Source organism: Excalfactoria chinensis, chromosome 9, assembly GCF_039878825.1.
Source record: "Excalfactoria chinensis isolate bCotChi1 chromosome 9, bCotChi1.hap2, whole genome shotgun sequence".
NCBI lineage: Eukaryota > Metazoa > Chordata > Aves > Galliformes > Phasianidae > Excalfactoria > Excalfactoria chinensis.
In genome coordinates, this window is record NC_092833.1 from 4,737,202 (window position 1) to 4,809,290 (window position 72,089).

Below are 72,089 nucleotides of genomic sequence, written 5' to 3' on the forward strand. Positions count from 1 at the left end.
AGCCTGTTGATCAAAGGACTTCAGTTTTGCTGCTGATTTCTCTGGGGTGGCTGAGAAGTTCCTGGTATTTAACACAGCAACGCATTCTTTGCAAGGCAATACGTACTGCAAACCCATAACTTGAAAACAGTGCATGACTCATCACATTCAAACATGGTATTCTGTTGTCCATCCCACATGGCTGCTGGGTGACCTACAGATCACTGTGTGGGTGTGTTGTGTGGTGTGTATCCCCAGCTGCGCCCAGTTCACAGAGGATGTGTGCATATGGGACACATTTGCTTGGGATCCTGGTGTTTTAGCAGGAAGAACTCATGCTTTTGAGCCTTGAAGGTTAATGTTTCAGTCCTTAATTTAGCCAGAATGTCCCATGATGGTGCACTAAGAGCTCTGAGCTCTGCTTCAAGTGAGCAGTGAAGCACGAGGCAAGAGAGAGCAGGAGGCAGACTGCAGATACCATGACAGGCACAAAGAACCCACCTACCATGACCACTGGGCTGAGTACAACCTCCAGAAATCCACAATACACCTTGAATGATCTAAATTGTTTGTTTGTTTGCTTGCTTTCTGGAAAAGCAGGAAGGTGTGCAAGCACTCTGCCAGGAGTTCCCTTTAGCTGGCCATCCCTTCCATCATCACATGTGTACAAGCTTTGCATATAAATAATTCAGTAGTCTTTAAAAGGACATTATGTGCTCTAAGAAGAAAGTTTAGTGAAAGCTGTTACAGCCTTCTGGAATCTTCAGTAAATTTGTATGTGCAAGTTTGTGCAAGCATTCATGTGTATGTGTGATCATATGGATCAGGAACAAAACCTCTGTTAAACAGCAAGGAAGGCGGCAACAAACCTCCAAGGTGATCTAAGAACCAAGGAGGTAAGTTAAGTGTGCCTCTTACTTCTGCTAATTCATATGGAACATTAATGCCCATGAGAATGGCAGTTCTGTGGCACAGTACAATTTCTGGGGTCTCTAGTATACGTTGCTTTGGTGAAATGCTGGAAGTATGTCTTCCTGAGCACAGTCAGTAGAGGCTCCAAGCAAACTGAAGGCAGAAAAAAAATGTAGGTTTATTTTCCATGATCTATGTTTTAAAAAAGCTACAGGGTATATTAACGGGCCTTTCATGTTGCTTTGGTTCCCAGGCTTTTGTATTGCTTGCTATCTCAGGGCAGCAGCAGCCACATGGAAGTGGAAGGAGAAAATGTAATCATCAGTGGTTTGGCTTTGGGCACTGGTTTTCTAATATTGCTGGAGATGTATGAAGATACCCTGCCAAAGCATAATTATTACCTGGGGACCTGTCCATGGAAAGCAGTGTGTAGGCAGAGCCCAAATCTCAGGACTTAGTGGTGAAAGATGGTGAATGAAACATGGAAATGCACTAGAATTTTCCCAAAGCTAATTTTCATTAAAGTCATAAAGATGGCAATTATGCTCAAAGTTCACATTGTCTTGCTTTTTGTTTGTTGTCTGTGTTGCCATAGCACTGGAGCCATTTGTGGAGGTAAAACGAAAACGATGTGAATGTGTACAGTGCCAATGTGTTCCCTGCGTGTTCCTGTGGGCAGGAGAGCTGTGGCTTCGTGCAGGTGTAAGCTGGCATCCAGGTGAGCCGGCTGTGGTAAGCAGGTATGTTAAGGTTTGAAGTTGCAAACTCTGCTGATTGCACTGTGGTCACTGGCAGAGAAAGCTGAGTGAGAAATACCAGGATGCTGACAGACTATTCTGGGCAATTGATATTCTGTGCTGTTATTCTCTTCATTTGTATTCTCGGAGGTACTGTGCTAGATTTGGTCAAATCGAGTAACAGCCATTTAATCTCCGTATCTGCCCTATCTGTGGGGAAAAAAAAGCTACTTACACAGAAAAAAAGCTTACTAAAATATTTACAACAATAGATCCAGATATTGTCTTGATGATGTTGTAAGCAGCTAACATTTCTTGGATAATCTCATTTGTTCTCTGCTGGAGCAGTTTGCACCCTTCTGTTCTGCTGAAGTGGAAGGGCACATTTACTCTTTGTGCTGTGCCACTAAGCTGAGTGGAACTTGGTGTCTGAAATCCTTGGGCTGGTGTGCCAGGTGCCTGGTGTGTGCCGGCATCACTGCCAGCCATGGGGTGCTGCCAGAGGTTGGGGGTCCTCTAGGGAGAGCTTTCAGGTGAGCAAAGAGATGGAACTCAGATAGCTGAGACCTCTCCAGGCTTTTGAAATCACCAGCAGCTGCTTGTTCTGTGGATATAAAGTGTGCCATGCAAGCAGGAGAGCTGACTGCACTGTGTAATCCCAAAGCAGAATCCAGGTATTGCTGTGCAGTGGTATTCACTAAGGGTGGCTTCAGGCTTATGCCATAGGTCTTTGGTGTACTGGTTTAGTGCTGAAGTGTCCTAAAGTCAGTGCCTGTGAAATTGCTCTGCTCATGTGCAGCAGTCCTGAAGAATCCAATTTTCTGGGCTTGATGAGAGCAGAGCTGGTTGCATTTAATGAAGATCGAGTTTCCCTGTTCTTATGGGACAGTCACTGTGCATGAGCAGCAAAGCAGGCTCTTCAAACACTCACTGCTTGTGGAGAGCAGTCACATTGATGGCACACAGTGAGAAGGACCCCTCTGCCTTGTTGGTTGCGTGGCTGTGGATGCAAAGGCCCCACATGCTCTTGGAATGTCTCTCTCAGTGGATGTGAGCCCAGATCTGTGAGATAAAAGCATGATGCTGTGAGATAGACTCCTTTATTTCCCCAGCTCTTCACCTTCTCCAGTATTAAGGAACAGTAATGTGTTTTATTCAGCTAGTGAGTGTTGAATGTAGCTCAGGATCTATCAGGACCTAAAAATGTAGCTCTGAAATTAGAGCTCTGGTTCAATCCCAAAGCACTGTGGATGTGAATTTCGGTCTGCTCGAGCTCCTTGCACCTCTGCCATTTCTTCTGCGCCAAATCCTTTGTTTCATTTAATTCTAAATAATGACCCACATGACATAATCAACCAGTCACATATTAGCCATCATGTACACCCATATGTGTATAGAATTTATATCCCACTAATTTGCACAGTGTGATTTGAGTAATCTGAGACCAAGGTGTCCCTCAGTTGTAATTCACGGCCATATTTGAAAGGTTCTTGCAACCTAATCTCCATTTTTCTGAACTGAGCAGAAAGATGGAGTGTAATAACCACAAAAAGCTCGACCAGTAGCTTTACCATTCAGCGTGTTAAAAGGTGCAGAGACACTGCAGTCTGGTTTCATTGGCATGGATGCTGCTTGCAAGATTCCTAGTTCCTGTCATTTTATTTTAATCATCTCTGCTGGTTTGTTGTGTGGATATTCTTTTTGTTTTGTTTTTGTTTTTGCTATTTGTTTCTCCTTACTCAATTTTTTTATGATTTAGAGACCTGGTTGAATGTCTATGGACATTCAGTCAAGACTGGAATGTGGGTATTTAAATGCCTTACCTATATAGAATTCAACAGAAATTGAGCATGTTAACATATTTGAAGCTCTGAATGTTAGTAGTGGAAGAAGCTGGATGATGCTTTTTCTATCTCCAGGTTGAAATGGAAATCTATTCCCATGAGAGCAATAGGGAAGTATGCTGTGTGTGTAGGGTGGGTGTATGCTGCTGAGAGAATGACCGGACCACCAGTTCACAGCAAACTGGTCCCAGAAGAGGTGTATGTGAGGAGCTCTGCAGGTTGTCACTGTGCTCACAGAGTCACATTTAAGCTTTCTGCTCTTGAGGCCAAGTGCGTGGGTGCATGTAGTGCAGTCTGGTTGGCTTGTTGTGCCCCGCATTCCCTGGTGTTGTCTGTTACAGCTCTTCTGGTAGAGGAGATGGAATCTGTCTGAGGGTGGGATGTCAGTGTTGAGCTGCTGCAGACGTAGCTCTGAGTTTTTGAGCCCAAATATGAAGAAACTTATCTGGGGCTTTAGATTTTAGAAACCCACCAGGGAAGACAGTGAGTGTGCATGAACTTGTGGAGGAGAAAAGGGGCACTCTCTGCAGCAGAGAAGACTTGGAAGAAGCTACACATGGCAAATACCTAGAGCATACGCACACACCTGATAGGATGAAAAACACTGCCCTCCAACTCAGTGAAATTCACATGAAAAAAATACTTTTTCCTCTTATGAACAACTGTCAGGCTGCCTTTCCCCTGGAGCACTCTGTGTTCAGTGTCTGAATTGATGATGTGGGTACGACCAAATTCAACCTGACAAAATAAGTCAGAGGATGTGAAATCCTCCTTTTCCCTACATTTCTCTGCGGGGAAATGAATGTCATGTCAGCTTAGCAGAAAGTTATTTTGCTGCAGATTGAGACTTTAGATTTAGTGAAATTGCACAAGCAGTTTTCTGCATGCTAAAATAGACTTTTGGATATATATATATATATTATATATATATATATATATGCGTATAGGTCTGCATGGGATTGTTAAAGTGTGATATATTAAGAAGGGATTATTTGGTGCAGGGAACTAATTCTTCCTGCCCTTCCTGGCAGTCACCTTGTGAGAAGACTGCATTGCTGGCTGTAGGTTTGGGCAGAGCCAGCAGTGATGGCAAGTACTGTTAGCTGCTGTAGTCTGGTTTTCCTGTGTGAGCAAGAAAAGGTGTGTGTGGGGAGGAAGACAGAGCTAAGGGCCATGAGGTGTGTGTGATAACTAGCACAATACAGAGGAAGGGATCCAAGGAGAACATCAGCTAAATGGCAGTAACAACGGTAAGCTGTAATGTTTAACTGAAGGACTTCTTTCTTTGGTTATGGATGGTGAAAACAGGGGCTATAACAGATGTTCCATGAACTAAAACTCTGCAGCTTCTTTAGACCTGAAATGTGTTGTCTTCAGCTTTGCTATGTTATTTTAGGTAACACACTGCTTAAGTTTGCAGCCTTTTGAAAACAAGCCAAGGAAAAACCCAAGGACAATCTGATTAACTGTTTTCCTTTGGAAAGATGCTTTGTGCTTCTTTGCTCTTTTCCCTAGCCACGAGTAATGTGATCATACTAGGGTCTTGCTTACATTTAGCCTTCAAACTTTTCTAGCACAGAGAAGCAACAAAAACATTTCTTTCACCCATCTTGGAAATTTTCCCCAATGAGTTATAAATGATGTCAGCATTAACATTTGTGAGTGTGAAAGGAAAGATCTTTAAATGCCAAATTTGGAAGGAGTCTCACTTGCAGGGTTAATGCAGCCTTTTAATTTCGTGATACATCGCGGTGGCCCCGAGCCCTCACTAGGAATCCTGTCCTATCCTGTCCTGTCCTGTGTGCTTTCTTAGGTGTGTGCAGCGTTGCTGTGACACGGTCTGATGTGAACTGCTCCTCACAGGGGTGTTACAATTTCCAATTGAGACGTCAGCAAAAGTATTTGGAACAAAATCAATAAAACCCGTTGCTTTTTGTCAATGTGAAACGGTATAACCCAAATAATTGCAAAGGAATTCAAATGTGAAATTACAGAGCTGTTGGCTGTGGTTCGTAATATGTGACTTCAATTAGCCTTGCTGCCAGAGAAATAGCAGGTAGCAAATGGATGCCAGACATTAAATGGATCTGGGAGGCTCTAGGTGCATAGGGAAGGATTTCTTCTGGGAAAACAAGTAGCAATTAAAAAATGAAAAATAGAATGTGTAGTCATGTATACACAGTGAAGAGGAGAAGTTCACGTAAGCTTTACACAAAGAAATCATGCCTCACATCTGTCGCATTTTTATGTGGTTTTAGTAATTAAGAGGATAAGCCCCAGTCTGTCCTATGTTGGAGTACTACAAATCAGAACTACATAAACAAGAATCTCACCACATGTAAAATTCTTTTCTGAGATAAAGATGGAGATAAAGCAGTAGTTTTTTCGAATGGAATGATTGAAAGCAATAAAAAAAAAAAGAAGACAAAAAATGACTAGGATATTTACTAGGAGGGCAGAAGGAGAGAGTGTCATATAACCTCATGACTGGTTTCTGTTTTGCTCAGCCTGGGAAGGCAGATCGTGGCAGTTCATACAATCGGAGGAGGTATGGAAAAGGTGAACAATGAAGGCATAGGCAATATTTCTCATGACACGAGAACTATAAGTACGCAATGAAGCAATCAGCTGGCGAGATGAAAACAAACAAAAAAATGTACTTTTTCCATAGAAACATAATTAAATGGTGGCATGCCTTGCCACAGGATGTTTTGAAAACAAAATGATTCAACCCACGATTAAACAAATCAATGGAGGAGAAAGCCACAAAGGGCTCCTGTGCACAAATGTGTAGATACAGTCTCTGGCTGAGGAAGTTCAGAGCTGGGAGGATACCCCGGGGAAATATCATTGTGTATACTTTCTCCAGGCATCCCAGCTGCAGGGAGGGAGTCAGGAGAATCCAGTGGGTCTTTGCCCTGACCCTGGGCCTGTAGTATTGCTGGAGAACCTCCATGGTATATTCCAAGGAAGTTCAGTCCTCATCCAGATTTCTGCCCTTTGAAATTCTGAGCAGTCCCTTGGATAGGCACTGCAGCCAGTGAGGCCAGGGGTTCTGAGGCACCTGGGAGGAGAATAAGCTGGCTCCAAGCATTTGCATCTTTGGTAACATTTCTGAGTTCTTTTGACTCTAGTACAAGGAAGCTCTCTGGGTAGGAATAAAATTGTTCTTGAGGACCATAATAACATTCCCTGATGGCAAAGAAGGGGGTGCATCAAGAAGAATGTGGCCAGCAGGGTGAAGGCGGTAACTGCTTTTGGCTTTGTGCTGTACAAATTGCTGTTTGCATGCAATTTTGATTGAAATATGATAGTTTTGCTACTGCTGGGGACCTCTTGGAAATTTTTTATATATAAGTGCATATGCACACACATACTCCTCTTGCAAAAAAACCTGAGCCCGGTGGAAGCAACAGTGCAGGCACTGGAGAGATGGGAAGAGAATCACAGAATCACCAGGGCTGGAAAGGATCATCCAGTTCAACTGTCCACCTATCACCAATAGTTCCCACTAAACTACGTCCCTCAGTACAACATCTGAATGTTTCTTGAACACCTGCAGGGATGATGGCCCCAGCACCTCCCTGGGCAACTCTTTCCAGCACCTGACTACTCTTTCAGAGAAGAAGCATCTCCACCAGGAATGGCTGCCCATATGTGATGTATGGGATGATGAAAAGGGAACCTGGGGAAGCTTCAGGTCTGTTTAGAAAAGCCATCTTGTGTTGTTTTGTGTTTTGCTTTTGTTTTTGTTTTTTTTAATATATATATAAACAAACAAACAAACAGAATTATAAAATTTTTGATTTCACAGTTGTTTCCCCAAAGAGAAACGAGAACCTGCTTATACACAGTGCAAATGGAAGCCATTAATCTCACTGTGGATGAGTCAGATTTACTTTCTTGCAAGTGCATTAAATCAGAAAAAGGCCTTTTATGAAAATTTGTATTTCAGTTTGCCTGCTCACCTTTAGCAGAAGAGTCTGACAAATGCCAAGCATGTATCGATAAAAGGAAGAAGGAGGAAGGACTTTCTTGATTTATTAGACATCACTTTGTGTTAGGAAACTTGTCGGCTCTTCCTCACTATATGACATTTGCTCTGGTGTCTATTATTGTGTTATTTATTATGTATTTGACTGGCATACAGGAGTAGAAACTAAATTCCCCAATCTTTTGTTTGCGAGAACACTCCTGAACACTTCTGAAGATTTGTGAGACATTTGCTGCCCACACCTTTCTGCAAGTGCTGGAGATTTATGTGACAAGTTATGCAGCAGAGTAGCTCAGCAGAATCTCATTTGTGAGTTCACTTAGCACCCGTGGGTGAGAACTCAGGTCTTGGCTACTCATTGCTGCTCACTTTCCAGAGATGGGAGGAAGCCACCTCTGCAGCTCCTTGACATGAGATGGTTGCTCAGGAAGGCCAGCTTATGGGTGAACCTGCCTGACCTCTCTATTCTGAGTGCTAATGGAAAGAATTTGTTAGCTTTCCTGAAATGACTTTACCTTCTAAAGTGTTTATATCTTTCTGATCTGCTGGATTCAGAAACTTTCTGGCAGGACTCTGCTTCTGGTACGTTTGAAAAAGTTGTTATTAGTACTCTTTATGCCTATAGCAAGTTGTACTTTACTTTTAACTTGGCAGAACACGTTCCTTTTCTATTTTCTCTACCTGTCCATGACTTCCACATTTTGAAGTACCTTTCACTCCTGAGAGCAGTCCTTACTCAGGGGTTTAACCAGGCTGTCTTCTTATTGTGAATTTCCGTGTCTTTTTTCTTTTCTGGTCATGTGGTTCCTTTATGTGATATTTCCGAATAACCCCTCTGCTGTGTGCTGTCACCCTGCTTTCGTAGCTGCTCTTTTGAATCTTAACTGTTCCATTTTTTCTGTAGCTTCCTTGATAAACTTTAACATTCCTGTGGTGGAAGTTTGGGATGTTCTGTCTCTTATAACGAGAGCTTAGAATGGATTGTATTGTGATCATCAAATAGCAGTTTTTCTGTGATTCAGCTTGAAACAGATCCTGTGCTGACTTCTGAAACTCATAAGAAGTGATTCATAGGTTATTTAAGAGGTAAGTTTCTAAGCTTATTTCAAGTTTATTTCAGTGAGAGGAGGAAGAATATCTGAGTCATGCCATTGCATGAGTTCCAACTCACCAGGTAGCTGAAGTTTCCCACCCTTACCAATCTGTGCAGTCTCCCTAATCCTCATTGCCTTTGTGGTCACTTCTGCCATTTTGGCTAGGTTTAAGCTACACTTTAGTTGGGTACCATAGGCAAAGACTAAGTAGGGATATATTTTTTGAACTAGATGCTGTGTGGTGTGAATGGAAGCACCCGTTTCCTTTTATTTCTATAACCAGTTAGATGTCTTGTGATATTCTCCACAAAAATTTGTTACTTTCTTTGGAATAACACTTGCCTTGGTATTATAGTCTCCCCAAATGCTTCTGGAATATCATGCTCCATTTTAAATACAGTAGATATTATAAATCAAGTTTGAAGCCTCGATGCTGACTTTGATACTTGCACAGGAAAAAATAAAATAACAGACTGGAAAAGGCCTGAGCTTTTTCAAAGCTCAGATCAATGCATTGTGCATAACCTTCTTAGTCTGGAGAAGAGGAGGCTCAGGGGTGACCTCATTGATCTCTACAACTATGTAGAGAGTATTGTGTATACTCAATGAAGTGGGGTTGGGAATAACATCTTCAGATTCTGCTTTCACAGTTTTCTGATTAGGACTTTTGTATTAGCCTGTAAAATGCTTTCAGTTCTACTATGGTGATTATACATCCCACGGGGGTCATGTATCCCACAATTAGAGAGGAAGATAGTTTTAGAAACAGCAGCTAATGGCACTAAGCAACAGATTTAGAAAACAGCAGGTGAGGAAATCCCAGTCTGCAAGAAACAGGAATGTAAGTGACCTCATTTCAATCCAACCCAGCCAATATGCTGTTTGGCAATGACCAAAAATCAATGAATGTCTAGTGAAGAGTAAGAGCAATTGAAGGTGCATGATTTCCCTGCAAGCACTCCCCTAGGCTCCAACCATTTGCAGCTCTGACTCTTACTGATCAAGGTAGAGCTCCTGTGTGTTTGGGAGCCTTCAATAAATCTCTTTCATGAACTTGTGCAGTTTTTCCTTAAATGCTTGTAAGCTTCTAGCATCCACAGCATCCCATAGCAGAGTTCTACAGTGTAACTATTCTTTTGAAGAACAGTTTCCTTTCACTTAATCTATGTAGGAAAACCCCAAGATTTATTGTCCAGAACTGTGACCCCTCAGTAGTGAGTCTGGATCCATGACTGGAATCCTGAAATTGCATAAGAGAGGCTTTCTGGGGGCTGAATACATGTGCTAAAGGTGGTGCTGTAATGATATATCACAGGTCTTGACTTACACTTATGTGCATCAGCTAAAGATGGACAGTGCCTTCAAATTAAGGAGAAGGTACCAGAACTTCACTGCTCAACCAGTTAAGGACAATTTACCTTCGTTAAAAAATGACTCCAGATGGTTTCCAAATAATTTCTTTGGCAAAAGAGTGCATGCTTGAGAGTGTGAGAACAGCTTTTATCCAAGGGGAATAGTTGCGTGGAGTGTGCTATGGAAAGAGTGTTTGTTGTTTGTTCACATTATCAGTGCTTTCAGATTTAGGTAAAAAGCAGTTTACAATATGATTTGGACAAGAACATCATACCACTGCCCAGCTCTGTGTCAAGAACAGGTTTCACTTCCATGTTTCTTGACTGAATATATGCACACTTTCGGATTTATTTCTAAGGCAAAATGAGTAAAGATTTACATTTCATATCTACAGCCATATGGTAGTCAGCAAACACAGCAAACACTTGGGATCCATATTTGCAATTAGCTGAGAAAGAACTGTTAGTCTGAGGAAGCAACAGGACTAATTGGATGGCAGGGAATGTCCATAAAAACACTGAATGATTAAAAAAAAAAATAAAATTGAGCTATCCTTGAAATTCTATTTATGCCTTATTTATCTTAGGCTGCATTTTTCATTTAGCACACAAATATATTTTAAGTAGAATTAAATCACCAACCAGGGTCTTTGTTTTCAATGAAAATATGTACAGTGGGCTAAATTGTCAGCAAGACATCACACTGGATTTCTTAGCTGGTTTTGATCCCCTCAGAACATGAGATTTCATTTGGTCCTTCCCTCAAATATTTTCTCTAATCAAAATAAATGAAGCGATCTTTTTCAGTGTCAAAATAATGAAACTCATCTCTTGGGTCAGGAAAGTTTTGCACTGTAATTTGTTAACACAGTTCCTCAACAACAGGTTAAAAAAAAATAAAATAAAATGGTAAGATGGCTTTTGTCACAAGTTTCTTTTTCTCAGCAAAGAAAAAGATCATTCCTGTTAAAAACTGCCTTACTCCACCTGTATGGGAGCTGATGCCTCAGCAGGCATAAGCAGCACAGTATTGAGAGTCATGCCAGAAGCTGGGAGGTTCATGAAACTCAGTGCTGAGAGAGGATCTGACCTCTAAATGAGCTTCACTCCATTTAGTGTCATGAATCTACTATGACTCGCAGTGGTCCATAGAGTTCAAATCCTGATCTTAGAGGACAAAATTATTGACAACATGGGTCAAGCAAAGAGGGAACAAATTTAACTTTTGTGCAAAGCTGGGGAAAAGGCTGACTTGGCCCTGTTGAACAACCTCTGGGCTACATCCTGTCTGACATGTCTGGACCATGCCAGTAACAGCACAGCTTCAAATGGACAGAGGACATTTAATTTCCCTTTCTGTTTCAGCGGGGGTAAAGTGAAAATTGCCCAGAGTTTGTGTGAGCAATCAGTGAAGTCTGACAACTGGAAAGAATTCTTATACTGTTCAAATTAGAATTAAAATACTGTGGCTTTATTTGCTGAAATAATTCTTTCATTTTGAATCAAAAGTCTCAAATGAAAATGTTTCTGAAATAAGGATTAAATTAAGATAATCGTCTGCACGTGATTGTTGTGGAGATCCTAAAAGGCATTGCTATTTTCCTGTTTGCTCAAAGCACACCAGTTCAGTTCATAGCTGCTCTGAATGTCCTGCCTCCAAATAGTACATCACAGCCCTTTGACCACTAAGAAAGATCATTATATGCTTTGATTCATTTTTGAACTATTCTCAAGAAAACAATATGGTTTGTATTGGAAGAGCCTAGGGAAGTGCAGAATGCCATCTGTCCTCTCCTTTTTGGAAATTCAGCAGGCTGAAGTGATCTGAAAAAAGGAAACTTGTGTCTCTTACAAACCAGAAGAATGATCTAGAACTTCCAGCCATCACCAACGTGAAGAAAGCAAATTTATCATTACACCTCCAAGCATTTTTCCAGTCAAGACTGTTCAGTGAGTATGTGACGTGTATCTAATGCAGTACCTTCTATTGTGGATGTGGCACCTTGTTACTGCAAGTTGTACCTCGGGGGAATAAGAGCTTCACTTTTGAGGTGTGGGTCTTTGTTAGCTTGTTTGTTAAATCAGAAATAGGGAGATTCTGACTCTTACAGATCATCTACTTATACCTATGCAGTAACAATGGAAAGTTAATTCCCAAGGTTGGTAATCTGTATTGAAATAGAGTTCAGCAACAGAGAAAGAGGCACAGGTATCCAGAACCTTGTGTATCAGTTAGAAAACAAACAAACAAAAATCCCAACCCCAATCCCATGGGAATAAAAAATATGCATATTGCAGTTTTAATGAATGATTTAATCTCCTTCCCTACCAGCTGACTTCCTCGAAGTAGATCAAGTAGTATTGACTGTACAGTAAACACATCACTTCCGTTGGTAAACAATTTCTATGAATTCCTCCTAAATGCACGTTTAGCTCCAGCAATGCTCCTCCCATCCACATGTCACTCATCCTAGATCAGAGATAGCTGAGCTATGGGAAACAATGTTTATCCATTATATATGGGAACAAAACCCACGGACTGCTTTTAACTTGTTTCTTTTTTAAAATCAACCAATTAAATAAATTAAGTGAAATAAGAGATAAAAAAAATTACTTGTCCAAAGTGCTAGAAAATGAGCTGTGGTTTTATAATTTGTATGCGAGAGGTGGTCAGTGATTAGATCTGCTGTCACCAAACACTTCCTTTTGTGGCTTTTCCTACCACATGTAGGATTCCCTGAGCATCTTCCAGTAGCATGCTAATAATGTGACTAACATCTGCCGCGTGATATGTCTGTTCTCCTCTTCCCAAAGGGAGGAAGCTATTACATGAAGTGTCTTGGCTATGGATGTCCTTGTTAAATTCACATCACTACTCATTTATGTTAGAAAACGAATAATGAGAAAAGTGGTCACAACAGGAGGGAGTGAGCCTTATGCTCCCAGGGGAATCTCCTTTAGGGTCTCTGGCAGACTTCTGTCTCCAGAGCAGACAAACTCTAGCCTTCACTGCAGAGTGCTCTGCCATGCCTGAGGAACGTGGGTGTTGACCACAGCCTTTCTCACAGAGCTGGATGTTTTAGACATCCTACATGTAAGTCAAGGATGATCCGAAGCAAGCATTGAGACTTCAACCTCCAATGGCGCAAAGCAGGTTTCTTACTTAAAGATCACACTAAGCATTCCTGCATGCTCAAACAGAGATTGCCATTAAAATATGATGGGTTTTGAACTGTCATTATTCATTAGGTTCCAGTATAATTTCTAGCATACCCGTGGCTTGCAGGCATCTGTACTTTATGTTCCATTGCCATGAAAGAGCTAATTGAGCTGATCAGAAATTGATACAATCATTGATGAAGATGAGAAGACTGACTTTCCTTGACAGCAGCTCTTTAGAAGGAGAGGAATCACAAGGTGACAGAGTTCAAATTTTGAATGCAAATGGAAAAAAACACCACAATCCAGTTCCAACATTAAGTAACTTGTATAGTATTTGAAATACTACGTTTTTATACCACTGTGCTATACTTTCTGCTTAGAACCAGGTTCCCCAGAATTCTTCAGTCAAACTGGGGTTGTCTCTGAGGTGTTGCCAGGTCACGGTGTGAACAAATAGTTGTGCACCAGGTGAGAATTCATGGCTAATCTAGGGATTTCAGGTGCAAGTAATACACCTAAGTTACCACCAGGTGAATCCTTACCACCTCCTCGGCCTTATTTAAGTGTTAGCATCTGATGGTGTAGCTTCTCTGGAATAGAGACTGCAGTTTTCTTGAGCTGTTGCTGGTCATTGGAAAGGGTGAGTTATTTTTTTCTATCTTGTTATCTTTTGTTTCTCTATGGTGTTTGTATCCTAGTAGAAGACACTCACATCACCTTCCTTTGCTCCCAGGTGTGAGCTAGTATGTTTGTAGCTGCTAGTATGTTTGTAGCTGCTAGTATGTTTGTAGCTGCTAGTATGTTTGTAGCTGCTAGTATGTTTGTAGCTGCTAGTATGTTTGTAGCTGCTAGCTTATGCTTAGTGCTGCTGTGGAGTTTAATTCTCAAGTACAGAATACCCTTTTAAGATCTTTCTAAACCTGTATCCTTAAAAGCAGGTTTCTAGGACTCATTTTGTGCACTGAATGAACTGGCTTTTTGGAGGTGTGAGAGATGATTGGTAGGAGGGAGCATTTACAGGAAGTACAAGAGACATTCTGAACAGGAGGCTGGCTGCAGCTGAAGCTGGGTAACACTTTAAGCCTTGGATTGTTCTTCACCTTATTGTTTGGAGGTCTTTAGCTTGCAGGTTTGTTTGTATCTTGGCTTTTTGTTGTTGTTGTTCTGAAATCCTCAGCAGCGTGTAGGACCTATTTTTGAGGTGGTTGAAGTGAGAAATGTCACTCAGCTACTTTGTGCTGCAGAACGAGAGCTGGAAGCGTAGGAGCTCAGCTTTCATGGCCTCTGCTTGAACTCTGAGGCAACACTTTCCTATCTGATGCAATAGGATAACTTTTGTGCTGTGCAAGTAAAGCAGTATTTTTCCCCTCTCGGCCTACTGTATTCTCCTTGTTCATGTTTGTACTGAGTTACACAATCATTCTTGTCTGTAAATAAAAATGAGTATATGCACCATGTGAGAATTTGAATGTAGTTCTTTGATGTGAACAAAAGACTGCTTTCCCATGCCTAGTCATCCATCTCCTATGTAAATAATTCTGATTGCCAAAATGTTACTGTTGGATTTTATAAGCCATTTGTGAGCAGAGGGAGAATGCATCCTTATTGCAGAATGCTTTCCCATCATATTCATCTGATACCACATATAAAGGGAATGTTAAAAAATATGCTTTTAGGAACTTAAAATAACAGGCAAACCATAAAAATGACATTAAAATGTACTGGACCCTTTTTTTAAGTGACAGTATGTTGTGTGTGAAGCTGAGGGCAAGCTGTTGCTGTGAGCTGAGGCTTTCTTTGCTTTGGCTCAGTGGATGGCCAGTGAATCTGGTTGGATCCTGGTGTGGCTGTTGAAGCAGGTTGAGTTAACTGAATTGAAGAGCTGGGTGCAGTTTTTAAACTCTGACCAGGGTTCTTAGGCAAAATATCCTTGGATGATGCCTGGGCACATGCATGCTTTCTGACTTGACTTCAGAGCTGAAATGATGGATTAGCAGATACCAGGAAGCTCTGTGTGTGGTAAATCCAGGCCTTTTAATAATGTGATTCCAACTATAGCAAGAAAATCCTCAACATTCTTTCATCCGTGTGAAATGACACTACTGAACCGCAGAATGGCTTTGATGCAGTGTAGGCCACTGAACCAGGAGGACCCTTCTGCCTATTTCCATAGACCAGCAGCGGGGCAGCACATCTGCTCCCTTCAGTGTTGCCCAGTTCTCCCTCACCAATGGGCACCACAAACTGTTGACCAGATGACCCCAAATGTATGCCTGCATTCCAGTATCAGCATCCAAGGCCAATCTGGCTGCTCAGATATCTTTCTGACAAATGGGTGTCACGGTGCCAGCAAGATTCCTCCTGATACTTTTTCTCTACAAATCCACCCTCTCCAGGCAGTTTGCAGTGTAGTGTTTCCTGTACCATTCATACACATTTCTTTGACCATAAAAATGCTGCTGATTTTTGTGCCTGATCTTCTTTCTTAATAAGAAACAAGGCTGTTTTTTGGATCTCCTTCTCTGGCGTTCCCTCCCATAATGAATTGTCAAAAAGGCTGACTTATTCTGTGTAGATAAGGTCTGAATGCAGCACCAGGATATTTCAGCAGCGTTCTGCTTTCTATCCACATACATATCTAAACTGACCAAGAGATACAGAAATCAGAGTGACTTCCTTCAAGTCACACAGGGAGCAGATCATTCCTGATAGAATCCCAAGAGGATCCTTGTGGTTCCCAGCCCTCTTCTGTAACCTCCAGACCACACTGTCTCCCTAATGCACAGTGCGATGTATTTGGCCTGAACATTAAATTGGCAAGTAGAAGTTCCCTGGGCTCTCATTTGTGCTGTAGCTTTAACTTTCCAGATGACTTTCTCATTGTGGTTTCTATAGTCTTCCCTGTTGACTGTGCACATCATGGTGAGCACAGCATGTTTAAACAGGGTTTCTAGGCTTGCAGGATCCCAGTTGCCCATTCTCATGTTAGCTGCTCAACACAGTAAAATCTGTTCCTTTGGTAGAAAATGAAGGTGGCGTGTCATCATGTGTTTTATTTCACTTATCCTGGCTTTTCCAGTCATCCAGCATAAGTTTATAGTGAGCTGCTGCTCCTTTCTCTCCTCCCCCAAGCATTTTGGGATTATATGCAGCTGTGATGTGATGAACAGGAAGTCATGTTGCTCAGAAGGCCTCCCTGACCTCTCCCCTTGTGTGTCTCTCCACTGTCAGAAGAGCATTAATTACCTGTGGTCAGTTCCTGATTGCAGGGCTGAGGGCTGGCCAGCTGTGGCTCAGCACTGCAGGAGCTTGCACCATGCTTGGAAAATTGGAAAGAAGAGTATGTAACTCACTTGTGATAAGAAGACTGATGTCCTTGTATTTCCTTGTAGTCCTATTGATGTACAGGAAACCAACTCAAACTGTTAACATACTTTTACTGTTTACAGGCAGTTTTATATCCCTGGTTGTGTCTAATAAGAATTGTCAGGATTGTGGGTAATGACCTTTGCAACTTGCAATTTAAAAATAACGGAGATCAGCATTTAGATGTTGTCTCCTGGAATAAGTTAGCCAGTACTCTCAGAATAACTAACACTGTACAAAAAAATCTCAGTCAGTCATAAGACTTCCTCAAATACCTCCAGGTTTATCTAGATGAAAGCCTGACACTGAGGCCAGATTGCATTGGAGAGAACTTGTGACTTTGCAGATTTCTTCCAGAAATTTCTCATAGAAGTTATTGGTGTAAATAGAAATGGGCTACTGTACAAGGTTCTATTGCAAAAATCCTTCCCAGTGAAGTTATTGAAGTTCCAGCTTATCCTGGGTTGAAAATGGTTCTGTCTTCATGTTACTTTACTGGATGATACCAAATTGAATATAGTTGTCTTTCTTCTGTTGAGCCTAAAAATCATCTCAGTGTTCCCCAAAATAGTCACCTAAAAGCCAATTCAGACTTCTATGAAGAACAGGGAGGAAAATTAGCTTCAGGCTAAATGGGAATAACTTCTTCCATCAGAGGAAGGCCAGTCATTTTTCTTGACATGGCACAACTTTGTGCTTTTAGTTTCCCTTTTCTCATTCTTTCCCGTCACATCATCTGTCTAATGGAAATTGTAAAGATGTGTTGGAATTGAAAACAAACAAAATCACTTAAAAAATAATGACCACATGTTAAAAACAAAACAACAATTAAAAAAAAAAAAATCAACCCCTCAGCTCTCTCTCTGAAACCAGCTAATTTTATGGCTAGAGTCTCCTGATGGTGAACTTGGAGCCAGAATTAATAATCCTTTCATGCAAAGATGAGAAGTTCCCACACTGAGTGCTAAATGTTAGTACTGCAACTCTGATGTCACGCCACAAACATCCATGTTGTGCATTCTGAACTCTGAACACATTCCTTTATTGACTTTGTGTTGTTTGTTTGTTTTTTCCCCCACCCATTAAGTCAAGTTTGGCAGTGAGGCAGAATACAGCTGAAGAGCTCATTTAACACCTGTGGTTTTGTTTGCCAACATACCTGTCTTGTGTGTAGGTTGCCTGGGGTTTCACAGGTCTCCTAACCAAGTATTATTAAATACCTTAAACTGGAAATTGTTTAGAGAAGTCTGCCTTGTATGGATCAGCCCTTCCACAGATTCACAATCACAAATGCACCTTTTTTATTTATCTTCCTTAAACTGGATCTCCCTCAAGCCATGGCATGCGCTGTTATAATGTGACTGTGTAGTGTGGTACAAATAATATCAAAAAAGTCAGATCTGAAAGTAGAACCCTTATGTCTTCCTACATGCTCCCTTGCACAGATCCTTGCTTGGGTTATAAGAATATCAACGTTTTGTGTACTGCAACCACTTGCTTATCCTTGCTGGTTTTCAGCACATTAACACATTCCTTTATACACTGTCATTATTTATTGAAATCCTGTTTATAAAACTCAACTTTTCAAAAAGAACAAGGAATTTTAATGCAAGCATCATCATTTCTTGAACATCAGCATCTGTTCTCCTTGAAACTACCAAAGAGACAGAAGCTGTACCATTTAGTCCATTGTAGATACAATAAGAGCTTGCCTATTAGCTGTCTCTTAGAGCTGGAAGATGTTACTTAAGTTTTGCTCATTCTTCATTCAAATTAAGTGAACTTTTTAAAAAATTCTATTAGACAGGAACAGAATCCATATTTGTTGGCTCCTTGAGAGTCTGACGGAGGAATGATGGACTAGAGATGTTTCTGTCCCTGCAGTTCTATCCCTTCCCTAGAACTATGCTAAAAGATAAATAAATATAGTAATAACAAGGTTCCTGTTTTCAGGGCTGAGCAGGGTAAGCCATGGCATAGAAGTGGATTCAGTCGAGCTGGGAGCAGTTTACTCTGGAGGTAGAAGAAAAGCCTCGTAGTATCCCTGGCGATCCTTTGTGTACAAACAAATAGTTAAGATCTTCAGAGAATACATGCATCTGTCCTCTGTTTCAGTTCAGGCCCATCTCCAGATTGAGATCCCAAGTGGAGCATTATCATAACTTGAATTGCTTTTTCCCGGAGGCTGCATGTCTCGCACACTGTCCTGCTGTGGCTGGGAATGCACGAGGCTTGCGTCACCACCACTGAGAGCATGTGGTTATATAAGTGGTATCCTAAGGAGAGGCAACAACATGTCCCTCTTGGGGAAGATGTCTGAAAACCTGGCTGTGACCTAGAAAAGACGTGGAGAGGAGGAGCTGTTTACAATGTGTCTTCATGCAATTAGAAATCTGAATACTGGTGGATTTTCTTGAGAGAACAAAGACTACAGGAATACAGCAAAGGCTTTGTGTGTCCCCTGGACAGCAGGAGCTGGGATTAACAGTTCTCTAGAAAACAAGCAAAAAAAATATATTCCAGCTTTTGAGTCAAAGCAAGACTTGATCTCTGGGTCTGTGAGTTCTGACAATCAATAGAACAAGAGCTTTGACAGAGAAGTCAATAGAAGTTGTAAGGCATTCAGAGTAAAATATTGCAGCAGGTATCAGCTTGGTTATGGAAGTAGTTTGAGCAAGAGAGGAAAAATGCATGCGCAACTTGCCAAATGCTTCTACTGCATCTGAGTCTTTCTCTAAGTTGTGAAACATGGGGGGGTAAAAAATGTGGGCTGTTCTTGTATGTCTGAGTTGAGATTTCAGTTTGGATTTTCATTGTCTAAGGCTCAATTTCAGAGAAAGAAACTATCCCATAGCTAAGGAAACATGAATGCATCAAGCTTTTGATAACTATGTAGTGATGTGGTGCAGCACAGAGACTTTAAATTGAGAACTTACACTGTATTGTGGATGGTGGTATTAAGAATCTCTCATCACGGTGCCAGTGTTGCTGCCTTGGTAAGCCAGGAAGGCATACATCGTTCCATGTTGGTTAAGGTTTTTCCATCCCTGTATGTTTTTGATTAGAACTGAATTGTGGGGGGGAAAAAAGAACCAGGTTTATCTGAACAAGGAATCTGTTACCCACTTATATCTATGGAAAAGAAAGTTTTAAGTTACTTTAGATGGACTCCCTATTTCTTCAGCTGCCTTATCCTCTGGTCTCAAAGGCATCTTCTTAGTGCCCACTGATAATGCGATAGGGGGCCTATGAAACAAGAGGGACATTCAATGCTTTTTTTTCGGCTAAAGCTTTCTACAGTTTTGGCTACATCTAATTACTGTATTGGTCACACCAGTCCTAGTTAGATAAGTACTAGAGTTCCAGTGCATGTTGTATTGAGACATTAAAACGGGGATCGTCTAACATAAAGCAAGCAAATATCTTTCTTGCTATTTCTTTCTGTTGTTTGAAATTCCTTTTTGGCACAGCACTTACATACTTGTTTTGACCACACAGCAGCGCAGCTGAAAAAATTGTCATGAAGTTCAATAAAGGGAAAGTGATAGCCGTGGCTGAGTCACTGCGTGTATGAGAGCTGGGTGGAGGAACAGTTGGACTGTACTGACAAAGATTCAGAAAATGCTGAGGAAGAATCTATCCCAGAGGATGCTGGCAAACGATCAAGAAACAAAGCAAGAAACAAAATAAACCACGGCTCCACAAAGGGATGGAAACCACCCCCCACAAAGTCAGCCAAAGAACTTTCCATCACAACATCCACATTAGTGTAACTCTCCCTAGTTTTCTCAAGATGAGGCAATTGCTGCATTGATACTTGTAGCAATTTCTTTAGAATATTGATCCAGAAGATAATTAATGCTGGACCATCTGTGTGTGCTGAAGCATGGGTGCTGTTCAGCAAACGCTTGTGGTGGCTGTGATGAAGTGTCTTGTGTACAGGGACAGTGTGCATGGGGAGGGAAGGGAAGCTGGGGGTGACAGTGCACCAAGCAAGCAGCTACCTATGTAGTAAGGGTCTGGTTGCACAGCATCCAGCTGGTGTAATAGCAGGTCATGGCTTCAAAAAACCATTGAGAATAGCCAGGTCTAGCTAGGAGACCAGACACACATCTGTGGTGACAAGGCAGGTCTGAGGTCACAGGTGTGGAAGTCAAGCAAAGGTTCAGCAAGGTATGAAGCCAGGTACAGTGTGCCTATTGTGTGGCCTAGAGGAGGGTCAAATGCATCCCCCAGTCCAGTGGGTGGCAGGTACATGAGTGGGCAGTGAAGTTGAGACTTCACAGCACTGCTTCTCATGCCTTTGCTTTTTTAATGGAAGGATGATCTGAGGTTACACAGTGTTGTGGTATTGGAGCAAGCTTGGATGTAAACAAATGAACTCTTAATGAAGGAAGAGGTTGCAGCAGAGGATTATAGAGGAAGGTGACTGGAGCGTTCGGGGTAATTAGAGCCTGCTGGCCCACTCCAGGCCCTGAGAGCAGAGGGATATGCTGAATCCATGTAGGGCTGTGCCAGAAGAGCTGCAGGAGTTGCAGTGGTCACTTCTGTGCACCCTTTCAGTTCTACTGCTTAGGGGCAGCTCTGTGACCATCTGTGGGATCTGTGTTTCTGAGAAAATAAGGTATAAGACCATATGAACTGTTTTGTTGCTTAGCTTGTTAGCAGCTGCAGGAAGCAATCTCAACCAGCATTGCCTGTAGCAACCAGTTGCACTTAGTTCCCTGTCTCAAATGGTAGGACCATCTCAGTGTCTTCAAAGGAAGATGCAATACATCCTCCAGAAGATGACTGTAACACAGTTACATTCAACAAGCAGATTCCTTTCTTGTCATCTTTTGCTCAAACTTCTCCTACGAGGACAGGCTGAGGGAGTTAGGCTTGTTCAGCCTGGAGAAGGCTGTGGGGTGACCTCATTGCAGCCTTTCAATACCTGAAGGGAACCTACACCCAAGAGGGGAGTAAACTCTTTGAAAGGGCTGACAATAGCAGGACTAGGGGAAATGGATCCAAGTTGAAGGAGGGAAGATTTAGGTTGGATGTTAGGGGGAAGTTCTTTACTAGGAGAGTGGTTAGGTCCTGGAACAGGCTGCCTAGAGAGGCTGTGGATGCCCCATCCTTGGAGGCGTTCAAGGCCAGGTTGGACGGGGCCCTGGGCAACCTGATCTAGTAAATGTGTATGTTTGGTGGCCCTGCTAGGCAGGGGGGTTGGAACTACATGATCCTTGAGGTCCCTTCCAACCCGGGTCATGCTGTGATTCCCAATGCCCAGTGAACAAACAAAACTCTTTAGACTTTATATTTTTGTATTGTGTGGCTGATAGCCAAGTCCATAAAATCATTAATAGCTCTCATTTTTATGCCCTTTTAAAAGCTGTGTATGCTATGATGTATCTGCTAGACTACTCTTGGATATGTCAGTTGTTAATTGATAATATTCTGGACAACATAGATTAATAATCAGTGGAGATACTAGGATTTAGGTCTTGACATGATTAAGGGGAAATTTCCTCTCTGATAATCATGTAATTTTGGATCGATGTCTGTGAGCTGTGTGGGAAACATTGGCCTCAAGTGTGAGTGGATTTAACTCTGGTTTCTTATCTACTTCCATTCAGTTGGGGTTACATTCTGTTTTTTTACGGATCTGTTTTTGATTCAAACAAATCAAGAGCAATATCTTAGCAAAGATCATCAGTTTTTATCTTTATGCTTCAGGGTGTCTTTAATAAAATTTTGAAAAAACTCCCTTTATTGGGTTTTCTGTGTCCTTTGATTATTATTTTCTCCCCTTCCCCAGTGATTTTTCCCTTAAGGACATTGCATTCAGTTATCATGGCAGTAAGTGTTCATTAGCAGCTCCAGTAGAGTTGCTTCTTGAGCTGCGCCAAGACAAGCTTGTGTATTTTCAGGACAGGGGTCAGAACATCCTCTCTCCCATGTGCTCCAGAACGAGTTGTTCCAAGAAATGATTCTCTTAAGGTCATACTTTCTGACAGAAGACAAGTTTAGAAATGAACGATGGAAATCCTACATTATAATTTTATTAGATTTTTGTTGTTCCTCTCATCTCCCTGCCTGTTATGCTTAGTAGTGCTCATTGTAGAGATCATTGGCATGTCGCTCCTTAAGAGTATTGTAGTTTTCTGATAACTGAAGTAATCAGATTTCTTTGTATGGTCCTGGTTGCAGAATTTCTGATAAGGAATACTTGAAAGATTCAGGGAATTTTGTCTTTGCAGTCTCCATAATTGTTTTGGCTTCCGGTGAAGTTTCACAAAGAATAACCCCAGTAAATTTAACAGAGATGTCCTCCAGAGAGAAAGAGAGAAGTTTCTCAAGAAGTAAACCATGTGGTTAAGATGGATTCCTCTGGCATGTGAAGTTGAAAAATATATTAAGAGCTTCATCATATTTTGATTCAGCCTATTCTGCATGAGTATATCAGAGCTATAAAGGAAGGTCTTTAAGGTCTGTCAGGAAAGGAAAGCATCCAGAATACTAGAAGAGAGCAAGCGTGAAAATCTATTTCAAGAACAAGATTAGGAGAAATAGGAAGAACTGTCAATTCAGTTTTGATTGCCATGTTAGAAGATGTAGGCCCCACCATCTGTAAGAAGCAATAAATTGCTTGATGCTGTATGTGGCAATTTTCAGAACTGTGATGGACTCATTTGTACTTCGTAGCCTGCATCCCAGTTATGTGCTGAGAGCTGAACATTTGTGAAATGCTTTCCCATATACAGGCCAGTGGTTATCATCTATATTTAACTTTATTACAGAAAATCTCATTGTTTAGTATATCTAGATGATAAACGTGATTTAATTGCTGAATAAAACCTGAAACCACATTTTCTGCAGTAAATTACAATGAAGTCAATAACATCTGTTCTTGGTATTTGAATTTTGCTTTCCCTTTGTTTTGGAACCTTAAGCTCTCTCCATCCCATCAAGACTGGTGGGCAACTATTGTGAACTCTGGGGCACACGATCCATATGTTCCCTGCAAGGTGGCTTGCTTAGAGAGTAGCCAGCTCCAGTTTCCAAAAGCTCCACTGAATTAGACTTAAAGAGACATCTGAAGTCACCACTGATTTGAAAACATTTATGCCCATTGTAACAAACCTACTCCTGAAGGCTCTGAAGTTGTTTGGCTCGCTTAGGCTGAGCATCTGCTGCTTTGCACTCATGCAGTCCCTTGTTGTTACTGGCTCCAACTCTGAGAAGCAGCATCCAAATTAAAGAAAGAGGAGAGGTAGAGCTGGATTTCTTGGCACATGGAGAATTGTTGAAGGGTAGAGGAATGTCTGAATAGCAGCGGATGATGGCCCTGGGAAGTACCAGAGCATTGGAAGAGCTGGTGAAGTTGCTCATAATGATGTGTTGAGCTGTGCCCTCTCACCTGCATGCTGGCAGGCAGATCTGAGCACAGGGATCATCGTGTTATTCTGTGCTTATTGCTGAGACAAAATTGTTTGTTGGCACAAGCTCTTTGCCATTACATCTATATCTAGATCAGTTGTTAGCTAGATTTTTGAGCTGCCTTATCATGACTTTCTCTGCAAATTTTATTTTGCAAGTTATAATTATATAGACTGCAAGCTTCAAGCATTAACTTCTTGAGCCTTCTCTCATCTTGCTTCTGTTAATGTGAGTGACTGCAGTATCATTAACTGGTGCAGTCCCAGGGTTTCCATAACTGCACATTGCAAGTCTGAGAGCTGGGCCCATTTCTTAGTAATGGAAATACCAAATGATCTCCAGCTGGGGCAAAAGTTCCCTATGGAACTTAAGCATTTGATGGTAAAGGGAATAGGACTGAGCATCCCAGTGTGGGCAAGAGAACAGTGGGGTTCAACTGGGGGTGGGACCTCCTGGCCTTGGGAGCCTGACCATCTGCACCCTCAACCGCCCCAACTCCTCAGTAAGCAATGAGATCTCCAGGTGAGTTGTATCAGACTGAAAACCTTGGAAGGTCAGGACAGTGGAAGCAGGAGCTAATGGACCTTGCATATTTTTAACTCCATGTCAAGCCTTTTATCTTCAGTTTCCTGGTAATTTGGTTTCCCATCTGTGCAGTGCAGAGCTGCAGGCAGGCTGGCAGGAGTCTGGGCATGTTTCCAGTACAAGATAGGTTTCCACGGTAGTTGGCTTTTTACAATTGCAAAATGCTTTGATTTTGATGAATTGGCATTTTCCTATGGAAAAAAAACATGCCTTGGGAGACTTTCCAGTCAGAAGGAGACCAAGTTTCAGCATATTGCAAAATTTCCTCCAGATCAGGATTTATTGTGTAGCTATATTTTTAAGTAATTTTATCCTTCACTGTTTTCTTTGTATTGTAACAAATAGAAACAAATGCAAATATCATTATTATAGGTGTTTGTAATTTGGTTTATTTTTGCCTCTGGAAAAGGGCATAGGTATAGACATTTAAATATAACACCTGCAGGAGTCCTATGTGATGAAAGAGTGAATTTTCAGACCTTCTTTTGCAGTGGAACAATATGAGACATCATGGAACATAAAGTTAGATTAAATACTGCAGTATTTGCTTAGTAATTTCCTTCTAAAGCAGACTTAACACATCTTAATGGAATTCATAAATTTGAGCAGATGTTTGTGAAAATGTCTTTATATTCAGTGTTGTTTGATTCTTACTTCATATTTCTTCTGGCCATCTACCCTGGACCAAAACACAGCCAGGGCAGCTGGGAGAAATCTAATGACAAATCAGTGTGTGTGAGCAACACACAGAGTGCTAAATGCAGCCCTCCTCTGTGCCTCTGTGAACGCAGGAGATGTGAACCAGCCATATTCCTGGGCTTATAACCACAGGATGGCCAATAGGCACTTGCCAGGGAAACTCGCATCCTTACTCCTGCAAGTTATTCATTCCCTTAAAATGAGTTACATTAAGTAACCAGTGTAGGCCCTTTCCCTTTATTGGATTAACAATGTGATGCTTTTGAAAACCCTTTCTCCTATCACATTTGTACAGAGTCTAGAATCCAACCCACAGCTAATCATTTTGCATTCAGGTGAGGTAGTAAATGAAGGGCTGTCCAGATGAGTTGCATTAACATAAATACAGAATGCATCTTTACCTTCTTAAGCAGCTGAAGTTGCCATATGAACGCCATATGGGGCTGCAAGTCTGCTGAGTGTGCTTTTCAGATGGATGAAACCACCTCATTCCCTCTCCAACCAGCAAGCTCTGGAAAAAGGAGAAAAAAACACTTAGTAAATTTAGTAGTTCTGAGTATTATATATTTTATGTTGTTGGGGTTGTTGTTTTTTTAACCAGGTGTGTGTGCAGCGTAGCAAGCGACTTCTTTAAACGGCTACAGGTAGCTGTGGTGCATTTGTGACTGCCTGCTTCTCAGGGCCAGGACTGAGCTGCATTCACCCAATAAGCAATCAGCCAAACCGCTTTCCTGCAAGATCTTTAACTAAATTTATGTTTTGATTTTATCCAATGTAATTGAAATTTTGGCTTATATTTTGAGCGCAGCTGGCTTTTTGTAAATCTTCCGTGGATGTGTTGAACCTGGGTCAGCTGAGCTGCTTTCAGATGATTTAATGCTGACATCTGCTGTTATCGGGATCATAACTTGTGATCGGCTGCCAGTGCTTCCCTATATTTCAGAAAAATTATACTTCTCAGGGGGGAAAGTGAAGCTTATATTTGCAGTAGATAACTAAATGGGGAGGATTTTGTTTTGTTTCCTTTTGTATGTATATCTGTTTGTTGAACGCATAATCTTTAGAAAGAGTCCCGGTTTCTGAAGCTAACGAAACAGTTCATTAATAACAGGAATTGCTTAAAGTCACGTAGCTATTCTAGCAGAAGCTCTGGAAAGTTTTCTACAACTTGTTCTTTTTCTGTCAAAAAAAAAAACAAAACCGGATTTTGTCACCAAGCTCCTGCTCCCAGCACTATCCGAAGCCAAGCCATTCTGAATTTGGTCCAAAATCAGCTGTCTTTTTTTCCTTCTGATCAGAATGGACAAAGAATGATCTTAAATATCAGCTGGGACTTCCCAGCTGTTTGTGGTTGCTTCAATTTTATATTTAAATTACGGGCGATCAAAACCATTGATGATTAGTATTCCATACGAGTGCCTGAAGTCCCAGTGCTGCCATGTGTGAAATGAGCTGCTGTACAGAGCAGCTGAAAAATAATCCCAGCCTTAACTCTGCTCTGTCCCTGATGGGATGAAAAAATATAAGGCGAAGGTGAACGTCCTCATACTGTATTCTGCCTTGTTTTAATAATAGATTTTCATTTATAAAGTCGGCTATTACTAAGAATATTGACCTATGACACAAAAAAAGCTATCTGGGAACTCAAAGGGTTCTGAAAGTGGGACGCAAATGACGCTGACAGCCATGGTTCATCCTCATCTTGAATATAATATCATGCTAACAAAACATTTATAGTGTGAGAGATATGCGAGTCCAAGTATTGCACCACTAGTTTAAACTGAAGACAGGCCAGAATTTTCTGTGGTGTTCTCTGATGTATATACAGCAGAGTGAACAACCAAATGGAAACCTGAGCATTGTAAATCAAGCTTGAACTGTCCTGCAATGAACAGGACATCTACAGTTTGATCAGACTGCTCAGTGCCCTGTACAGACAGAACTTGTTCTTAATTCTGACTATTTTTTTTTTTTAAATGAAAGTAAATATTTTTAAAGTTATGGCCTTGTAGGAAATCTGTTATATTTTGGACTGGTTTCAGCTGGGCAGAAGTCCTTTTTAAGAAGAGGAAAAATGCTCCTGCAGAGATGGGAAAACTATAGGGGAACTGCAGATTTGAAAGTCATCTAAATCTTCCATACCTTTGTAAAACTTGTCACTTTACTGTTTCTCATTTAAAAAATAATTGTAACAAGAAGTTCTCAGGTTATACCAAGTTCAAGCAAGTACATAATTTACTAAGTAAGATGTTCATGTGTAAACCAGCATCACTTTCAGCTGCAATGCAGAGCTCAACCCAAATCCTTTTTAAGCTTTTAAAGAATTATTGTCACTTCAACAAATTCCATTCTGTTTGCTGTTTAATCTCGTGTAACATGCAAGTAAATTAATTCACTGCAAGTCCGTAATGTTTTTTTTGTTTATGTGCCTATATTTAGCCTGCTTTATTTGTTGAGGGTGAATGTGATTCATTCAGCTACTGGCAAGTAGGCAGATTCCTATGTTCTTTTTGCAATGTGCCAGAGCATTGAAAAACAGAAAACCAAATGATTGGGTTGAAATTGTCCAGTTTCTGGCATTTCCACAATGAATACCTCTTATCTACTGTGTAGTTCTTCATTGCTTCAAGGATAGGAATCTTGTCCAAACAAAATTTCATGTGGCATCATCCAGTCTATGTAATAACACTCTGAAGGCAGTCTTGAAACCCAATTTATACTGGTTATTACTGTTTTTAACTTTTTTCTTTTTCTTCTTCTTTTTTCTTCCTTTCCCTTTAGTAGAAAAACCTGGTTTCTTTGGAAAAACCCATCTACAAACTCTGAAGTGAAACTTAAAAATCAAAAACAAAACACAGAACAACCACAGCTATTGTCACCCCTGGTTAAATAGAGAAAACTGAGGGGGGGGAAGAATTGAAAACAGAAAAGGTTAAAGACAGAAATGTCATTGTGAACTGCAGCTGAAGTTCTTTCTGTCTTTTTGCCTCATGGCCAGCTGCTTTTTGTTTGTCAGTTCCGGAGTGGTGCCACTTGTGGGACCTGTGGTGCACCCACACAAAGAGGGACTGTGCACGGTAAGGGAGGTACAGCTCTGGACGTAGGGGTGCATGTGGGACTGCAGGTACTAAATGTATTCCTGATTATGTAAACTTTTCATTGACTATAGAAACTTTTTTCTGTTTCAGCAGCGAGGAAGAAAATGGAGGAATTGGGGAGGAATCTCTTTAAGCATCAAGAAGTGGTTGTGATCAAATACCTGCTGTTGGATGGTGAGAGTAATGCAGCAAGTGTACAACCTGTAGCTCAGGTATCTTATCTTGTGCCTTCACGTGCTGCTTAACCATGTGTCATTTTCCATGTTTCTTATTTTAGCTCTTTCCTAAACAAAGAAGTTGCCATCTTCTGAAAGTTTCCTGCTGTCTGAGCTGCTGCTATACTCAGCTATCATACTTCGATAATCTTTTTTGTGTTTCCTTTATATTTATTATGTCTCTTCTGCTTCTGTCCTTTGTTTCTACCATGTCACTTGAGGGCTTATCTCTTCAAACTCTTTCAGGACAGGACTGTCTGCACTTTCATAGTACTTTCTTCCTTTCTCTATTTAAAAAAAGTAAAATAGTTTAATCATAACACCGGTTCCCCTCTTAAGTCACTAAACAGCAGGAATTGTGTGTTCTGGCTATATACAGCTGGGCTGATGTAGTATTTTTCAGTGACTCTGAATTCACTTGACTGAAGGCTACTTTTGCTAGAGACAAAATACTAAATCACTTCTTTTTTTGAGCTGGAGCTAGAACAAGCTCTTTGATCCAATGACGGCAAGAGCTAATCCTGATCTTTCTTGAACTCTGTAGTTTTGGCTGAATGTTGAGTCATGAGCACACTGAGTATGTATCTTTCCCGTCAGCAATCAGATCAGTTACAGTTAATTAAAATTTATAGCGTTGTCTTAGACAAGTGTTGTCTTAGACAAGCCTAGATGTTGGCATGAGAGCCTAAACAGTTCATAGTAAAATTGCTTATCTACGTGAATAAAGCACGTTGTCACTGTTCCTACAGAATGGACAACTAGGATGAGCATCCCACTTTAACTATTGGTCCCTGGCTCTAGCTAATGGCCATGTGCCTTCTCTGTGTAACTGCTGTTGGAACAGACAGACGATCTCTTCTCTGGCAGCCGAATGTGGAATAGTCAGTATGGAGAAACTGTGAAACTCTACCATTTATTGTTTGCTTGTTTGTTTTGCTTTGTTTAAGCAATGACAACTTTAAAAGTATGCAGCATGGTTAGGTGGTCATATTCATGTGCACATCTAGAATAGGATGTAGTCCATCTGTCATACAGTTCATGCTGGGGGTTTGTTTAACAGGACCTTCTTTATTAGTGGCTTTCTCATTTTATTTTCTTCCTACACTCGAAGCTTGTGTATTCTGCTGATTTGAAATGTGGTGCAAGTTGCATATAGATAAGGAAAAAAAGTGGCCTTGTTTGAATACTCATTCTTGATGGGATTGGGCAAACTGCTTTAGTTCACAAAAGTTACTGTATAACTTTGCTTAATACCCACTAGATGCAACTGGAGAGCAACTATTCTTTAAAAGCACTTTTGGAGAGAGATTTAGTAGTGTCTGGATTATTTTCTGCCAGCAAAATGCACACTAGAAATTCACTTATGTACAAATGGTAGGATTGAAGTGAAGCGTTTGACTGAAACGTGAACCTTTGTCTTGTGAAGCATCAAGTCTATCTGTCATTGAATCCTGTGCTTACTGATACCAGTAAGTGTTGGTAGAAAAGCAGTTGAAGATGGATTTGAGCTGGGCCACGTCTTGCTGGAGGAGCACAGCTTCCTAATTTGAGACAGAAATCTCACTTTTTTCTTGTTGTATACAAGTATTTGGGAAAGCAATGTCCCAAGAATTGTATAAAGGACACAGAGAAGAGAGGGTTTTTTTTAATCCACAGCAGGTATAAGCAGACAGATGCTATCCTTCAGAAGGAAAACAAAGAGACAGTGATCATGCAGCATTAAATACAGCCTTAAACAAATAAGTTTTCGATCACCAAGCAGACTGCCTAAGAGTCCAACAGTTTGCAGCAACTTGCAATAACAAAGCCTTCTTTTGCTGGCAGACCTTTGCTAAGATATATGGAAACAGGTTGATAGGTGTTACAGGGCATATGACCAAGCAGAACGTAAAAGTGGTTATGGAGATCTGGTAGCACACCACAGAGGTATCCAGAGCTTGATTGCTCTAGCAGCTCAAACCCATCCTTATTTTATTTCACTTCGGTGCAAAAGTGTTCCTTGTGGTGATAACCATCTACAAACATAATCTCTCTCACAACAATGGCAAAGTTCCCATCAATCTTCTTTGCAGCACTTTGCGCTGTATGGGTACTGTGTTTCTGCTACATTGCGCCTCACAACCGTCTCCTCTTTGCTTTTGACAGAAGGCAGCTGCTTTTCTCCAAGCGAAAGCCTTCCTTCAGAAGCCGCTGAGTTCATCTGAAGCCTGATTCAGTGAATTCTTGGAAATTTCTTCCTCGTCAGAGCGTGCTCTGCTTTGCTCTTTGACACAGTAATATTTAAAGTGTTTTCAATGTGAACGCACTGCAGTATATCCTTCATGTGTTTGGCAACATCAAGAATGGGGAATGCATGTCTGCAGCCCTGGGAGCTCTCACAGGAGCTTTCCATGAATTTAAGCCCCAGATGATGTGAAATTGGCCTTTGGATCTCCGGAAGTTGCATGAATGATAAATGTCTTTTCAGACTGTTTAGGATCACGTTAACTAAATTTCTTTTTTTTCTTTCTTTTTCCTTTTTCTTTTTTCTTTTTGTTGCTTTATAGATACAAAAACTTGCTTTCTGACATGGAAAATTCATGATGTTCTGCTTTCATTTTGGTGGTCTTGGAGGAAATGTTTATGGAGAAGAGGTAACTTAATGGGGGACTCCAGTGAACTGTATTCAGAGACCTCTGGCTTGTTCTGTGCTGCATCAGCTGGTACTGGGGCTTGGTGCTCAGTTTAGGGGCTAAAACTGGGGTTGTAGAGGCAGGTGCAACTGGAAATCTTTTTCAGCATTACAGTTAATGCACTGATTCTACCCAACCTCTCAGCTGATACTACATCCTTGTTTGCTTTCATCTTCCAGCCAAGTTTAGTTATAATGATTATAACTCGCCTATTTAAATCCCCTTCACTATTTAATTAGTTATTATATTTTCCTCATATTTATTCTTCAAGGCTAATGCTGTGATTTCTTCAGCAGCTGTTATGTCTCATTGCAGGCTGGCCTCTTTTGCTTAGTGAGGAGTATGAGTGCGGTATATATTTTTGTACATGCTTTTTATGATCACAGTCTCTTGCAAATGGCTTTAAGTTCTATAGGGATAAAAGACGATACATAAATCTCTGATTATGATTATTTTGACTATTCTAACAAGAGCTGGCTGAGGAACAACAATCTGACTTGAAACAGCCTTTAAGGTTTTGAAATCCCCTGTTGGAAGGGGATCAAACTTTCCACTGTCTGTGAAGCAGAGCTGTTGAGACATCCATTTTCATATTCTCAAGGTCAAGCGCTTCTTACTTGAGGTTTTTTCTCTGTAGCTTCAGTGAAGGCCTCAGAAACCTACGCTAACTAAATGTAAGTTGTATCCACTGAGCGTTGCAATTCTTATTAAGTTCTATTGAATGAAATAGATTTAGTTAAAAAATGTTTTGATGGGTGCAAACATTCATATTTCCAGAGTTTCTCCATGGTGGAGAAAACATCTTTTATCAGAGCAGAGCACGAACACATATGTGAATTTACTGTGTTTACCTTTAGTGCTTTATGAAACAGAACTTAAACAGGCATAAGGTTAGTAAATAATTAATGAGAATTTGCATTTTGGATGCATTCTTTAAGAGAGTTCAGCACTGGGCCAATTTGAACACACTTTGCCCTTGGTTTTGTGTCTTTCTTTAGTTGTTCATGTGGACTTACCTTGGGTAGCAAGCAGAGAAAGCGGCTCTTTAAAATATATGAAGGCAGCCACCAGAACATGGTAATATACAAAAGATGTGGTACTGTAACAGAATTATGAAGTGACCTCTGGGACAGTAGTGAGGTAGATAGCTATCTTTTGAAAACAGTGATTTTCCTTTTGTGTCCTCTGCAAAGCTGGCTGATCTCTCTTGCACTGTCCTCTCCGATATGAAGCAGGTGGTGCTAGATTCACTGTAAGGAAATGGGGCCTGGATGCAAACTGTGGCCTGCATTGCGTCAGTATGGTCTTGGGCCAGTGTATGCAGAGGCATGTAAATCTCAGTCTTCCTTGCTGCTGGTTTTCCTAGTTGCACAGAGCAAACCCCCAGGAGAAGTGTAGTAAAACTACTGACAATGAAACTGTAACCGTGAGTGAATGCTGCTTGATTTGTAGGAGTTAAGGATTGCCTCCCCCTGGGTTAATCCCTCATTGACTAAAATGGAGTGATCACCATTCCGCACAGCATGCACTCTGAAAAGAATAACAAAAAAGAAAGATATCTAAAACCTATCGTTATACTAAGGTAGATAAGCATGCAAATAAATCATTGCAGGTTGAAGAGCAGACAGCTACAAGGATGTGTTTTTGAGGTGTTTTTGTTTGTTTGTTTTTATATAGTTCCCTCTGAACTAGGAGAAGGAATAAAAATAAAATCAGATCTTGAAAACCAGATTTCAGCTTTCAAAAGAATGTGGTTAGAATATTTGTTTATCCTCCCACCTCCAACATGCCACTGCTCTGGGGGATTCAGCTATTGCAATCATAAGAATGATTTTAATTTACGTGGGAAATGCATCTTCATTTTGCCGTGCTTATAACTTGCTGGAGGGAGATGAGACCCCTTGCTATCAAGTATGTTTATGGGTAAATTCAGTTGATAGATTACTGGGAGAAACAGTTCTGTGTGATTGGTAGGAAATTAAAAACACCTCCGCTGTCAACAATGGTGTCATAGCCCTGAGGTAAATTCTTATTGCTGTGTTCTTATCTATGATTGGAGTCCTTGGAGTTGCTCATGCAAATAGAATGAGTGGAATTCTGTCAGCCCCCACCAACTGTAATGAAGTGGTACGTTGGGGGTAGGTACCTCTACCAATCACCTTGCGTTTCTTAATTCCTCAGTGCTTCCATCAAAGAGCTCTGAGCCAAAACCTTTAAATCTAAATAGCATTTGTGAGGAAAAGTTTAATGGAAAAAACAAACAAACAAACACAAGAAACTGAGATGACATCATCCTTCTATTTTACTGTAGCTCTGAACTAGTCTAAGTACGCAGTACTAATATAAGTACTCTGAACACATATGACTTATACACTGAACTAATATAAGTAAGAATGCAGTGGATTCTTCGCAAATTTTTCCATTACAAAATGTGCATTCATCAAGAACATTTTTGGAGGAAAAATGATCAAAACAAAAGAATGTGAATAAGTGAAGGGAAAGAATATAAAGACAAATGAAGAGCTAGAAATAGCCTCAGGATTCTAGTTTGCTAAATTTTAGTTTGTGACATTTTCTTTGGTTTGGAATGCGAATGAATATAACAAAGTGTCACAATGGGGGAAAAAACGTTCCTTGTCAGCAATAAATTGCCACTGCACAAATATTTTAGATCCTGCTGGGGAGATGCCCAGGCTCTTGTCAGAATGGTCCTTTCTGTCTATTTGCTTGCCTTAGTGTCAGCCATAGACTTGTACTAGAAGACAGTTCCATAGGCTTTGGCAGATACTCGTTCTCTGGAATCTGACCTAATCCTGGAGAATGAAAGCCAGTCAGCACACTTCTTCAGCAGAAGTTCAGTTTCACAAACACCAACATTAGTATGAACTGTCTGAACGAGCATGCGCAGTCCTTCATCTTAGTTGAAGAGCTGTTAGTTGTTTCAATCGAATAGAGCCTTGGAATAGCCCAAATTCCAGTTGGATGGGCTCTAAGCAGCCTGATCCCAGTGGCTGACAACTCTGCCCACAGCATGGCATTGGGACAAGATGTTCTTTATGGTCCCTTCTAGCCCAAGCCGTTCTGTCAATTTATGTGTGGGGCAGTGGGATCACATTCACAACAGAATGCTCATTTTGAATCCCAGCATCTCACAGGCAAGCTCGTTTTCTTTCTGCTGTTTACAGCAGTGATTTTACTTGGAATGCAGCTGAAAAACTGCAAAAAGCTTTCTGATCTCATTCACACAGAAATCAAGAGAATTCTCCTCAGTATTAATGCTTTCTGCATTGAGCTGCTAGAGACTGAAAGAAAAAGCTTTCAGTGCAGACACTGCCTTCATAGATTCACAGCAGGAATTTGCACAGTGTTTTACTTCTGCTTGACCCAAATCTATGCTACTAATTTCTGACTGAAATCAATACAGTTATATTAACAAATACTGTTCCAAGGTGTGCTTGTGAGTGTGTGTGAACACAGCGCTCAATACCAGAGAAATGTGTATGGATATTTCCATGGTATTAAAAACGTTACATTTCATCTTAAGATTTAAGTTCAGGGAACATATAGGTCTAAGCTCTATGAGGGTGTCTGGTTAGTGTATGCATCTGCATTTAGATTGTAAAGACGAGGAATATTGGCCTGAGTGGGATCTGGTTTTTGTCACTTTCTTTAAAGAAATGCAGAGCTTTACTCTGTCAATGATGCCTGATCCTTTTTCTTACACCTTGTTGGGTTAATTATTTTGAGACTCTTGAATTTAACATTCACTGTCAAACCTTAACTGGGTGTGGGCAGCATCAGAGACCACACACTCAACAAAGCAAAGATGGCCTTCTGTCCTTTCTAGGCATGTTTAATGGGTGGTGGGGATTCTCTGATTTAATCTTCCTGTTCTTGAGTGGCCTTCTGTAGCATGAGTTCTTTCCACAGGAAGGAAATGGATTTTCAGACGTTGCTAGTTGACATCTTAGAGTCTCTCTCTTGGTGAAGAACGGAGGTGCCCTGGGAAACCAGTCTGACTGTGAGAATGGAAATTTCCAGGTGTCTTAGACTCCCTTTTGTAAGCTGGAGTCTGGTGAATTTAGCACCCAAATCTGCAAGCCTTCCAGCTGAAATCCAAATCATCTCAGTACTTACAGGTAACTGCCTCTGCCCATTCTTAATGTATTATTGTACATAATATGGTGTGCCCACCCCACACCTCACACAAGCTTGGTGCAGGAATTATGGTGTAAGTTGCTGCATGGTTGGAAGGCTAAGTGCCTGGGTTCTAGTTTAGAATGGTTTAGAGGTGACAGTGGGGAGATGGAGGAGGAGCCTTCCAAAGTGTAAAAGGCTGCTGAAAAAGGAAGGGAAGGAATGTGAGTGGAGTGAGGCATGATGGGCTTAAATTGTAGTGGGGTGGCAGTTTGGGTTGATGTTAGGAAATCTTTCCATTGGGCAGCCTAGCAAAGCTCTGGAATAGACTAGAGACAATTCTATTAGGAAATATTTTCATGCAACAGTGGTTTAGGAATAACTCATTCAGATTTTGAGTAAAAGGATAGAAGGTCAGGGCTCAGCAGTTCTCAAGAGGTAGTGCATTAGCCTTTCCCAACCCGAAATTCCTACTAGAGGAATGAGATGCAGGAGATTCCATTTTCCTGCATCAATGCAATGCAAATATCATGCAGGATGGGGAAATCAGCTCCTGCTAAATGCAGAAGTCAGGAGATACTTTCCAAAGTGTTTCCAGCTTATTGCATCCCATCCAAATCTGACTTGTGCCATCTGTGGTAAACAGGCTATTGGCAGCCCTCTGTTAAAAGGCCTTCAAGGTTAATTCAGGCCCTGTTTTAGATTATTCTAGTCTTGCAGCCTTTGTGTCTGTAGACTGTCATTGGCTGCTACTGTGCACATAAAAGCATTATACTGTTCCCTGCTCAAGAGCAAGCTTGTGCTTTCTCTCTAAAAGTTCATGAATTTTGTTCTTTCCTGTTGATGTTGGCAAGTATCTGTCAGAGAGCGCACTCTGTGTTTTCATTGTGGCCATCTGTCCTGGTATTAGCAAAAATGATTGCATAATCCAAACAACAGAATCCTTTGAGAGTGGGGAGAAAGAAAGATATACACAAATCACGTGACTGACATGTACCGCAGTGATCCAAATAATTATGGAATCAGAAATAATAATAATGTATTAGATTTCTCAAAGGAAAAATGCTCGTTCTTCTGAGGAACAATTAAAAACACAATATACAATGAAAGCACCCAAATGTAATACAAACGAGTGCCTTGGGCTCCAGAGCACTTATAAAACAAAGCCATTGTGGTGCATCTTTACAGTAAGAAACATAATTAAAACCCCATTCTTGACAAGGTGAGTCACTCTTTTCTTATTTGAGTGACTCACATGGCTTACTTCTCAGGGTGGCCTGCTCTTGCTTTACACTGGAAGGTCAGAGATCACAGCTCCTTGTTCCTGTACTTGCTGCGGTGCATTTGAGGAAGCATCTGTAGGCACTGATTTTAAGTGGTCTTTACTTCAATGGCACAGATGGGAAATTTGGTTTATTTGTCATGATTACTGAGCGGATGAGTTGTGTCACTTGAAAGAAGGTAAAGTTTTGTTGTGATGGGGAGTCTCAGCAAGCACCAAATCCGGTCAGTCTAGAGGGAGAAGATGCAGAAATCTGCAAGTAAGAATTCAGCTGCCCAGGGAATTTTATCTATTTAAAGCAAAATTTGCAGCCATCCTCTGTTATTTCATGAAGTAAATTCAGGTTATATGGTTTTCTCACTTCAGCACCCTTGGCACAAGCAAGCGTTGTTGTTTCTGGGGTTGTCTGAGTGCTGGGCATGGTATGACTTTGGGTGACTTCTCTATAACTCGAGTGTTGTAAAAAGGAACACATCATCTTCACCGCCTTTCACAAGCTCTGTTTATGATTTTATTCCAGAATTAGTTATTTTAATGCCAAAATATTTAGTTACGATATTTATAACAAAAATAATTTACTGTCTTTGGTAGCAAGTGTTTTTGTTGTTGTTTTTTTTTCAAACAGTTTGTCTAATTCTGTCTCTTGACTTGATAATGAATCGGATGAGATCCATCTATTGTCAAAGACAGAGACAGAGAAAGAGCAGCTATGATAACTGCCCTCTTTGATGTTCATATACCACATTTGAAGAAGAACACATAAAGAATATACCTTTATGCTTTCAGTAATTTACAATAACCAACATCAGGTTTATTATGCTGGCCAGTAAAATGTAATTTATTTTATTCTCTCGGAGAGAGACTCCCAGCATATGATGTGTTATGGTTACTGGATAAGAGGATCAGCAGCCGGTGTGATTTATATGCACTCCCCCTAACATTTTGCCATTTTTTTCCCGTATATGGGAACTGTGAGGATAAAGAGGGAAGATTTGAAAACTAAAGAATACACTTTTGATCTCCAGGGAAACAAGCTTTCAGATAAAAGGCTCTTTGCTGCCCCTCTTACCAACACAAATGAGACTGGAAAAGGGACTCCTCCCAGAGAAGATGGATGTACCTTATGGTAGCAAACATTTAGTCTTAGATGACGTGTTGTGCTAGCTTTGGTTCCCTGTGAAACAGCAGGGCAATATGCTTTTTCCTTTCTAGGCAGAACTGCTTCTCAAGACAGCAGTCAGGTCTTGTTGTGAGTGCAGTGCTTGTGTGGGGGTCCAGCAGGAAGCCAGCAGCCCCCTGGGCTGCCTGAGGTTGGTGTGAGGCTGGACAGGATGAGCTCCAGGGGACTCTCCTGGCCATTTGTTCTCTACTTATTTTTCTTTAAGGTTCTCTGCAAAAATTTGGAGGGAGGAATATGTAAGATCAGTAAGGACAAGAACACAATGGTGGACAGCCCAAAATGTTTACTTTTGTAGGTCTCAAGGTACTTTACTATTCAGCTGTTATTGTTGCAGTAATGAGAATAGTCCCAGCATTAAGGAGCCTTTCCTTATGGCAATAGAAGAGCCTGTTTTCTTCATCTTTTTTACTGTAGATGCAAGGCAAAATTCAGTGGTCTGCTGAGCTAAAATTCTCAGTGGGATCTGTAAGCTGTACCAGTGGAGCTCGTACAGAGGCAGCACCAGACAGATCATCCCCCAAGTCTATCCAGGTTGAACTTGAATATCTCAGGAGGACAAAAAGAGGCCCATAACAACCTGGTAACGTTACACCAGTTTTGCTCTCTGAAATTCTGGAAGCCTTTACACAAACAAAATTGAAGTACAGTGCATTGTACAAATAAAACTGAAACACAGCAAAGAAGATTTCAATAAGGAAGAGCATGCAGCAGGTTTTGTGCCTGGAGCAGGACTCCTCAGCCCTACAAGGCACACATTATTAACAGCACAGAAAGCACAGCCAAGCTATCTCACATAATGAAAGTCTGATGCCATGGAAGGACTGTGTACACCAGTGCATCAAGAGACGCTGCTGAAAGCATTGCTCATGCAAAGACTTGCTCTTCCTGCCTCTCCCTTCTCCATGCTTCATAGTAACCAGGGGTGCAAAATGTAGATTACGTTATTGCAGATGAAATTAAACCAAGCTCTTAAGTGAGGAAAATCTTGCAAAGGAGCTGAAAGGAGTGTCCTGTTCTTTGTGTTTACAGCTCCAAGGGGATCTTTGAGAACAAGAGCTGGGGAAAAGGGTGAGCTACTAGTGCAGTTCTGAACATGGCAGCAGGCTGTGCTGGACACAGCTCTCCAGGGTTGACTCGGGGTAAGGGAATATTACAGCACGTCCTGTCTCTAAACCAGGACAACTGCTCTGCTCGCTTATCCCATCCAAGCAGTGCAGAACCACAGCTTGTCCTTAAACACAGGGCTGAAATACAGCCCTTGTCACTTGCATTTCAGCTCTTGTTCCATTCTGGCACTTTCACCTGAGTCACTGGGAGGGACAACTGGTGTTTCAACAGCCTTCCTTTTCATTCCCACTGCAGTAAGCTTGTTAATTGACTTCTTTATTTCTGCATGCTCTCATAGGCACAGACATGTGAGGGAGTCTCTTTTTTACTGTGGTGATTATTTTGATTATCTGGTCTGCATTTTTTGCTTTGTTTGCACAACACACACTTGTTACTGGTTTTCAGAAACAAATAGAAGGTAAGAAGGGTGAGCACCTTTGATGTTAAGGACAAGGTGTTGGTTTTTACAATGATTATTTGCTCTGCAATAGACTGGACTGTGGGATGAATCTTTACTGGAGCGAATGAATGAATGTGATGATTTCATGGAAAACTCATGTAGCCGAAATTCCATCAGATTCCTTCTCAGGATTTAACCTGTCAAGCTCAGTTTAGTGTGTGTTAAAGTGATGTCAGCTCCATTTACAGCCCAGGAATCACCTGTTGCTTGTAAGAGGAAAATTGGCTGCCAACCTCATCAGCTCTCAGAAGGTAACTGTGAGCTTGAGAGGGATCTGTTTCCCACCTCATGAACGCCAAGTGTCTGTAAAACAGCTTTAATGCATTTTCAGCTTTCATTCTCACTCAGAAACATAAAAATTTTAACTCAGTGTACATGATAATAAAAAGTATGAAGGCATACCACAATGTTCCCAAACATTTAACTTCATATTTTTTTTATCTGGTATTCCATTATTTTTGGAGTGGGAATTATGTGAGACTTTTTTTCACCGTTAAAGACTGTCAGTGTTGTATTTTACAGATCCCTGGAGTAATATCCCTCTTTCCAGTCTTTAAGTACTGAAATAGTTGGTGTGGATACTTATTACAGAAGCAGAACTGGACAGTAGTTCATGCGTCATTGCTTCAAGCTATTTGCCCAGACAGGTAGGTGTTTCTGCATAGGTTATATCTGACTCACATTTTGAAGGTTACTTTCACATCCTCTGAGCACCAGAGACCTTTCCTCCTCTGCATTTGTTTTATTAAAGGCTTTAAAAAACACCATTCAGGAACTCCAAAGTTGAAGTGAAATTGTTTTTATTCTTGTTTCTTTCCCAGAGGAATCCAGCTCTTGCAGATACTGAAACTGATGCCAATAGACAACAAATCTAGTGTCGGGCTGAGCAAAACCCAGGTAGCATGGCCAAATGAATCTTGTTTTTTAGTCAGAGACCCGTCAGTTACTTTAATAGAGTCATGGACCAAGAGTGTCGCTTTTCCTCCTGTGACACAACATGGAACATCAAAACTCAGTCTACAAAGTTAACAACAGCCCTTCAACCTGTGTTGCTGCTCGTGTTGTGTGGCTATAAGCGCTCCACTAATGGCAGTGGAAAGGATGGTGAAGACTCTGCTGCTGCCTTGAGTTCTGTGGTTTGTTTGCTCTAAAAGAGAAACTTTGTTCTGGGCTGAGAATTGCACAAGTTGGCTACTGGGTGATGTCTTGGTAGATCTTGGCCAAGCTACTTGGATGCAGTTGCTAAACAGAACATCCTGAAGTTAAATCTTTGCATCCGGGAGACAGGTGATAAAAGAGCATTTGGGTTTGCTGCTATAGTTACACTTAGACACTCCATTAGCACAGATGGAATCAGTAGCAGCACAAATGAGTCCTCTGGAACAGAATTGTTTGTATCTGTTCTGAGGTAAAATGAACCATCAGGAAAAAAAAAATGCTAGTACACTTGTAATCTGTACGCTTTGGGGTTTGTGCGCTTTATTGTGTTTTTTGTTGTTGTTGCTTGATTCATTTGTTGTTTTACTGACACAGCTCTCTATCAGGACAAAGATCAGGAAGCATTGTGCATCAGCAGCCTAGGAAATGTATCACCATCTGCAGAAGACAAATGTATGAATCTGCATCAGTGATGAAAGTATAACCTACACACTCCAGTGAGGCCTGGCCATGTGCAGAGGCACAAGGTATGAACTATTTTACTTTGAAATGAGGGGCTGCCTATTTTGAATGTCGATATGGGAACTGTGGAGAATTCCCATAGGAGTATTTTTTAAAAGGAACGATGTGGGTGATGTGTATTGAAAAGAAAACCTTGAGCATCTTTTAAAATGTTTACAGGTTTATTTATCCAAAGGGAAACAAAATACATCAGGAAATATCTTAGCTCTTCCCTGTTCTTTTGTACTTTCTAAGAGAGGAAATAGTAATAACAGGAACATCTGAGATGCTTATTAAAAGTAATAAGCACTCTTTAAGAAGCCTGGAGCATTTTTTCATCCAGCTCTGTTGGACGTTTTCCTGGCAGAGTCCCTGTTGTGCTATGCTGTGAGCACTCTGCTTTTTGTCCCTGGTCTGGTGGCAGTGACATCTGGGGGTTCCCAGTGGTCTGTTGTATGTGGCAGTGCTGTGGGATCTCCTGGCACATGGCAGCTTGGGCTGAATGGGGCAGTAGGCACTGTGCCCAGCAGCCCAGCTACAGGATCTTTTTGTAGCCTGGATCCATATCCTCTCCATCGCTCTATGCACCTGGACCTGACCGAGGGCTTGTATACAGCTGTGAGACTTTCACTAAGAGGAGCAGGGCTGTTCACACTGCGGCTGCTCTGGGGAACTAATGAGAACTGGGACAGCACTCAGAAACAGGTTTTACCCACTTAACTAGTCCTCATTCTTCTTAATTCACGGTCTGGGGGGAACTAATAGCATATTGCACACTGCAGCCCAGGAATCTAGTGTGGCTGAAAGCTGTGATATCTGCAGCTATTCATTTTCCAAAGGCTGCCTTCCCTTTCTCTAATGTCATTGGTGTTACGGATTTTTGCTGTGCTCCACTTGGATGCTGTTCATACAGTTACTTACACACGCTCTTAAATGATTTAATGAAATATATACAACGTTTTACTGAGACAGTCTCTGATTTATTGATTGCCTGAGCTGAGCTTGGTTTGATACAAACAATGAAGAGGAGTTGGGCTCTCTTTTGGTCTCACTAATATTTAGCAGAATGCAACAGACTGAAATGTAGCCTTTGAGAGCTTTGACTTAAAGACCCCATAAAATAAAAGATGAATCTCTCCTCCCGCTTTGTCCTGAAGATCTAATAGAATGAGAAGGATGGAAAGTTGAATGTATATGTCACATGGTGCCAGTATTTTTGTTCCTGGTGTCAGGTGTGAGAAGGAGGAGGATCAGTATTGCCTTCCCCAGCTGCTCAGTGGGTGCCCAGGTCACGTCTCTTTGGTTTAACCAATTACCCATACATGGAAAAAAAGCTGCAGTAGCTTTTTCTGAGAGCAGGTTCTCAGTTCACAGGAAATACGTGCCAGTTTAAGGTACAGTAACAGACATTCAAACCATTGTATTGAGGTGCTTTTGCCGCAAGGAAAAAGTGGGCTTGCAGGCAGCTGCCAGGTCTCAGCTGGTACCCACTGCCTGCTGATTTATGAATCTGAACCCTGACCCTCATCTCCAGTTCTCTTGGCATCTGCCTCTGCTTAAGAGATTTGCCAGCATAGCTATGCTAGCAAAACAGTCCTCGAGTAGACTCATCTTTTACAGAGGGAAAAGTGCCTTTACTAATACAGTTTACCAGATCTGTTGAGTGAAATAAGCCAGACCAGCAGAAGAACTTTGAAACTCTGTGCTCCTGGGCTTTGGCTGCCAGGGTTATGTAAGTTGTATCTAATTAGTTTAAGTATAGCAGCAGTAGCTGATGCTGGAGTGTTGGCCTTGTTTTCCTTTAGATTCTTGTAAAAGTCCCATTTGATGTTTGTGAATGGAAAATGGTAAAGATGGGGACATGCAGACATTACGTGCTGCAGTCTTGCCATCAAGCAGTCTGGTAAATGGAGTGAATGTTCTAACTGCAGTTGACTTCATTGATTTCAAGGGAGCCTCTCAGACAGAGATACCTTTACCAGATTCAAGCCTAACACCAGGCTAACGTAGCCAGAAATCAGCTCAGGGCTCTGATTTGGCTACATTTAAGGCAAATACCCTTCATGCGTAAGGAATGCTGTGGTATAATGTGTTCTGTCCATTGTAGATGCTGATGACAAGTCAGAGCGCTTAGTCAAAACCTTGTAAGAAATGATGCATAAAGATAGATCTGTGTGCTTTGGTTATAAAAATTTAGGTCATTAAATATTATGTACAACTTAGTGGGGAGATCAGTGCTGCATTCTCCAACTTCAGTGCTGCCTTCACTACTGTCTGAACGCTGTGGAATCCCTCAAAGATGCTGCAAATGCAACAATACAGACAAGTTGCCAGGAGCATTTGATTATAAAGCAAGACTGCCTGCCTAGATACAGCTCCAGTCAAGTTTTGATGAGGATGGAGAAGCATATTAAAGACTTCAGAAGTCTTTGTCATATTTTTGTGCTATAAGCATGTATATATCTGATATCACAAGGCAAATACTGTTTTTTCTTACACCCGTGAGGCTTTTGCTTACTTCACAAGAAGCTGGATTGTGAAGACCGCATGGGTTTAGAGAGGCTAGAGCTGAAGTATCAGCTTTTACAGCTTGGGCTGTACCACCCCTTCTGAAAGCAGTCATGAAGTCTTTTAGTGTTGCTGGTAAGCCCAGGCAAGGCAATGATTTCTCTCTGTTGCCTGTCTGATGTGGTGTTTTGCTGTGTTTACTCTGGGCTCACATTTTGCCCATGTTCTATGGGGCTCTTTGAGACACTGTTAACATATTTACAGTTTGAAAAAAAGGCTGGAAAAGCTTCTCACAAATTCTTTCTTTAAACGCTTGTGTGTGTTCAGCTGGAAAGAGGTGGCAAGACCTGGTATTTTACCCTCCTTGGCTGTTAGCTCTACTGATGCTGAATACTAATTCCATGGTGAATTATGTTCTGTGTGCTTAAAATACAAATATGGAGAGATATTTATGACCAAGAAATATATGCTTAGTATAAATTTACAGAGTTAATAGATAAGATGGAGCACTTATAATAGGGCTGGTTTATTTTATTGCTATCGTTAACCTTCATATGGAGTTTAAATCTAGCTGAAAATACGTGACAACTGGAATCTAAAGAACACAATACATTTCCATGTACTCTGCTATTTCCTGCATTAGAAAATGCACTTGTGCAATGACATTGGCCCAGGGAAATAGGAGAAGGGAAAGCAGTGGTCTAGAGTGGACTGCAAGGGGTGGGGAAGACCGTGGCTGTAGGTGTAGCTGATGAGGGACCTGTGTCACCTCTTCATTGGTATCATTGATCCACATTGTCTGTCTGCAGTGTTACAAGAAATGTGAACTCGTGGCACTGCTGAGATCTGCTGGGAACAGTGTTTTTAGTACATCCTGCTTCTAGTGGATTTGGGAGCTGTATGAATAGTCTTTTATGGACCAAAATGTACTTGAGTTGCACTGTCAGGAAGGAGTTTGTGAGGAGCTGAGTGAGGCAGAGAGGTGAAGAGGAAATATGAGCAGCTCGTTTGGATTTCTGGTGAGCATTTGATAAATGTACTTTCAAAAGTAACCAGTGGTGAACAAAGGTCCTTAACTCTGATCCCTAACCTGGACTTCAAGTCACCTGCATTTCATTTGGGATTCTGCAGAGCTTAGTTAAATGCCATGGCAGCACATTCTCCCTGTCTGCTTCAGCCAAGTAAATCCCTCAGAAATACAAATTCTAGTGCTTGACGAGCTGTGCACAATTTTCCTGTTACAGTAACCATTCGGTTCATACAAGGGGAAGGAACAGCCTCAATATTTGTTTTGAAAAACAAACACGAAGTTTTCCCCCACTCGTCTTCTTATACACATTCCCTACATACTTCTGATCTCTGTGCCTTTATAGAGAGAGCTCCAGATAAGAATATTTAATCCCCCTGTTTTCATGTGCTATTTTGAGTTGAATGTCAGTAGGAAGTTGGCACACACCAGGCTCTGATACACATGGAAGCTTTGCCCATGGTGACTTGAGATGACAATGCCAGATGTCATTTTCAAAGAAGTGATTTTTGTTCATGGCAGTTCTGGTTAGTCTTAAGTTGTTCCTTAGTGCTCAGTTCTCTACTAGTACACCAGGGAAACATTTAGGTTGGAAAAGACCCTTAACATCAAAGCCAACCATCAGCCTAACAGTATGAGTACATCACTAAACCACATGCCCAAGCACCACATCCACACTTTTCTTAAATGCAGCTGGGGATGGCAACTCCACTACTGCCCAGGGCAGCCCCTTCCAATGCCTAAACCCCCTTTCTTATGAAGAATTGTTTCTTGATATCCAATCTAAACCTACCCTGACACAACTTGAGGCTACTTTCTCATGTTTTGTCACCTCAGAAAAAGGACCAACACGAGATATATACTAGAATACTAGAACTTCCTTCAAGGCAGTTATAAAGTGACAAATTCTCCCTCTTCTCCAGACTGAACAGCCTGGTTCCTTCAGTCTCTCTTCGATGTCTTGTATTCTGGTCCTATCACCAGCTTCGTTGCTCTTCTCTGAACACGATCCAGCAACTCAGTGTCTTTCTAATAGTGAAGGACCCAAAATAGTTCTCTGAGTGAATAGGCAGAGGAATATCTGCTCCACAGGGAAAAAAGGACTGCAGAATTCACTAACTAAACCTTTAGTAACTCCCTCCACAGCACATCAGTAGTAAGACTGCATTCAATTAATTTCCCCTCTACAGAGTTTGGAGGAGGAAGGAATCATGCTCTAATGGTGGCTTTTCTGTTTTTAATGAGCTAAGGGTTTCATCTTGCTTCTGGCACCATTCCATGAAAAGGGTGATGAACCAGGAGGAATCTATGGATTTTGGAAGCCACTAGAAAATCAGCAGGCAGAGCTTTTCCAGCCTCCTACTTTTATACAGGTCTCTGAATTTAAGAGTCTTGAAAAGCTTTGTTTGCAGAGGCAGTGCATTGGGCAGAAAATCTTTGTGATGTCAGTGTAACTCCAAATTAAACTGGAGTTATTTTACCACTCTTATTTTAGTTAAAATGGGCTGCAGTGATTGATTTTGCCTGTCTAAGATGCATCTGTGAGAGTGAAGGCTGGAACTGCAAAAATAGGTGGGAGGCTGAGGATTTGCACTGGGCCTGAGCAAGTACCATTTGTTCCATCAAAATTATTTTCTTTTAGCTAGATTTGGTGACTCTGACCACTGCACAATAGATGGGTGTTTGGTTTCTGTTATTGTTACTTTTTTAAGTCTTTTTTGTCAATATGATGAATATTGCTCCCCCCCCACGCCATCTCAGTCTGCAGAGGCAATGGAAGATGAATGCCTCTCATTAACTCTCTGTTTTTCTCTTTTCTTTCTACTTATGTTTTGAATTAAGTAGTGACCTGGCTTTCAGGCAGATGAACTGCAAGGCTCCATGTGTTGGCTAAATAAAAAGCCCTTTCATAATCACAGGTAAAAGGGAGAAGTGGATCATGTCCAAGGACACACAGGCGCTGGAGCCCCCATCTCTCAAAGACTCACACTGAGCTTCCCAGCTGAGCAGCACAGTAGTGTCGCTTTGTTTGATGTCCTCTTCATTTCCTGTTTGCTGAATGATTTGAAAGTAAAACAGTCAGCCAACCAAGAAGAAAAATCTTCCAGAATTACAAGCTGAGCCAGCTCAGTAAGCCCGGCTGCACAAACACTGGCAGAAGCTGCCCAAGGGGCTGTACATCTTGCATCCTTGACTCCACATGCAGCCTTGGAGAGTGCTTCTGAATGCCCAGATGTTTAGGAGCATCCCTTGCAAGGGCCAGCGTCACCCTTAGCATCAGAGTGTCCCAGGATGAACACTGCTGGCGATAAGGCAAGGCAGCAGAAGCTGGGAATGGCAGCGTCACCTCAGGTATCCCTACAAGTATGAAAGAGATTAGTGCTGGAGGACAAGTGACCTGAACAGACATGGACTGACTAGTCACAGTATGACTTGCAGTCAGGTATGCTCTAATCATAGTAAATAACACAGTGTGTGTCAGTAGTGACCTGTAACAAAAAGAGAAATCCTTCTTGTGTTGCCTGCTGCTGCGGGAATACAGGTTCTGCAAGGTGTTGTCTCGAAAGTACTTATTTTATTAGGGAAGGGAGAAAAATGTAGGAAGAAAAATCCACGCACCAGTACGCTGCAACCAATATAAAAGTTGGGATATAAAAAATTCAGTATCCAGAGACCGCAGGTAGGTAAATAACCATCCACCTCAGTGCTAAGGTAAGCTGGTAATACTCGATGGCAAACAGAAGTTCTCACTGTCTGAACTGTGAGTGTATTGACCAAGGCTTTGTTGTTGGTTTTTTTTTTTTTCAATAGATGAAATGGTTCTGTGCGAAGGGGAAAAATATCCCAGTGTGGTTGAACCTTTTTTTAGGAAAAATGTTTAGTGAATTGATCTTTCTGAGCAAAACGCTGTGAAGGGCAGCATTAGTGAAGAAAAGGTGTGTTTTCCTTTCTGATAGAAAAATGTCACCCTGCCACCTACCATTCCTAATCCCCTAAGCACTTGATTGCTGTGTCTACTGATAGAGGGTTTGAAGGCATAGAATCATTTCCAGGCTCTGTTAGTGAACTGTTCAGTCACTTCTGTAAAGTCATTTCTTTCTTTGCTTCACCTTTGCCATCTGTAGAAGATTTTCTGGAGGAAAGCACTACTTATGAGCAATTTTCTTCATGTACTTGAAGCAGATGCTCCATGTGTAAAGACAGCAAGCTTTGCTTTCCTGACCTCAGCTTGGTGCAGAGCACAGTCAGGCCCAGATCTCAGTGGATACCAGGCCAGGTCTGTGCAGATCAGCTCTGCACCTGGGAGTGCAACTGCAGATGGTTTGGGGACAAGCCCAGCCAGTGTGTCCTTTCTGTGCTTCCCAGCTCAGCTCCTGCACCCCCACTATGTCTACGCTAGTGAGGAAGGAAAATGTTTCCTACTGAAGCTTAATTTCTGCTCTGAAACATAAATATTTACATGGTGGTCAGTTGTGAGAATCTGTAAGTTTCTCAGGCAAGATGGGAAGAAAAAGGATTGTTGTTTATCAGAGCCTGGGAGGTGCAGCAGTTAGTGAGTGACCGGATAAACACTGAGGATAGTAGGTGAAAGTGTGATGATAGGTTTCTCTTTGCACTGAAGGTCGCATGAAATGGTGCATGAGAGTATGTAAGTGCATAAGCTGTTGGACTGAATTAAAGAATAATAGTAATAAATTTAAAAAATTGAGAAAAAAAGAGCTCCAGAGCTCATTGCAAGGCTTAAGTGCATATGGACTGTTTAAAGGGGAGGATGTTACCAAGAGAATGTATGTCCAAAGCCCACCCCAATCAGACTACTTACAAATGGTTGTCAACCAATCCTCTTGGTCTGCACTTTGAACATGTGCCCCAGAATGCTCACTTGCACAAAGGACTCAGCCAGGGCACAGCTCTCCTCCACCTCACTCCTTCTGTCTACAGCCAGTGGCATCTACAGCCTCTCTTTTCATTTACAGGCAGTGTAGGTGTTTCTAATGTTGGCTTTCAGACTGAGGAACAAGCACAAAAGATGGCAAGCACTCTAGGTGGTTCTTTTTAAGTTTTTATCTTGCCAGCTGATCTCTCTCCCCTTTCCCTTCTGACTGATGCTTCTCCTGTGAACATCCTTCTTTTCTGCTGATGGACTGATTTATCAGATATGGTCTGCTAACATCACAGAGCAGTTGTTTGAAAAAAAGGAGAAAAAAGCTGTATTTACTGGGCTATCTTCACAGAAAATTCACTCCATAGCTTGGGAAACATTAGTACTTTGGCTTTCTGAAAGTTAGTTCTCTTTGAAGCAGGGATATAAAGCAGTAGGTGCTTTCTCTCCCAAGAAACTTCATTAAAAATAGATGATAGGACATAATGCCTCCACATCTGGAAACATCTCTCTTGCCTATACAGTGCAAGCAGAAGTAGAGTTGTGTAGGGTATCTCTGTGAAACACAGATGAAATGGAAAGTTCGTCCGTATGTTGCAAGTCTGGCACATCAGTGGCTGCTGTAAATAACAGGCTTTGGAGATCACGGGGGATCCATGGGTTTTAGTCTCATGCACATATCGATCAGGTGATTGATTGCACCCTGTGGCTTTCTCTGCAGCTAACTCTGCCAGAAAATAACTGCTCCTACTTGCTGTGCAAGGACTGCATGGGTTCCCTTATGGGCCTTGTGCACGTATAGGTGGTCTGGCCTTATGCAAACCTACATGAACAAAACACTCAATAGAAGAAAATTTGGGGCAAAATATCTGCCCACTTATTTTGAGGAACATGCTGGCTGAGTGGCACGATGGTGCAACAAATGCACTGGTCGTGCATGCCATATTTGTCTGCAGTCTCAACTCTGACACCTCTTCCTCAGAGTCCTTCAAAGTCCTTCAAAGCTCTAGCATTGTGCTTGGACTCTTCCTTGCCCTCCTGCCTCATCTTCTATTTAAAGTTTTTAATCTAATTTCAGGAAGTCCACATGAGATTAAAGCTTCCAGCTCTAACATTCAAGATGCAAGTCCTATTAAATCCCCACCTATAAGACAAGTAATATTCAATACTGATAATAAAACTGAAAGGAAGTCAGTTTAGCAGTTGGTACAGACATATTCTGTGGCCTTGTACGTTCATATTAATGGACAAATTTGCAAATGGGCACCCCAATACGGGAAGGACATGGAGGTGCTGGATCAGGTCCAAAGAAGGGCAGCAAGGCTTGTAAGGGGCTTGGAGAATATGCTCTATAAGGAGCGACTAAAGGAACTAGGGCTGTTTAGTGTGGGGAAGAGGAGGCTGAGGGGAGACCTTATTGTTCTCTTCCAATATCTGAAAGGTGCTTACAGCAAGAGTGGGGTTGGTCTCTTCTCACTGGTGACAGGATGAGGGGAAGTGGCCTCAAGTTGTGCCAGGGTAAGTTTAGGTTGGACATCAGGAAAAACTTCTTTACAGAAAGGGTTGTTAAGCACTGGAATAGGCTCCCCAGGGAGGTGGTTGAGTCACCATCTCTGAATGTGTTTACACTTCCTCTGGATGTGGTGCTCGGGGACGTGATTTAGCTGAGGGTTGTTAGAGATAGGGGAATTTGGTCAGGTTGCAGTTAGACTTGATGATCTTTAAGGTCTTTTCCAACCTGAGAAATTCTGTGATTCAAAGACTTGTCCCTTTTTCCTTCTTAGGCATTACATTCATTGTCTTAACAAACAAACATTTGAGTCAATTAAAGTCCAGACTTCTTGTTCAGTAGTTCAAAAAGACTGATTTATCTCCTGACTTCTGTCTTATAATTTTCTTCCTGCTTGTGACCAAGAAAACTGTCCAAGTTTATTGGCCAGATTGGCTCATTTAGCCAGAAGTGAACATCTCATCCATGCACTGAAGCACTGAGGATTTCCTCTAATACAGTGAATGTCAGCTATATAAAGTCTCTATTAATAATTAACCGGATTCCTGTTGGGACTGCCTGAAAATTTCCTTTGCTTCTCGTCAAGTGCCATCACTGTGCAGTAGCCTGATTTAGTCTAATTGATTGTGTAATGGGCAAGTGCATCTATTTCTTATGACCTGACCATTCTTTCACCATTTTCTCTATGGCAAAAATTCTAAAGACATCAAAAAAGAGAAACAAATCCTCTAAGAGCAAATGTGTTCTGTTGCACTATGTAGAAAAGACTCGACCATTGGGGTTGCAGGGTATGGCAACCATACTTTATTTTTATGGTGAAGTGAATGTAAATTGTTTTAATATCTCTGCTCACCTTGGTCTGGTAGTACAGCTTTTTTCAACAGAGAGTGCTACAGCTCTTGCATTCTCTCTGTTCCTTCTCCCCATTATACTCTGTCAACCTGACATGTAATGTCTAGATCACATAGACTAGAACCCCCCTCCCTGGCTTACTTCTGACTCTCCAGTCTGCTCTGGGATACTGTTTATAGCTGTAGTCTAAGCCTATAGCCAGGCATATGTAGGCCAATAGAGCTACTGACAAGAACCAAGAAATTTCAAGTCTTGTACTTAGCTGGAGAGGTTTTATCGGCATGAATGTGGCAAATCCTAACAGAGTCCAGCACTTGTCCCTTTTGGCTCTATTAGAAATAATAGCATGTTAGACTGGTGGAGTAAGTGCACTACTCATGGTCAGTCAGTAAAGGAAGTTTTGATATGCCTCATTTGTTACTCTTGCTCTTAGTTACAGCTGTATTCCTGAGTCTCAGAGCTGTTCAGAAAAGACCTGGATTAATATTAGAAGGAGCAGAGGAGGAAAGTATTCCCTTCTTACATCAAACTTTCTGTTATTTTCTTTTGTAGAGAGATATGCCAGAAATAATATTCTATCAAAAATTACATAGAGTCATTATTATTATTTGGTTTATTTGTTATTATGTCATGAAAGTGAAGCAAGATTTATTTCTTTTTTTTTTTTTTGTTTGGGTTCAAAAGGAGAAAGGTCATTTATTTTGCCTGAAGGCTCAAAATGCAGTCGTTGGAGAAGTTATTTTCCTGGTTCCAGCACTGTCCATCCAGCAGGATGTGTGTCCTGCTATTTAAACTGTCTCCTCAGTTGAACAGACTTAGCTCAGTTGGAGTCCGTGTCCTGACCTGCACCCAGCATCATGTGAGACTGTATTTTATAAAACGAAGCCTTGAGGATTTGAGGAGCTTTATTCTCCTGGAAGAGAGGAGGAATACGTAGGATCTCTGAACTGGTACGTTTTGTTCATAGGCTTGAATGGGTTTTGCCTTTTCACTCTACTGAGATAGAAAAAAAAGCGTACTGTCAGTATTTCCTTACTCACAAGGAGTCGCAGCTACTGAAAAGCCCATAAATTGCACATCAGAGCCTGCCTGTAATCCCATGGAACCAGATTCTGCCATGTCTGTAACTGTGGGACCAGTCAAGGCTGCTGGGGCTGTCAGGGCTCACACTGACCTTTGCTAAGAAAAGATTTGAGTTCTTATGAGGTACTTTGAAGAGTACCTGAAGATAATCTTCTTTCACATGAGAGCATCCACCAAAATGACCACCTTTTCCCTATGTTGGAAGGTAAACCCTCTCCTTTGTATGGTAGAAAATATGGGAGCACATTTAAAAAATGAAAAAGTCGGGTATTTTTTGCCATCTTTTGTGCATTTGTACTGGTGTGATTTTAGAAATCCTTTCTTTCAAAGGAGAAAATTTTGCTGTATAGTTGCATAACACCGAGGCTTTGTCCCACTGCTTGCTTTCCCTTCATGAAAGCTGTATTTCAGACCCACGCTGGAGTTTAGAGCTCTGCTGTGTTACTGACATAATGTATTCATAGTTTTAACCTCAGCTAGAAATTGCTTCTCACCTTTTGTATTCTTCTCACCTTTTGTATTCTCTCATCAGGTTTTGTGAGGAAGAGTGTCTTGAATGGAGATACAAGCTCTGAGCATGGCACTGTATTTTGGTTCTCACCCTGACTTCCAAGGCCAGTTGCTTGATATTTCAGTGCCTGATCAGTTCTCGTACTGAAGCGAGTCTTTGATTCTGTTTTGAAATGGCTCTGCAAAAGTATACAAAATCCTAGGAGTAGGTTCTGCTCCATGCAGGAACGTATCTGTGGCTATACAGCAATACCGCACCTCATCTATCCAGTACAATCGGATGTTGCTCTCGTAGAACTCTGAACTGAGTCCAGATCTACAAGTGGCAGGTGGGAGAAGTGCTGCTCATCTCTATCAGGCAGAGGCTCAGGCTTTATGAACAGAGTGTGTGACAGCTCAAGGTCCTGCCAGATCTGTGAGCATGCCATGTTCAGGCTGTTCTGCCATTTTACAGCTGCTACCGTGGGGATATTTGTTAGTGCTGTCGAGGTCCTGAAATGGGAGGACTGTGCCATAAAACAAACCTCCTTCTGTCCAGCAGGTCCTCTGACAGAACTTTACCCTCTCCCTGCCCAGAGCTAAGCACAGTCGTGTCCTGTCTTTGCTGCTGTATAAGGCAGCACAAAAGATGACATTCGCCTTTGGCAGAAGGAACAACTGGAGGACCATTGTGTTCTGCTTCCTTTTCCTGAGTGAGAATCACCCACTTTGGGTATTAATTATTCATGTTGATATTTCTGCATCATTTAGGAAGAATCTGGTGGCCCACACGGCTCCAAGAATAGCTTCCCTTCGTTACTTTTTAATGTGAACATTTTAGTTTGCTTCATCATCCAGGGTTGTTCTGGCTAAGATGGCGTACATCTCCCAGCTGAAAGTAGATGAAGCATTAAATGTTCTACTCTGCTACTTTTACTTGGATCTCCAGATGGAAAAGAGTCCTGCTGTTCAGTATCACATTGTCTCCATCTGTTTGCTTCTCCAAAGGTATGGATATAGTATTGTGAGATGCTGATACTGTTACTGCAAATGAGTGGTCTGCAAGCTGCCTTGTGCATGGTGCTCTCAATGAACATAATCCTTTCTGCAAGATGTCAGGGGCTGTAGCTGCTGCAAACTCTTCCCACATCATGGATTACTACCAAATAGGAACGTCTTCTTTCTGTGCGTATTTCCTTGGAGTCCCTGCAACAATATCAATCAAATAAGCAAACCTCTGTGATGGCATCACTTGTCTCTTCTTTCATGCAAAATGCAGATGAGAGACAGGCTGTCAGTTTAAGGAATAAAAGCGAAACCAACAAAACAAAAGCACCCAACAAACTGCTGGGGAGAAACCATTTTTAAACCTGCAGCTGCATCCTTGCTTTCCCAGAAATAATACATGCAGCAAGCAGCCCTTTTTCAGAGTATCCATTTTATTTGTTTGTTTGTTTTCACAACAGGCTTCTGAGTTCTGAGAACAATTAGCTGCACTGCTTCCCTGAGATAGTTGTTCTACTTAGTCTTTTTTCTCCTTTATAATCAGACTGGTGACCCAACTGGAGCCCTGGCCTGAGAGATGTTTGATCAAATATATAGAAGGGGACTGTTTCTCCATATGCAGTCTCAGTACGATGTAGAAAACAGCAAGTGGCCAAGCTCAAGGTAAGAATGAGAAGCACTGATCATAGCAGAGCAGCTCCCAAGCCACTCAGTGCAGTTAGTAACAGGAGAAGCTGCAAGAATTATTAATTTTGCTTTAAATGAAAATCTGTTAGCTTTTCACACAGCAGAATTCATTGGTGGACACACAGGCAGATATTTATCAGCTGAAATAACATGACAATGACCAAAAATTGGGACCTAAGCTAATAGAATATTTAGGACTGTTATCATAGAGCTGTAAGCTGCTCTCAGATGCATCAGCTTCCTGTCCTGTGTCCCCCAGCCCCCCTACCCCAGGGACCTCTGTTTCTCAGCCCATGCTGTTTCCTGTATGCTGGCAGGCTGCTGGCTGGTGGCTCAGCAGGGCAGAAAGTCATAGAAGAACATGGGAGGTATGGCTCCAAAGGATGCTGGAGGTCCTATCAGGAAAGTGCGTTTCTGTCTCTTCCATCTCCATCAGCCTCACTCCAGCCAAGTCCACCCAAATGCTACATTAGTGGCTCATTTGGTGCTCCCTGGACCCATGAAGGAACCAGTTTAGCCTCACTAGTATTATGGGGAGCTAAATTCAACCAGCCTGGGGAAGGTGCCTGGCAGACATCAGGCAGAGGGTAGACTGCATGGATAAGAGCAGGAACAGGAGGAATAAGAAACATGCAGGAAAAGAAAGGTTGCCTTTTTCTCCAGTGCTGGGCTAGCTCTGCTGCCAGTGAAACCACAGGAATGGTTTGAGAAGAAAGGGTCATCCAGGACAAAGCTTTGGTTCCTGAATGTTTTGGTGATGGTGGAATGCCAGACATCCAAATCCTGCACTTTGCAAAGAGAGCAAGTGCTGCACAGTATCACAAATCAACCTCAGCCATCTAAAATTTCTTGTTTCTATTCAGACAAGTTAAAAATTGAAGCAGTCTCCTCAAGATCTCTTTAGGATCTGCTTGTGAGCTATTATGCATTCCTTGACTATGGATCCACACATCTGTAGAACAAAGTTGTATTTACATTTTGAAGATGGGAAAAATTTCTCTGTGTGATATTTGATGCATTACAATGTATTTGAGACTCATTTCAGGGGCTAGCTGACTTTGTCCACCCACAACTACAGACCTTTGTGAGTTGCTTTGAGGTCATGCACACAGTTAATTTCTTTTTTTATTGTTATTATTGTATGAATACAGGTATGCTGGTGAAGATCTATTGATTTAGGAAAGTGCCTCCTCTGCTGCTAGGGTAGATGCAGAACTGTAGAAGAGCTCTCTTGTTTTTTGTGAAGCTGTGAAATTGGAGCTTTATTGAAATTATATGCAAACAAAAGTCACAAATTAGTACTTTTAATGATCACCATGGGTATATTCCTGATGTAGCCTGCTTTAGCTGTCTCTGTTGCTGTGAAATTTGCTCACCAGTGTGCTTTCCCTTCCAATGATCTGAGACATTGACCTTTATCTAAGCTGCAGTCTTGGTGGTGTCCATGGGAGTTCTGCCTGATTTAGAGTAAGTTTGTGGAAGCTCTTTGACACATTTTTCAGTGACACCTTGCCACAGCTGTGTGAACATTCTGGTATACCTTCCCACCCGTGCATGTGACTGTGATGGCTGCCTTTCAGAGCCACAGCTTTCTAAAATGTGGTTCTCCCAAGTGTTCAGGATCTGTCTGCAGACAGAAATGAAGAGCTGGGAGAACTAAGAACAAACAAACAAACAAAATAGTAAAGCATTGTTGTTTCTTTCCCCTTTTTTTCCCCCAGATGTGCTGCAATTGACGAGTCCAGTTTATCCTGCCTTCAGAACCCAATGGCTGGAAACCTAAAGTCGGGAGAGGCCCAGAGAGGTTAGTGAAGCCACTGTTTTCTTTGTGTAAATTCTAAAATCTTACTGGTAGAGGAATGAACTCACCAGTGTATTCAGCAAATAAATCAGTACATCCAACAGTAAAAGAGTGAAATGAAACACCATCAGTACCTGTTTATCCAAATAGCTGGAAGCCTGATGGGCTGCAGCCCTGCAGTCACGTCCACCAGGGCTAAGTGCAGATAATGTGTGTTTATTTGATAGCTGAGCCACATCTTACTCTCATTAGTTGGGAATGATTCATGAGGTCTAAGAAGGCTTTTCCAACTTTTTTTTTTTTTTTTTTTTTTTTTTCTTCTTTTTTAACTTCAGAGCAGCTTAATCTATGCCTGAAAGGCATGTGAGCATTGGCCTGATCTTGGAAGCAATCTTCCTTGTTCCCTGCTCTGTTTCTTCTTGCCGAAGTTGTATTTGTTATTACTGCTGTCTATCTCAGCACTGGATGTGCAGATTCTCTCATCAGGAAAAAACTATAGGAAAGCATTTAGGCACTGTGAGTGACAAAGTGCTTCACCTGGGGAAGCCACAGCTTTGAGCAGTGCAAGACTACTACAGAATCAGTGAGGCAGCAGCAGGAGCCCGGGTGGGCAGAGAGATCCCACCAGGGCTAGGCATGCTCTCTGTGTCTATAGCCCAGGACCACCTTTCTATATTCCACCCACTCAACTCAGGTTCCCATGGCCACATCCAACCTGGCCTTGAACACCTCCTCAGACGGAGCATCCACAGCTTCTCTGTACAGCAGTGCCAGTGCTTCATCACTATCTGAATAAAGATTTCTTTTCCATACCCCTAGATCCAAATTCCTTGGTAGTTACGATTTGCAGTGGGGTTTTTATGTTTGTATTTCTTTGTATTCAAGAAGAAGTAAAAAAAAAAATGAGGATCTATTTTACTGATCAAAAGAACGATTTTAAATTTGCAATTTCTACTAAGTAGGTACAGAATATCAAGGCCCTCTATGAAACTTCTAATAACTACCTGCAGTTACTGTTCTAAATTAAATGACTTGAAAATTGAATGTGTTCAGATTTCTAGAGTCAGCGTGAGATAGTAAGTTACTAAAGCAGTGAAGCAGTTTGCAGTGTGTAATAAATGTGTATAATTACTTGAGGAAGATGGGCGTACTGTCATAAAAAGAAATTGAAAAGCTGTTAACATCACTACATGTCACAGTTTGTGCTCTACAATAAGTCACAATTCTGACAGCAGTTTATCTATAATGCTGGCATGTCAATAAGGAGAACACAATAAGGTTTGTAATAATATTTCCATTAAGCATAGAGGTTTTCATAAGGCAACAATAACTTGAATCTGCAGTAACCTGAATTTTAAATCCGTATTTATTGAGAGAAGCTGTTGAATTGTTTTTTTCTGGAAGAGGTTAAAATATAAAGGTGTAAGCAAAATATTAGTGTTTTCATTTTGCTAAAGCATAGAATCGTTAAGGTTGGAGAAGACCTCCAAGATCATCTAGTCCAACCAGCCGCTTCCCACCAATACTGCCCACTGAACCACGTCCCTAAGTACCATGTCTACCCTCTCCTTGAATATCTCCACTTCCACATATCATGTTTGCTCTCACTTCCCCCCTACCCCACAGGGGCAGCATGAGGACATCCTTTCACAGAGGCAGCGGATGAAGAAAAGAAAAAGGAAGCAGCCCCAGCACTTTCTACCTTCTGCTTTGATCAAGACCATGCAAAGAGGTAACAAAATGAACTGGGGGTGGGGCAGGGGGTGTGTGGAGTCAGTGTTGATATACTGGAAGATGTTACTGTACATTTGTGTTGGAAAAAGATTGATAAAATGAGGTTATCAAGCTGCGGCGGTAAAACTGGGGATGCAAAAGACACAATGTCATCATTTCATGGCAATGTATTAGGCTTTCCAGAAAATATGTGTTTGTGGGAGGTGGTTGAATGATTGAAGAGCTGGTTTCCACTGCACATGTATACTTGTCTATCCACTCACTTCTGGAATCAAAGCTGCTGGACACTCATGCAAGATTCTAGGACAGATGCTGAAAAATTGTGTGCCTGCACTGACACGAGTACTGGTCATTGCCTGCAGAATGCATGCAGAATCTGAAGAATGCAAGAAGCGTATTTGGAAGTGTATTATCTAAGAGAGGATACTGGTTTCCTGAGTTTGTATTTCAGTTTGAGAAGAACATTGGCCACAGCTCAGAGGACCATCACGAGTGTCATGCACCCGCGTGACAACATTCCTTCATTTTCCACAGGTTGGATGAGGCCCTTTTGCATCCAAGACAGTTGTGGTGCTGGTCCACTAGAGCTGTGCAGTCACACGTGCTGCTTTCCATCAGGCAGGAGGTGAGGAAATACCCCGGTCCATTTCACAGTCCCAGCCCAAGTGACAGGCATGGGTCCACCATAGCTCCGTGCTCCTGTACTGAAGTGTGTGATTGTGTTGACCTCTAGTGGCTGCAAGGAAGAGAGGGACAGACCTGAGGTGAGTGGAGCATGCACTGTTAAAGCTATGTGTGTTAGGGCAGCATTCCATAAAACCCACAAGTCATATATTCATGTTCTCCTTGCCTTCCGTGGTATAGATTTTGTGATCCTCCATGTCATGCTTTGGCCGTTTCACATTCATGATGTCTTCTGCCTCCAGGAGCATCTCCAGTGAGGCTGCTCAGGAGACTGCCGTCACAGGGGGAATGGGAGCAGGATGTCCCTGAGCTAAGCTCTCACAAACCACTGTATTAGAAACAGGGATCTGTAGATCTGGGTGTTGCATCCTTTGGGTGCCTTCTTCTTTTCCAGCCAAGACTCAGGAATTTTGGTTGGGCTAAGAAAGAATTCTGGCCATTGCAAATGATTCTGTGAATCAACTCTCTGTGGAACATTTTCTCTTTTCAGTGGGTACCGTTTACTGGCTTTGTTGGTGATACAGGCAAACCAAAAGGATTGCTCTTGATCCTGTGTGGAAGCAGCAGTTCTTCCGCACAGTGATGGCACCGAGGCAGCCCTTGATGTTGGGTTTCTGGGCTGGAGGTCAGCCCTGTCCCTGTGCCTTCCACTAGATGTTCAGCCTCACTAGAGCCTGAGCAGACTATCAGAAGTAAGCAATGTTTATCCCAACTGAAGCTCAAAATTTAGCTGTAATTGAAGCCAGTACTGAAAGCCTCTATTTGGAAACTGTAAAAAATAGGCTATCTTGCATCTGTAACCAAAAGCGGGCGTGAATAATTGATAATAGATAAAAATTACTAAAATATATCAAGGATGCCATCTGTCTTCTTGCCAGTTTTTATACTGAATAATCAAAAAGTTTTAGTGGAGATGGATGACAGCATATAACACCAGCCGCTCTGTGCACACTGTTATTACAAGTTGCCTGTAATTTGAAAACTGTGCTGGTGGCTAAAGAAGATTGCAATAGGAAAACAAATACCAGGAAAGCCACCAGTACAGCTCTCTATAAAGGGAAGGAAATGGAATGATGTGTCTAACACACATCACAACAGTACTGTGGAAGCTTCCCTATTTGCCCTCCAGCTGAGACCCTGCATGTTCAGGGCCTGGTGGGGACTTGCAGGCTGCTGTGCCCTGGTGTGTGTCCCAGCTGGGTCCGAGCTTTCCTTTTCAAATTCAGGGAGCAAAAAAGCACATCATAGGGATGAGGCTAGTTATATTTCAGTGGGAGGCCTGCAACTTGAGTATTTCCATCACTGAAGGCAAAATATTCTTAGTGCCTTCTGTTGTAAACAGTTTTAGTCTAGCAGATATTTGATTGTGCTTACACTTAAAAGGAATAAAATATGTCACTTCTACTGCTAAATCTTTCTGTGGTCTGCCCTTGGCAGGCCGCCTTACTACTTACATGTTCTGTGTTGAAAGAGAAACCTTGAACAACGTAACACAGTTATCAACTTCTGCTTCCAATGCCCTCATTTGTTCTTTAAAAGGTGTGCAGCCATTTGAAAATAATAACATTAATTCAATACCACAGCTGGTATTTTCAAGAGGAACACAAAAGACGCCTTGTAGAAACCTGTATTTTTCTACCTGTTATTAACAAAATCACAGTTCTGAAAAGCGTCGTGAAATTTGTGCTAATTTTGATCTTGCTACTGAAGCTGTCTTCCTAGAATATGTAAATATTGAAACTGATGGAGGAGGGAATGGAGTGAGTCAAAGTAATTGGTGTTTCTTGTAGGAGTTGTATTGTTTGAGACACTCTAAACAGAGAAACAGTACAGAAATGTCAAATTGTTTGTAAATCGGACACGTACTTCTGCCTCCACTGGTACCCTTCATAATTGGCTATGAGAAGAACAGATTTCAATAGGAAGAAGCTGTAGTCAGCCCATCACAGAGAGTAATATGGTTATCAGCCATCTAGGCAATATTATGTGTAAGAAAATGTCTTGATGAGTACTACTTATGCTGGAAATCATTATTTCCTATTTTACATCCAAACCACTTTTGGTCTTTCTAGTTGTGAGATGTTTTAAAGTTGAAATGTGATGGAAATAATTACTATGTCACTCTCCTTTGTGATGCCACTCTGTAGTGCATGCAAATGGATGAAAGTATTACATAAAGTTTTTATTCTCTTTATTTTGAAGTAACCATCTTCAGCACCCAGTCCAGCACCCAGTCAGTGGCTTTCACTGTGCTTTGTGTGTAGCATTCCTTTGTATGTTATTGTTTTCATGCAGAGATGAACCTTCTTAGTCTGTGAAAGTCCATAATGACTGGAAGCACCACAAGCCATTACTGAGAGCATCACAAACCATCCGCCATTCCTGAACTCCCCCTAACATTTCTCTGTTGGCCTCAGCTTGACCTACAAGAGTTTTTCATCTCTCTTTCTAAACTTTGTTTCTTCTTATTGTTATTATTATACACCCTTCTCCTATTCCAGGCAATTAATTAAGATGGATAAAGCTGTGCCAAATGGTGATTTGATTTGTCAAATAAAGATATGAAAAATCTGCTGATTCTTTTCCAGGCCTGCTGTGTTACACTGAGTCTTTGTTTCTGCTCTTCATTCTCAGTTTTGTGGGCAAAGGCTGGAAGGAGTTGTATCTTTGAGCATGTGCAGTGTGTATCAAAAACAGTATTTTGACCCACTAAAGTGGAGTCAGCCATATGCTTAAATGTCTGCTTGGCTGAGGTTGAATTTCTTTCTTTGGAGGGGAAACATTTAAGAGGAACCCAAAACCAGATGAATTAAACAGGGAATTTTTTCTTGGAGAGACTTTTGGTATTCAAAGATTAAATTCTGTTGGTAGCTTAAGAAAAAAAAGAAAAACAAGACCCTTCCCCCCCCAAATTTAACTGGTTCTTTTTCCAGGTAAATTTCAATTGTCATGAGAGATTTTGTTAATGCAGATGTCACTGTATGTGTTCTGTGTATCCACGTCCATGAAATGTGGTTGTTATAGCAACAGGTTTAACCATTAAGCAGATTTTTGTCTTGGAGCTGCTTCCTAGCATATAACATAACCATGTAATGAGGATTTTGCAGCATCTTTAAATATCATGCTAGGCAGTATGGGATACAAATACCAATTACCTCCCTAAGTAATTTAGCTGCAAATTATTATTTCTCCCCGAAGGCATTATCTCTAATATGTGTGCATTATTAGTCTGCCCGACTCCTTCTAGCTGAATGTGGAAAACAGTATTTACATATACAGTATTTAAATGTGTCAGAATGCTTAGATTTCAAAGGGCTCACAACAGCAACAATTCTGAAACTGAATTCCAAGTGTAGCCTTTCAGCAGCTGAAAGTCTTGTCCAAACTCTGCAACTGCACTTCGTAAATCACTGTGCAATGCACAGTGCTATCATTACATTCCCATTGCTTTGAGCCTGTGGCTGCAGGCTGTTCCCAGCCAGATGCGATGAGTACTTTGAGATGTCGTTTTGGTTCTGTTCTTTGCTTACTATTCTCCTGAAACTGAACTCTTCTCTGCTGCTTGAGTTTTGAGCTCAGAATCGAGCTATTTGCAAAATTACCTGCGTTAGGATCTGATTCTGGGAGTGAACTCTAAAAGGGCAGCACAACGGTGAAATGCCACTGTAAATATCAAAGAACAGGCAATGTGGGGTCACCTCTAGAACAGACTGGTGCAACAATCACTGCTGCAGGCAGCAGCTCCTCAGGGTCACAGGGCACTGGCATAATATCATTCTCTATCCATCTGAAATCCACCCGTTGGAGCTCTCAGCTTTTCAACTTGGTTGTTGGTTTGGGTTGTTTTATTGTATTTTGAGGCCTGAAAAAAAAAAAAAAAAAAAAAAAAAAAAAAAAAAAGGAGAATATTGCTTAATAGGAAATAATTGCTTGCAGGAAGAACTGAGCTTGTGCTGCAGTCTGCACAGCACCTTGTGTGGTTGGGGTCTATTGAAGTAGTTTTGTTGTTCTTTCTTTGCACCAAAACATCATGCCTTGTGACTAAGGTTTTTCTCTCAGTGCTTGGATCCAAAGTCTGGGGAAGGCAGTGAGAGAAGCCCTTAAAAGTTCTGAGAAAGGATGGCAGGAAAGTGTACTGTTTTTCAAATAAGAATCATAGAATAGCTTGGGTTGGTAAGGTCCTTAAAGATCATCTAGCTCTAACCCCTTGCCATGAACAGGTTTGCAAGCCACTAGATCAGGCTGCTCAGGATCCCATCCAACCTGGCCTTCTTAACTTCATTAACTATTGACAGTATTGTTATTGGGTGTTACTGATATGCCATATATATATGTATATATTGCTGTTGATTAGTTTTAATGTTTTTAATAAGTGATCATTTCTTCAGGAGATGTATGGGAGTTCCTAAGTTAGGGCCTGAACCAATGATTGAGCACCTGGTGAACAGACACAGCCAGCCCTGGGAGCACAGGTGAATTGATTTTGACTAGAAGCCTCATTTAAGGGCTGGCTTCCACAGAGAAAGGATGTCTACCTGGAGATCCCTTCTTTTGGAGCATTTGATGAGTTCTGATCCTTGGGATGGGTAAGCAAATCTTTCTTTCTTTATCTGGATTGTGAGCCTTTTTTTGGTAATTTGGAACTAATTATCTGCCATCGCCTTTTCCTACAGATGTCCTGGGTTTAAAATGGATAACAGATAATCTGTTACACTAAACAGTGCAGTGATTTATACTCTTTTGATGCTTATTTATTTTTATTATTTTGGTGCGGTGCCTCCAATGCTTTTAGTAAATAGTGTTCTAAAATTAATGGATTTCCAGAATTTACTTGTTTGCTGCCATGTGTATGACCCAGATTAGTCTAGGGTTAAGTTGCTAGGCCTGCAGATCAGCTCTTAATGGTAAGATGACAAACAGTCTCCTAAGATGGTACATTTGGTTTGAGGGAAAGATGAGCCTTGGATGAAAGAAATGGCATTTTTGCTCTTTCCATTTTATTTCTGTTAAAAGTAGATGGGAAACCTCAGCCATGTCTTTAATGGCTGTCATCAGATTGTTATTATAAGTTTGTAAATTGTCTTTTTGCCAATTTAAAAGGCTATTATTGCCAGAACTCGTACGATATACTTGCACTGTATCACCTTCTGTTTTTAAAGTGTAGTTTTGAACTCTGAGAGTTTTGATTTCAGAAACGTTTAATTTGTTTTGCAAATCGCCCTGCTGTGCCCTCAGCCTGTGATCTCTCTTTTGCTCAGTCTGTGTGAAGATGGGGGAGTAGCTGGATGGTTCTTCTGCTTGTTAATTGACCTCTGGAAATCACTGATGCCTCACAGAGGTTCTGGCTTGTGTGGAAGGGAAGAAGCTAGGCTGGAGAACCTTCTGGAATGATAGAATTGTTAAAGTTAGAAAGATCTCTAAAACCATTTAGCATGACTGTCAATGTATGGACATGGGACAGAGCTAGGACCCTGAAGGGGAAACACTCCAATGGGGCTGCAGGGATCCAGAGGTTCCTGTCTAGAAAGATGTGCTCCATGGTGTATAGGAGCATCACTTCTGCCCTTGGCTGGTAGTAGGGGGGCATATCTCCATTGGACCAGCCTTGAAATGTGTCTGGAGATGTAGGATCCCACCAATCAGTCGGCACATTCCTCAACCTGCTTCCTTAGAGCACTGTGTATGAATACTGATTGGCTTCCTACATGCCCCGAGGCAGTGAAGAAACATCTACCAGAGGCAGTGACAGGTGATTCAGCAGGAGCTCTGGTGACTCATTTAGCAGCTGAGGAGATTAAAATCAATTCCTGCTTCAGAAAATGATGAACTGCCCTTTGGTGTCATCCATTAATCTACAGCAACCGCTCGGTTGGGAAAAAAACAGTCCCTAATTGTTAATGTAGCCACAAGAGGGAGCCCGTGATGCCATAAGAATGTATGGAAATGGACCAATGCAGTGATTTTAAATTCAGTTATTGGGAAGCAGCTGATTACTTCTTAAGTCCCCTTTTTGCGTTTTCTGAAGGATTTTTTTTCAGAAGTTTTCCAAAGTTGTTTGTATATTTAGCAGACAAACTGAGGCAACAAGATTTAAGTATTATTTGTGACTATTCTGAGGAAGCTGCTGCTTTGCCTTCTTTTAAATGTGTATGGAATTCCATAGGAAGGACAAAACTCAAAGAAGCCCTGAAACTTTTGTCCCTAATAACATGTAACAAAGCAAGTATTTGAAGAGTATATAAGAAGAGTTTTTTCTTTTGTAAGATAGCAGGGCTTTGTCTTCCTGAGATGCCCAGAGGTAGATGATAGGCCTTGCTCAGGGGCATGTGCTGACCATCTAGGGCAGGGCAGAGCAGAAGTACAGCATGCATCCAATGTTTTATTGCTCAAAGGACCTGTAAGCCAATGTTCTCCCTGTAAATTATATCTGAAAATTGAATCATCCCTTAAAAACTGAGGAAAAACTATCACAAACTTCTCTGGACTAGAGAGAGAGAAAAACTGTGCAGCTGATGTGCCGAAGGGAATCATTTCTGTTAATTAATCAGCAGTATAATATTTCTTTTTTTTTCTTTTTCTTATTTTACTTTTCTCTGCTTAACGTCCTGATGACGTAGGCTAGCTGGATGCTTTTTCAGCGTCATCTACATCCCTTGGGGTATCTTGGAAGGAAAAATGAGTAATCAGCTTCATTCTGAGTTTGTTCTCATCTACATGTCTGATTTATTTCCTTCCCTGGCATTTCTTGTTTACGGACCAGCTGAAGGAGCTGGCTGGTTTACCTGCAGTTCCTTGTATGATGATAATCAAATGTTCTGCAAAGAAGGAATCCTATTATTGGTCTATTTTCTGAACCTTCTGGAAGATGCCTGAAACTTTATTTCCTCTGCCTTCTGTCTCTATACAAGTCAGTAGACTCACTAAGTAAACTCTTGAATGGTTTGTGCTTAGGGATTTATTTCTATGCCTTAGGGATGTATTTCTATGCCTTCTGCTAAGCTGGAAGGTTCTCAGTATGTTGTAGTTTGATTTGGTTTCCTCTACTCAGTTTCTGAACAGGAAAGAAAAGGCAACCAAGTAAGTGAGGGTTGGTATTCTGAGAGACTCCCACAGTTTCCCCAGTCAGATCCAAGGTTTACCCTGTAGAACACATTGGCTTTCTCTTCTGCTGTACAGTCCATAACTGCCATCTGCATGAACAGCCCAATGAGACTAGGCGATATGCTGTAGGGCATCTGAATTGTTGTCTTCTTTGGGGGTTGACTTGTTAACCTCCTCAGGTCAATGCCTGAGAAATTACATGAATGTTTTGCTAAGAAAAATGTGCCGTGCTTTTGGAATTTTCAATCTCTTTCAAATGTCAGTCAATCTGCTTGCAGAAATTAGCGTTCTCATCACTTGGCTCCTTGACCTTAATAACCAACAGAAATATCGAGCCAACCTTTTAAAACGGAGATTACTCATTTCAATCCAATTGAAAAGTGTGGTGATGGCAAGGAGACAAATGTTGAGGAATTTGGGGGGGCTGAGTTATATTCATCTGATTCAGGCTTTTAAATCTGGCATTTCACTGTTGATTACAAGTTCCACTGTTTGTGGAGACGTAGTTCATTGTTTTAATGTTACAGATTGGTGTGAGCTTTTCTATTTAATTGCAAAATGTGCCACTAGAATGGAATGTCTTGTGCCATTCTGTTTCTTGTTTTTAAGTATCTGTTCTTCACATTTGTATCTTGAGGTATAAATTGAATAAGTATGTGGTGTTACATATATAAATAACATTTAAGGTCAAAATGTGCTTTCCTTAACCTAAGTTGGAAAGGGGAATATTGTTGAACTAGTTGCACAGCTGGCCTAGAGGGCTAGGCATGCACTGAAATTAGCTAACGTTGGCAAGCTAATTTGCTAATTAATTTGACCCTTTGGGAAGTGTGCTTTTGCTGACAGACTCTGTATTAGAAAGTAAGGGAATTATAGAGGAAATAAAGCATGAGAACACAAGTTCTATATCACTGTTTGTTTCCTGGACTAATAACTTCTCTGTAGATAAGATTCAAGGCAAGCTAAGACCTAGGAAAATACTGGCACTCTCATCTAGTAACAGTGCATGGAAGTCCTCATTTTTCTTGAATAATGAAGTTATATCATCCCTACTGTGGTGATATTGGGGATCCAATATTAATAATTAATTGATTAATGCTCTGTTTCCTTATGTTAAGAGCTTTAACTATTGACCTCAACTCTGTTGTTGTGAAATTTAACACATAGACTGATAGGGATTTGGCATATAAGAACAAAACTTATCTGCTGTGTTGATTTCTGAGATTCTTACAGGATTATGGAGAATATCTGTGTTGTAGGCAAAATGGAAGTGTGCCATACAAGGCTTCTATTTGTTGGATAAAGTCCAGTCTCTGCTTAGTAAGTTAGATGTTGATTTTGACACCCCTGCCCACATAAAGAATTTTAAGACTTTTGCCCTTCACCTGAGCCTTTATGACTTGCCCTGGTGTTTGTAGGTGTGTCTCACCTACAGATTGGGTTTGAAATCTAGCAATATATGCACATATGGAGCTGGCCAAAGACATTCTGCTTTGAGCTCACCTTTTCTTAATTTCTAATGCAGTGTGTTTCTCCTCCATCTATTTGTAGGAGTTGCCAGTTTTAGAACAACTCAGCTTTTTTTGTTTGTTTGCTTCAACATCTGCATGACAAAATAGCTCCCTAAAGCAAACAACTTTTTCCCTCCTCAAGATGAAACAAGGCAACAAAGGCCTGTTTTGCAATGCAGAGATCTGCAAGAACAGAGCCATACCTTGTTTCACTCAGTACAGAACATTTAATTCCCCTCCTTCTAACAATTTTCTTTGTGCATTTAAACATGACCATCCCAGTGTGGAGTCAAATACCTTGTGAAATATTTGAGTTTCAACAGAATTGCCTTGTTTTAAACTCTTTCCTTTTTCCTCACAGATTCTCTTTCTTCTCTGAGTTTAGGATTTTTAGAAAGCTAGCAGTTATTTCCCATTCTGATTTTGTTTTGAGCACCTCAGATCTACAGAGAAGTACACAGGAGCGCTCCGTTCCTCAAGTGAGTAATGAACTGCTTCAGCTGCTTTTGGACTTCCTTCAAACTAGACTATTACTTAAGATAATGATAGGTGACCAGGTATCTTCAGAGAAAGGTTAATGACAACATACGTCTTCCAGTAGCAGTGAAATTCTTAATTTCCTGGCTGGCTTTTCTCCAGTGTAAAAATGTGGTTTTGCTATCTAAAGAAGGATATCATAGTATGCAGAGTGCCTTTGGCTCTCCATGAAGTTGCTTTGTACAATGCAATATATTTTCCAAGAATCCATTCCTAGGGAATGCTCTCAAAGCCATTTGCAGGGCAGGCCTTCATCCCTTCAGTAGGTTCTTCATCTTGGGAAGTCCCTTGCAAGAATTTGTGACAGCTTAAACTAGTTCCACATCGGGTGACTTGATGAGACAGAACAGGTTGGGCACTTAATTCTCAAAGCTTTAGTTGGGGAGGAAGGAATAGTTAAGTCAAAGCAGCTTTCCAAGTACTTCTAAGAAGTGGTCTCTATAAAGCTTTTCGAAGCTTTTCAACACATGAAAGAGTTAAAAATAACCATTGTTTCTTTATTTCTTTTTTCCCAAATGCCTTGAAATGTGTGCTCTAATCTTCTGAGCATCTCCTTGTAAGCTTTTCCCATGAATGCTCTTTACAAAATTTAAAAGACTGTCTACTGTTTTAGTACAATACCCTTGCACCTTGTTTTACATCGACTCATCTTCATTACAATGCTTTTAACTGTAATTTGCAGCTGATCTTTTAGGCTTCCCTGTGGGATCAAAGGCCATTCCCTAACTATCAAATTAAATCATTTTCCAAAAGTTTGCTTCCCTTCCTGTGGATTCAGTGTCACCACAGCCAGAGTAATTAGTTCATTTATTTACCAATCTGGTTTTGGTAGATGTTTTTATTTTTTCTGTAGGCGACTTTTGTACCTTAGTGCAAATGGCAAGTAGTGTAGACCTGTGCTTTACGTTCTGTATAGGTCTGTACCTCTTCAGGTAGGACAGTGGGTAGATGTGTTGATCCTAAAGAGCTTGTAGGTCTGGACCGAAGATTGACCTATAAATTAGGAATGCTGTCATGAGGAAAATGCGAATTGTAATGGGGGGAATTTAGGAATAAGCCTTTTCAGCTCAATAGCTAAATTATTTTGTCTGTGTTTACGTAACTGCTGTACAAAAAAAGCCAGTCTATGCTTTATTCCATTATTGAAAGAGATGCACAGGATAAAGGTGGGTGTCAGGCTGCAGAGAAAAAGAGCAATGACTTAAATCAATCCAAAAGCACTTACTCATGCCAAAGAGCAGACATAAGATCAAAAGTGATAAATAAAGAAACCTAAATCCCATCTCAACAGTACAATATTAGAAGGGTGATTAAGACTATGGGCCTAAGGGAATGTGTATGCTGCAGTACTGAACATGGAGTACCTGACGTTTAGACTACCTAGAAAAATAGGCAGGCTTGACTGACCTGTGCAAGTGGTATGTAGTGTATTGCATTGGTGAATCAAAGGGCTGCAGACTGATAGCCTTTGGCGTTGGGATGCTGTTCAGGTAACTGCATCCAGAAGCTACTAGGAAAGACGTATAAACAAGTCACAATTAGAGAAGAAATATGATACTTGAGTTTGAATTGTGCATATCTACACTGGTAGTAGAAAAGGGAGCACAGCTCTACTATTTGCGGAATTTGCTTATCTACACACCGGTTCTTTTCCAGCATTTACCATAACATTCCCTGATGAATTGAGGCCAATTGGCAGATTTTTCTCAGAAGAGATGACAAAAATGATACAGATTTGGAGCTTGTAAAATTGTTTTTTTCTGCAATTATTTTTAAAATTAGCACCCATTAAAATATCTTCATTATACCATTACAACATCGAGTAGTTATGTCTCCTCTAGGAGAAATGCTATAATCCACACAAATTCATCAGTATTTCTTTGGATCCCAATGAAACACTGGTGGGTAAGATGGACCCATGCTATGTGCTCCCTGCTGTTGCAGTGACACACAGTGCCTTGTGTCACAGGCACTGGACACAGTGCTTGCTTCGAGAGAAACATCAAGAAGGAAGCACTATGAAAATGTGATGTTAGAGGATGTTCAGCTGCTTTCTGGAAAGAAAAAAAGGATCTGTGCTTGTAAAGATGTAAGACAAGCACAAGGGCTACCTGGAGAGAAACAGCCTCATCCTGCTCTGATGCTGCTGGGTGAGTCACTCTTAGCCTTACTCAGCGCTGCCTTGGCACATCTCCCCATGGGCAACAGCCTCTGCCCAGTCCAAGTCCAAAGCACACAGAAGCACCTTACTGCAGGTTCCAAGCAGCTGTCCAAGTCTTTCCCCTTCCTGAGCAAGGCTGCATTGTGCTGCCAACCACTGCTGTGCTGCCTGCAGTGGGAGACACTCTTGACTTCAGCACTGCTGTTGTCATGGCTTTGCCCTGGTGTAAATGAGATCAGAAACTGGCTTGCTGCCACCGAATATGGTATTTGCAAGGACTGAATTATGCTTGTCATTGTTTGCTTTTTGTTTTTCCTTAACAAGAGTAACAATGCTGACAAAATCCTCACCTTGAGAAAGACGTGGAGTAGGTCTTTTCTTTAAAAGGGAAGTGTAACAAAACTAAAACAAACCAGAGAAAGAAACAGACACTATATTTGAACACTGTGGCTCTGGACGTGTTTCAAGTGCTTTCATCTTCACCTGCCTGATTCATAATTACTGTTGTTGCTTCACTGAGGAGTAGGCTGGGAGGCAGAAGACCCAGCACAAATCAGCAGCTCTACCACAGGTTGGATAAATGGACAAATCTGTCAGTGCTATCAAACCTCTTCCAAAAAGCTGGAGTAACTGTCTCATCAGTGCTATCTAAAGACTCAAAATGCAGAAGAGATTGTGGACTGGATCTGTTACAGCCCTCTACTAAGAGTACTTAGGGCAAGAATCTGCTTTTTAAACTGGTGAGAGTGAAGAAGAGTGATGTGAGTGGTGGTATGGTACTAAGGAGACAAACCTGATGCACAGAAATGTTCCTCCAACCCCCTTTTTCTTATGTGGTTAGGAATATTTTTCGGAGCAGGGATTTTCCATTCTCTTATCCAAAGCACATCTGTTCTATAGCAGCATATGTGCAAAGTGTTCAGAATATGCATGACCTGATATGAGTAATTGGGCAGTCTGGACAAAAGCTCCTCCTCTTAAAATGCTGCAAACTTTTCTGAAAATGTTAAAATTAAAATACATTCATAAATGTTGTTCCTCTAGCATTTGCTATATGAGGAGACATCTTCCTGTAAGAGAGTTATTTTTTATTTTCATTATCTTTTTATGGTGGCTTAAATTATCTTGAGTTATTCAATAAAACCCACAGAATTGCTCTTTATGCAATTACTCAGAGAGAGTGTTCCATTATGTGACAGTCACACCACCACATAACAATCCTTTCATCTACAACTTTCTGCTACTTTTACCCACTAAGAGTCTGAGAAGATGAGGCAAGGTTTAAATGCTCCTGCTAGACTCCTGCTGCCCTGGGTGCTGATCGTAGCTGGGAAAAAAAGCCAAACAGTGGATCTCCACGTGGTCCAAAGAAGCCAGTTTGTTAGGATAAATGGTGTGGTTGTGTCGCATTAGCCTAAGTGTGATCATGTGATTTGACTTGCTTTTGTAATTTCAAAGCAGCTGATTTCTATCCTGAGCAGTGACCTCCTGGTGAGTGAATTTTTCAGCACTCTAATGTCCAGAAATATGATGGTGCCAACCTTTGAGACAGTTAAACTTTTGGCTCAGTGAGGTTTTCAGCAGCACTTATAGGCATGAATTTGTGAGCTTTATTTTCCAAGCTTGGTCCTTATGGATCCTATATTCTTTGAAGATTGGACTCTATGGTCTCTCCATGCCTCAGTTTCCAACTTCTAAAAGAATAAAAGGCAGCGTTTCTCTGTCCCACTGCAATGAGTGTAACTATGTTAAAAATCACAAGCACTCCAATGCTATGGCAATGGAGGCTTTATAGCAAGAATAGGCAGATATCCAAGAAAGCTTTTTCTGTGTTTCAGTTTGTTGGGTTTGTTTTCTTTTTTAAATCCAATGACACTGAGCCAAGTTCTTTATGAGCACAGATCAACGGTTTCACTGATGCATTGAGAATCAGGCTTACTGAAAAAGTTGCAGGCATTTCTATGATGTGAACTTCCTAGACTTCCAGACATGTGAGGAGAAGGCTTTCCAGAGTGACTCTGGGCTTGGTGCTGCAGCAGGAGATTATTTGAGCCAATTGTCTCATCCTAGACACCAGTGGGGTGTTCCGATGCATGCACCTGCGGTGCTTGGTCAATAGAAGCTTGTGGATGTATTAAGCCTTGAGATGTCCCCAGGCTCAATATTTAATCACCTCTGACAATATGGCATTTTAAGGGATATCAAAGCTTTCTTCAAGCTGGATTACATTTTTATTTTTGGTGTGTGCGGGCAGAAATCTTTTTCAGCCTCAGATCCATTAAAGAGCCTATTGTATAGAGCTGGCTAAATGAATGTTAATGACAAACAGTCAAATGCAGTGCAAAAGCTTGAAAAGCTGCAGGTGCAAGTCCCCCAGAAAGGCTTTTTGAAGTCAGATTAAACTTTGAAGAGCTTTTCAGGTTTTACCTTTACCTTCCAGCAAGCCTCCTGGCTAGCAAGAGAGGATATTCCTCTGTTACCTGATCGAGGGATGGCAAGTGGGTGCTGAGGGCATCTTCTTTCCTCAGTGCTCCAGGAAGGCTGCAGAACAGCTGTGCTG

At 41.3% G+C, this 72,089-nt stretch overlaps 1 long non-coding RNA gene across 1 annotated transcript; it reads left to right on the forward strand.

Moving 5' to 3' along the window:
• Positions 1 to 13,621: 13,621 nt before the first annotated feature.
• On the forward strand, positions 13,622 to 35,242 carry LOC140256421 (uncharacterized). The gene is made up of 3 exons (XR_011904707.1): positions 13,622 to 13,714; positions 28,338 to 28,456; positions 35,062 to 35,242. It is a non-coding gene; the product is annotated as an uncharacterized lncRNA (long non-coding RNA).
• Positions 35,243 to 72,089: the final 36,847 nt, after the last annotated feature.